The sequence below is a fragment of the Microcaecilia unicolor genome, chromosome 9, assembly GCF_901765095.1.
Source record: "Microcaecilia unicolor chromosome 9, aMicUni1.1, whole genome shotgun sequence".
In the NCBI taxonomy this organism is placed as follows: Eukaryota; Metazoa; Chordata; class Amphibia; order Gymnophiona; family Siphonopidae; genus Microcaecilia; species Microcaecilia unicolor.
In genome coordinates, this window is record NC_044039.1 from 38,350,634 (window position 1) to 38,422,722 (window position 72,089).

Sequence of the window (72,089 nt, forward strand, 5' to 3'; positions counted from 1 at the left end):
TGCCTCCGGTAGCGCAGCTTTCTGAATGTGGGTGTTGTGCACATGAAGTCTGCCCCATTGGGGTTCCCCGGCTGCCTGCCACCCCATTCTGCGTGCCTTCCCGGATCCCCTTTCACCTACCCTCTCACACTGTGCAGCTGTTCAGGCTACTGTGACCTGTTAAAGGTGGGCTAATTGTGCAGGTCATTTGCTCGAAATGGAAAGACAATTTTGCCCTCTGTAAAGTACCTGCCTGTCGGGGTTTCGTAAGCCACAGTCAAGCTGAGAAAAGATCAAACCTTAGTTCTGGCTGCTTCATGCTCATGATGTTTCCCAGCTGAGAATATGGTTGAATCATACAAATTACAAATGGGTTTCACCTTCCAGTATGAACAAGATGCTTAAAATTGTGGCTCACAATGTTCTACAAACATTAGTGAGAGAACTTGAAAAGGCCATTTTCTAAAGCACAGTTGTGGCTGAGGCAACAGGTATTAGCACAAAGAAGCAGGTTGTATTTTGCTTTCAGACTGGCACAAAGAGATTTTTGTTCTGCAAACGGATGCCATAACATCTAAAACTCTATTTTGCTGTTATGTTGAAGTGCTCTACTGCTTTAATCTTTCTTTTGATAGGTGTTATAGCCACTGTTATGATGGGACCTTGAAGAGAGCTCAGTTCATTAGCGGACTGCAGGCTTTTTGTGAATCAAAAGGAACCAAGAGCACTCTATCCCTCTAATTCTATAAATCTGCACGCTCAAATTTCTAACTAGCATGTCAGTTTCATGCATAAAATAACTGGCTGTTAATTGGAGTTAACATCAACCAACATGGTTTGAAAAAAATGAGTGATGAAACGATCACTTTAAAATGGAGGAGAAGACCTCAGCAGTCACAAGCCAACCTGATCAAGCTACAACTTGAGCCAGTTTCAAGGTGACACTATAGCCACTCCATTCTCATTCATTGGTCAATAAAAATCCCTCAGTTCTGTTTTTTGTTTTTGTATATCATCATACCAGATACATATATTTTATCATGATTAGTAGTAATATTTTTATATACATGGTTTTTATGTTAGTCTTTTACCTACTACCACATTGTATATTTTTATATGGAGTCCTTTTACTGTCCATCTGATATCTCATTGCATATTTTATTGCATTATTGGATAGTTCAGATTTACCTGATATTTATTGCACCATTGGATAGTTAATATTTACCTTTTATATCACATGGTCTCATTATATATTTATATATATTTTCTTATCTACATGTACTTTTTATATTTTTTATATGTTTATATAATTGTACACTAGACTATATTTTAATACAAGATCCCTGGTAAATAGTAATGGGGTCTGAAAAACTTCCTGCCAGAATCTTTTTGGAGGAAAACGGCCTCAAAAAGCTCATAGATATCACGTATCTGTAGAGCTTAATCGGATCTAACTGATCCTCTCTTCATCATGGGCCGTAAAAAACCTCCAGTGAAAGAGTACTGCTACTCAAAATACTTCTTCTATGTCAATTCTGCAGTCTCTATATGAAAAACGATTATATATATATACTGGTTCAGGAATAGACCTTACTAACATCTGGCAAGCATTAAATAATGAAGTGGCACTTATCTTTTTCTTTCACGAGCCCTTCAATATTTGCTGAACTGCTACGTCCGTTACAGGTCTAAGTGCAGCATGTCCTCTGCTATCACTATCCTCTGCTATCGCTTATAGCAATGTATACCCTCTAGCCCCAAGCCGACGGTGGCCAGGTTTCGCTTCTGCATCAGGGTCTTGGAGACTGGGTAATGCCTGGATTTTCTGGCTCCGGTTCACAGGTATGCAGTAGGCCTTCACTCCTTCCCTCTCTGGGACTCCACATGTAAGATTTACATGTCAGATTTACATTTACATGTCAGATTTACATTTATGTTTTTAATGTATGTCCATTGTTTATTGACCCCTGATGTAGGCTTTAAGCCGAAACACAGTGCTGTGTCGGGTCCTGAAGAATAAAGGTTTTATCCATTGCATTTCTCGTCCTCCTGGGTTTTTTTGGTGGGGGAGCCCTGCTGATTACACTACTTTTGCTGGTTTCTTCTGACGTAGTGATATACGGTCCTCGGCTTTTGCAGTGTCCCTCCTTTTCTTTTTAATCCATTCTCTTTACAGAAGCCAGAAAAAGTCTCTATGCTCACAGTTACAAGAAGAAATAGACATGAAATCTCCACTAACACTGACCACAGAAGAATGAGCTAACTTTTTACGCCTCCTCAGACCTTGCATTAAAACCCTTAGAAGTACATTTATATGATTTGCAGTATATCAAAAATAAACTGAAACCTGAAAACAACATTGTACCAGCCTTTTGGCCTTTTACACACTTCCCTACATCTATGCTGAATAGTTAGTAGCCTTATTACCATCAGATGTAATAAGATAAATAATTATGGGCCCCTTTTAGAAAGTGTCGGTAAGCCTAACACGTCCATTCTGTCCATGCCCCTCCCATTTTCACACCCCCTTTTCCAGATTGCTCGTAAACTTAGGCACATTGCACATAAACCACCATAAAGTCCAATTAAATTTAATTAGTGCCAATAATTGCCTGTTGAAAAGACAATTATTGGCACTAATTGCATGTTATTCAATTGACATAGAAGACTCATATTTGGAAAAACTAAATATGAAAGTGCAAAACCCCTAAGAGAGAAACTTCACTGGCTCCCACTTAAGGAACGCACCCGGGGGGGGGGGGTTGTAATTTCATCGGGGGCGGGAGGGGGTCGCGCTGCACCCGGGGGGCGTATTGGCGATCCGCCCCGGGTGTCAGCCAGCCTAGGAACGCCACTGCCCTGATGACTTGGAGCCATCTGGAACCTTAGAATGACTAATTCTACTCATGGTTGCAATACCTGCCCCAAAAACACCATCCCATAATAAAGCGCATATACCTGGAGCACAAAGTTCATTCCAAAAGAAATTCAACAAAAGTACATTTTGAAATGAACTTTGCACTTCAAGTATATAAACCTTAGAATGAGAACCTGTGGAGGATGGTGTATGTAAGCGGTGAAAGTGGCTAAGGAATAGTGATGGGATTGGAGCAGGTCCCAGGAAGGTGTGTGGAGTGAAAGTGACTGGGGGGGGGGGGGGGGATAAGAGGGGGTGGAGTGTGCGAGGGAAGGGTCCAGTAGTGCTTTGGAGGGAGTGAGAATGGATCAACAACAGAGTAGGTGGGTCCTCCCTCTTTCCTTCTCTTGATCCTGGATTGAACCTTCCCATTCCATGCTAACCCCTATTTCTTCTCCCCATGATCATTCCTCCCTCTGCTCACTGATTCCTCCTCTCCTCCTCCTTCCCATGCCTCCAACCCATTATCTTCCTCCAGGTCCCCCTTTTTTCTCCAAACCACCAGATCCTTTCTCCTTATTCTCTATTTTCCAATATCTTCCTAGCACTGATTACTAACATGTTTTATCCCCCACCAAAAAAAGGGACCAAATTAACCTAACACACAAGAGTGTTTATTTTATGAAGTACAAATTTTCAATGTTTACTATTCAGATCAATTCAGCTTGATACAAATGTGCCACAGAAGTTTGAAAACCTACAGCCAAATCTTGAGAATTTTGCTACAGAAACTGAAGGCTATGCACAGAGGATTCTTATCTGCAGGGTTTTATAGCCAGTTTAAAATTCCCAGATGCGCTTATTTCAAGCTCAGGTACATATATTCTAAAGTATGCTCAATTTGTTTATTTCAGAATTAAAAGAATTTGAATTTTTGTCTTTCCAGGTTACTTGTGGGGCCTACGATTTGCAGTAGTGCTTTAGCATATCGTCTTGTAGATTACTGGGCCACAGGATAAAATGACAGGATCATCTGCCTATAGCAGACATTTGATTTCCCGGTCATTCAGTTTTAGTCCTGGGCCGGGGGGATATCTACATGTCTGTGGTCAGATAATGATGTAAATATTGAAGAAGAAGATGGGGCTTAGGTTACATCTTGTCTCACTCTTGTCTGTCTTCATGTTACTTCTCTTTACTTTACAAAAGATAGACAACTAGTTTTAATTATATCATAGGTTCTCCCCCCCCCCCTTCAGTTTGGTTAAAGTTCATGCAAATATTCTTACATGTTTGTTAATTAGTATTTGTAAGGTAAAGACATGGAGGGTGGTTTAGCCCCTCTAAATAGGGATGTGCTGTCATTTGAAACAAAATAGGAATGACAATGTTAAGGACATTTCCTATTTCATTTTGTTTCTGAAACTAACCAAAAATCAAAATGTAATTTGTTTTTTCTTTTGTTTCATTTTTGGCCTTCATGGATTTTTGGAGGGGTGGCTGAAGCTCCCATTCCTGCAAGCTGCCTCTGCTGCTGTTGCCCCAGTATTCCTGCCTTGCACCTTCCATAACTCAGTTTAGCTAGTACAGTGGTTCCCAAACCAGGTTTTTGAGATATCCCAATGAATATTTATGAGAGAGATTTGCACCACTGGCCTCTCACTGCATGCAAATTTTTCTCATGAATATTTATTGTGGATATCCTGAAAACCAGACCTGGCTGGAGTGCGTCCAGGACCAGGCTTGGGCACCACTGTTGTATGGCACTGAACTGGGTACAATTTCATTCAAGCTGTGTCTCTTCTGTCCTCTTAAAGTCAGAGACAGAGACCAAAGGGGTTGAAAAGAATTCCATGAGCCATGCTCCCCTTGCTTTCCCTACAGTTTGTGTTTCCATTACTCTAGCATATACTGTTGTTAATTTCAACAAGGAGCACTATATCCCCACACCAACCATTTCCCTAAAATCTTTTGGGTTGTCTGATGTCCTATTAGTCTAATGAAAATATGTGTCTGTACAGTGCTATGCATGGCTCGTAGCACTTTAGAAATAAGTAGCAGGAAATGCGTATACCCTGTTACTTATTTCTAAAGTGCTACCAGCCATATCCAGTGCTGTACAGACAAATTCCATCGTTCTTATTATATGCGTATTACAAACAAAGAGGTTCGTGGTTTAAAAGTGTTAATTATGTAAGTATAAAGAAACAGGTTTAAATAGTGGTTGTTACATATTTAAAACTTAATAAAAATCTGAATTGAAAAAAAAGAAGTAGCAGGAGGAGAAATTGCAACAGAACATGTAAACAAATCTTTCCCTCAGAAATGAAGCGAAGGAAACACTGATAATTGCCCAGTAGAGGGCGATGTCCGTCAATACCAAAGCCCACAAATACTTTAAAGCTTCCTGGCACACTGCATTTTGGAGGGTGTAGTCCCTATATCCTCATTCAACCATTTAGCGTAAACACACTGCTGAGTTTGCATGACTACAAATCCCATATCCTTTGCAGCACACACAGCCGACTTTTCCAACATGACTCCCCGCAGATAAGAGTAGACGAGGAGGGAGGCTTTGACTTGAGTTTTGGTGTTGCTACCTCTGATCAGAATAGATATTGACAGTTTATTGCTAGTGTTAGGCAAACTGTAGCGCCTACAGATAATAATGACATAACTGATCCATTTGAAAAAATAATTTGTACTATTTTAGTGGTGGAGGTCTGGATTTGAGACCGGTGCACTGTCTGTCTCTTAAAACGTTTTTTAATTGGGTTTTAACAGTAATTCTAGTTCTCATCTAAAAGACTTTGGAGACTATTTGCAAAATATTTAAGCGTTTAGTAGTAGAGTGGAAAGATCTAGCATTCCCTTTTATACCTATGAATATAAATATTTTTGTGAGACTGGATCACAAATAAAAACTGGAGAAAGGGTACAGCAAGTTCTTTTACTGGTTGCTGTTGTGACTTGATTTCAGAAGGCTCTTGTTTTGGTAAATCCTCATGAGGAATGATTCGGGCACATCGCTGGTGGGGCGGAGAGGCTCAGGGCCCTCCGGAAGCAACTTAGCCCTGTCCAAGCACTGGCCTTGCTGGAGAGGCTGCTGATCTTTTGGTGGTGCATAGGGATTTTAGTACCTCCTTGGATTTCTGTGAGAGAGGCCTGTGAAACCATTATCTCGGAGTTCGAGAATGGAGAGGATTGCAGGTAAGGTATTTATGAATCTTGGTATTGGAATTAAGGCTGGAATGTGGAATCCCTGTATAGCTTCTATCACAGACTTAAGGGCCCTTTTAAAAAAAGCAGTGGTAGCATTGCATACACCAATCTGGCACTACCACTGGCTCACTCCGGGACTTGGGGGGGGGGGGGGTGTCAAGCATTTAAGAAGTGGGATGGATCCCGCCTCCCTTGCCTTCCTGTTGGACAAACTTGGACCATAGGATGGCGAGGGGGAAAACCCACCAACCTGCTGGCCCCTGCGGTGAAAAACTGTCCAAAAATCCACTACCCGTAGCTTTTGAAAATTTCCCGCAGGAACCCGCCCAGTTCCACAGTTTTCTCACAGACGTGGCAACTCTGCACAGGAGCCAGTGTTAGTGCCCCCACCCCCCCACCGCACACCATGTCCATCAGACTGGAAGTTCTTAAATTATTTTCTGCTGGGGGCTTACCCAGCACGGACAGCACCTGTTACCAACCGGGTTAGCATGGAGAACCCCTAGTAGGCGGCAAGAGCACCCCCAGGAAAAGGTTGTGCTGTAAATATATACTTGCTGTGTGGCCGTTTCCTTTTTTCGCAAAAACCCCCGCTGCAGTAAATGGAGACTCGGCGCGTGCAAATCCACGTGCTGAGGACACCACAGGGCCCCCTTTTACTACAGCATAGTAAAAGGGCCCCTTAATGAGAAGTTTTGCCCTGGCTAATCATAAGCACGTTCAAAGTGCACAGAATTTGTGTGCTAATCAGGGTAAGACAAGTGATGCATGTGCTGATGTGCTGTACCAGGAAAGGCTAGGTATAGTGCACCTGTGGTGGAATGTAAATACCAGCCCTCACAAAAATGTCTTGCACATGACATGTTTGTGATGTCCATATGCACAGAACAACATTCCCAGTACATGTGCAAACACAATTTTTTTTTCCTGCTTGGATCTAATTTTTTTTTTACTGCTTGGATCTAAGTGTAGAACCATCACCTCTTGTTCTGTTTCAGAAGTTTCAGGTACTGTTAGGCTTGTAACAAAAGAAAAACTGGCATTAAGTCTTCTCAACTACCCCTTCTGCTCCTCCTCAGATATGCTATTCAAGTTCTAGAGTTGCGCAAGCCTTAGTCTTATGAGTACATCTCTTCATTGGGGTCAAATGACTAATAGCATTATTACCATCCATTTTAATATGCTGTGTGCCAGTGTCCTACACACGGATTTGTGCAGGGTTATCTTCTGCGTAAAATGCTCCTCTGCATTGTGCGGCCATAAAAACACGTGCAGACTTTTTGTTAACAATACATTTCCACCTGCGCCACCTTTCTTCAACAGCCCCTTTCTCCCTGCTGCCCCTTTTTCCTGGATGCTGCTGTAGGGTGGGGTCAAACTGTCGGTAGGGGCCATGGCCTCTGTGGCCTATTTCACTGCTTTTCAAGAGGGAACAGCCACAGCCAGAAAGATGCATTTTCCTTAGATAATCAAATACAGATATTCACTAGTAAGAAATAAGGGGGAGAATTTAAAATGTGCCCTGAAATAAGCATTTTCTAATCATTATATTGCAGGTGGATTGGTTCAGCCTTTTCCCTGGTGGTTCAGAAATGTAGGTTTGTTTTAAAAAATATATATATCAAAAACTAAGGAGAATAGCAGTTATGTAACATTCAGTATTTGCAGTTCCTTGTTATTACTGAATCTGTCCCAGTACTTTCATAAATCTGTTTTCTCCACGTAAAAGTGAGTTAATGTGATTGGGTTTACACATGAAAATTGGCTCATTCTTGCAGCTGCACAAAGCCACAGTCCATCATTGGAGAGCTGTAGCAGTAGCATCCACAAAGAACACATTTGGACTTTCCAAAGGGTACATCTTGCCAAACTTGTTTTACATCTAGGATGATGCTCATTTAATTGAAAGCATTTTACATAGAGGCCGAAGTTGGTATTAAAACAGGGAAATGCACCACACCAGTGGTTCCCATGCCTGCAAATCTCTGTCATGAATATTCATTGTGGATATCCTGAAAACCTGAACTGGCTAGGGTGCCTCCAGGACCAGCGTGTAACTGAGTGAATTTAGGGTGGCAAGAATAATTTCCTAGTCATTTCTCCCCATCTGCTTGATTTCCGTGTGTTTTTCCTTTATGAGACCAACCTGACAGCTCAGTGGTAGCACTAGCCATTGTCATGTCACAGAACGTGGATTCAATTCCCAGCGTCAGTTCAGGGCTGGCATTAGGAGTTGCAAACTGGATACTTGTCCTGGGCCCCATTCCTGTCCAGAAGTAAAGGCAACATAACCTCTTGGCAGGCTTTGGGGGGGGGCCCTTGCAAATTTCTGCCCTGAGCCCTCTGGTCCTGGTTCAGGTGCTGTGCGTCTGGGACTGATTGGTGGTTGGGGATGTCCATTGTTATAACCGTTGTGCAGTGGTGATGCCTGATGGCCAGATCTTGGCCCAAGACTGCAGTGTTCTAGAAGAAGCCTGAGGCATGACTCCCCAGCCTGAGACTGTAATTGGAATGACTGAACTAAAGGAAATTTGGAGGGAATATAGAATAGGGGAAATCCTTGTGTAGTGCAGATTAAGGCTTGTGCCACTAGATCTCCCATTTATTGTTCCCAATGATCTGGAAGTGCAAGGGAAAAAGGAGAAATAGGTTAAAAAAAAGGCAGATTGTACATCAGATCTTCATTCTTTTATTAGATCATGAGGTTCATTTTCAAAGCACATAGACTTCTTACAAAGTACATATGTTACTATGGAATTTTGTAAGTCTGTGTGCTTTGAAATGAGCACCTATGTACAATTTTAAAGTTAGCCAGAAAGGTTTATAAAAACTACATGGATTTTATTCATTTCCTGAATAAAAAAGCAGAAAAATGATTCTGTACTTTCTGAATCGTAAATGATGAGGCTTGCAGACCAAAATAAGAATAGCCTTAGAATTGAATTTCATGTTTCCCTTTCACCTCTTTCTCCCTCTATGGGTCTGCAAATTAAAAATGGAGGTTTTTTTTAAATGCTTGCAAGCCAGGTATCCTGATTCCACGTGCACTGGTACTGACCAGGAAGGTACGGAGAGCTTGTTAGGGGACAAACATTTAGAGAAAGGACAGCAGGCAACTGGACCTGAGATGGTGGCAGTGGGAGCCAGGAAGGAAAGGGGTTCTTCTCTTCCTCCTCTGTATATTCTGTGGGGTCCAGTATTTAAAGTGATTTAAGCAGGCAGTAGAGGCTCCCGTCTGCTTAAATTGTACTTAGTGGACCTTCTGCCAGAATTTGGCACATAACTGGGCAGTGCCACTGAATATTGGCTCTTACCGTAGAAAGTGAAACTGGGCAGGAGGATATTGCTGATGCCCACATAGCTAAGTGACCAAACAGCACCGCACAAAAGTCTGTCCTAACTTTGGTCACTTAGCTGTGTGGGTGGTGACACTGAATGTTGGCTGGCATCTGCTTAGCTTCCAGGGCACGGTCAGTGGATTCCTGTGTTCTCCACTTGCTCCTCCCCCAGCCAAGAGTCAAACTTCCTCCTGCCCCCCTCCCCCAAAGAACATGGCCTCCTCTGGAAACACCCCCCACCTGCAGGCCTACTTTCACCTTCCCTGGTGGTCTAGTGGTCTTCAGGCAGTAGTGACCCCAGTCTCTCTGCCCCCTGCTGGCTCCAGAATGAAAATGGCTGCTGCAACCTCTAACACTACTGTAGTACCATGAGACTGCCACTAGAGGTCATGGCAGCCGTGTTGGGAAGACCACTAAACCGCTAGGGAAGACGAAGGTAGGCCGAAAGGACGGGGGGAGGTCTGGAAGGAGGCCATGTTCTTTGGGGGATGGAATCATGATCAGAATTGGGAGGGGATGGAATATGGTGTTCCCCTTATGTGGGTCCTCATTGATATTCAACATCATAAGTCTCGGTGCTCAGTACATGTCCAGTTGTACCAAAATATTCAATGCCACTACCCACAGATGGTCCAGCATTGAATATCCTGGGCAAATTTAGCTGGCGACATTCAGCACTTAAAAAATTCTGACCACTGCTGGCAGAATATTGACTAAAATGATAGCGGGGATGGGACGACTTCCCTATGAAGAAAGACTAAGGAGGCTAGGGCTACACAGCTTGGAGAAGAGACGGCTGAGGGGAGACATGATAGAGGTAATATAAAATAATGAGTGGAGTGGAACAGGTGGATGTGAAGCGTCTGTTCACGCTTTCCAAAAATACTAGGACTAGGGGGCATGCGATGAAAACTACAGTGTAGTAAATTTAAAACAAATCGGAGAAAATGTTTTTCACCCAACATGTAATTAAACTCTGGAATTCGTTGCCGGAGAAAGTGGTGAAGGCGGTTAGCTTAGCAGAGTTTAAAAAGGGGTTGGACGGTTTCCTAAAGGACAAGTCCATAAACCGCTACTAACGGACTTGGAAAAATCCAAAATTCCAGGAATAACATGTATAGAATGTTTGTACGTTTGGGAAGCTTGCCAGGTGCCTTGGCCTGGATTGGCCGCTGTCGTGGACAGGATGCTGGGCTCGATGGACCCTTGGTCTTTTCCCAGTATGGCATTACTTATTATGTAGGTTGTGGCACACGTATGATCTATGGAGAGATACAAGATTATAAAGCGACAGTGGTACTAATGAGTTGTACTTAGTTTACTATACTTTCTAACCTGCTTTTCAATTGAATATCAAAGGGGTTACTAAAACATCAAAATTTACAGTAAATTGTTATTTAAATGCTGTTTTTAGTTACAATAGTGTAAAAGAGCATACAGTTGTAAAAAGTCTTAGTTGGTGGGTTTCAGTTGCTCTATCTCATGTGTGACCTTTCTACTTTCCCTCTTTGCTCTACTTGTTGACTAGGTGTGAGGAGATTAAGCCTCCCTGTGCATTGTGGGAATGCAAGCGCTGGCAGAGATGAACCGCTGGCGAGAGGTTCTCTCCTGGTTGCTGCAGTATTACAAGGTTCCCGAAAAGCTACCTGTGAAAATATTGGAGATGTGGTAAGTCCTTACGGGGATTTTACAGATTGACGATAGTACTACTTGGGGGTGAGATGGAAAAATTGGAGGATCAGGGTATAGATTCCATTTATTTTTGAATAAATGCCAATTTCAGATGAGACAGGGAAAGGATAGTTGCACCTGGTTACGTTAGTCAGGAATGCCTTGTCAGCCATGCTTTTTAATATCTATATGATTCCATACTATCATGTCTAGGGCCTGAACTATAGGCCTTATGTTGATGATCTAAAATTCTTTTGCTCTGGTTGAAAATTCAATGAGTTCAGTAATTGAGCATGTGGTTTCTCTTCTTTTTTTTTTTTTTAATTAAAAACAAACTTTCTATACCTGCCACACCGCAAATGATCGTGGCAGTTTACAAAACTAAAATTAAGAAACAGAAAGGAACACCATAAATTATAGGAAGCCCAACCTTTCATACAACATTTCAACAATCCAGCCACATCAGCGTCCAGAAGGTTAAAATATAAGAAAAAAAATTAACAAAATTAAAATAGGAGATAGGACTTATTAGGCGTTAATACAGATACCTCAGGTTGCATTCCCCCGAATTTCCGAGAGGTCTTAATTGTGAATTGCGTACACTACAGACATTCACTATAAAGACACAATAGGTGGCCATAGAGTGCCATTACATTTCTATATGTTCATATGATACAATAGTTGTCATAACTATTTCAAGAAAAGGAAACAAGATTCATGTGTGACTCTGTACTTGTTCTGATTGTTCAAAAGTTTACAAATACAAAAACGTGTCGGAAGAGACAAAGAGTCATTTTCAAAGCACATAGACTTACAAAGTTACGTGGAGGGGCATAATCGAACGAAAACGTCTATCTCCATGGGCGTTATCTCCAAGAACGGGTCCGTGAAGGGGCAGACCAAACCGTATTTTCGAAAAAAAATAGACGTCCATGTTTTATTCGACAGTTTGTGAGCTGGGCGTTTTTGCTTTTTCAGCGATAATGGAAAATGAAAGCGCCCGGCTCAAAAACGAATAAATCCAAGGCATTTGTTCATGGGAGGAGCCAGGATTCGTAGTGCACTGGTCCCCCTCACATGCCAGGACACCCAACCTAGGGTGCACTTTTACAAAAAAAAAAAAAAAAAAGGTAAAAGAGCTCCCAGGTGCATAGCACCCTTCCCTTGTGTGTTGAGCCCCCCAAATCCCCCTCAAAACCCACTGCCCACAAGTCTACACCATTACTATAGCCCTAAGGGGTGAAGGGGGGCACCTACATGGGTACAGTGGGTTTGGGGGGTTGGACGACTAAGCATAAGCAGCACAATTGTAACAGGTAGGGGGAGATGGGCCTGGGTCCACCTGCCTGAAGTCCACTGCACCCCCTAACAACTGCTCCAGGGACCTGCATACTGCTGCCAGGGAGGTGGGTATGACATTTGAGGGTGAAAATAAAAAGTTGTGAAACATCATTTTTTTGTGGTGGGAGGGGGTTAGTGACCATTGGGGGAGTCAGGGGAGGTCATCCCCGATTCCCTCTGGTGGTCATCTGGTCATTTAGGGCACTTTTTGGGACCTTATTCATGAAAAAACAGGGTCCAGGAAAAGTGCCCTAAATTCTAGCTACAAACGCATACTTTTTTTCCATTATCGGCGAAAGGCGCCCATCTCTGTTCGGGTGATAACCATGCCCCAGTCCCGCCTTCACCACGCCTCCGACACGCCCCCGTCAACTTTGTACGCTTCCGCGATGGAGTGCAGTTGAAAACGTCCAAGTTCGGCTTTCGATTATACCGTGTTATTCGTTTTTGTGAGATAAACGTCCATCTCCCGATTTAGGTCGGAACTTGGGCGTTTTTCTCATTCGATTATAAGCAGGATGGGATCCTATGTGCTTTGAAAATGAGCACCAAAGTATCATCACACCCCAGTTTTTCATTATACTCCCCTTCCCTTTCCCATTCATATACATGCACTCTGACTCACTCCTGCTTTTATTCTCTCTCTTCTACCACACAAGCATACTCACAGCCATACCTACATACAACCTCTCTAACACATCGATTTTCAGACACACAGATATCCTTAGGTGCTACAGAAGTTTCCAGATATCTGTGAGCCAAGATCCCGGTGAATGTTGTTAATAAAGAGGAATGGGACCCTAAAACAGGGTTGTTGCCAGACCTGTCATTTGGGATGGGCCCAGAGTTAAGATAGGTGGGCCTTCCAAAACTCCAGGACCCACCCCCCCACACACACACAATTTTTTCCTGCATAACCCTCTCCTTTGGGATTTGCTCCCCCCCCCCCCCCCCAACTCTACCTCAGCACTTTTGCCGCCAACAGCAGCAATAAACATCCACTGCCTGTGCTGGTCCTGTTGACATCACTTCCTGTTTCCTCTTGTGGGATGCAGCTGAGGGAAGGAAGCCTGCAGGGCCGGCACAGGCAGCAGATATTCATCATTGCTGCTGTTGGGAAAGAAGCTAAGTTAGAATGGGGAGGAGATCTGTTGCCAGGCCTCAGGTGGGGGGGGGGGGGGAACAACAAAAGCCTGATCCAGGAGTAAAGGAGAGGGGGGAGCAAGGCAGCCACCACTGAACTGTTTTGAGGGGCCAAACAGGGTGAGCCCGACCCAAGAATGGGTGGGTCTGTGCCCACCTGTAGCTAAACCACAGCCCTAAAATCCAAACAGTTGCATCTAGTAAGGCCCTAAGGACTCACTGGCGCTCACTGAAATTACTCTTTAGGGTAAGAGTATGCCATAATTGCTTATAACACATCCAATCTGGTTTACTTTTAGACTTAAAAAGCCTGCAGTTCATACTGTGCCATATCGTGCAGTCTGTGACGCCATCTTTTCTTGTATTAATATCATAAAACAATGGATGAAAGCAAACCATTTTCAGTTAAATTTGGGCAAGTCCCAAGTATTCTTTTAAACTAGATCAAAGGCGGTATCAAGCCCCTTTTTAGAGACCGTTCTGTTGCAATACTTAGGGAGTTTCACTGTTTGGGTTTGTTGTTAGACTTCATTATCTCTGCGTCCACAATTGAAATCTCTAATTAGAACCAACTGTGATTAGCTAGAAGATTGAGGGATTTCCTGTCTTCTGAGAATTTTAGACCAGTGATTCAGAGCACTGGAATGCTGCATTGTAACTCCTTGATATAGGGTTACCTACTTAGCAACCTGTATCGCACACAAAATGTTCAGAACACAGCAGCTCGATTGGTGGTAAAGTGCTCTAGATATGAACATATTATATCTGTATTGTCTGCTCTTCACTGGCTTCCTGTGATGTGGTAGATGCAGTTCAGGATTTGTTATTAATTCACAAAGCCTTGAATAATGAATTGCCTATCATTATAGAAGCAACCTTGAAAATCTGCTGCCCTCCATGAGTATTGCAGTCTGTGGAGAAGGGCTTCATTGATGTACCTCTCCCATTGCACCCTAGCATTTTTTACAGCTCTGTCTAACCCCTTGTCATACTGTTTTACTGCCATTAAATTCTCTTCTGTCATCATATCCCTTCTACCCAGTGGCGATCCTAGGTCGGCTGACACCTGGGGCGGATCGGCGCTGCGCACCCCCCCCCCCCCCCCGGGTGCAGCATGACACCCCCCGGTGAATCAACCCTTCCCCTTCCAGCGCATGAACTCCCCCCCTCAGCGCATCAACACCCCCCCCCCCCACCCCGGCAAATCAACCCTCCCCCTTCCGGCGCATGAACTTCCCCCCTCGGAGCATCAACACCCCCCCCTAGCAAATCAACCCCCCCCTTCCAGCGCATCAACTCACCCCCTCGGCGCACAAACACCCCCCCCTTCCCCAGGGTGCCTTCTTGGCTGCTGGGGGGGGGGGGGGGGGTGCTGCGTGTCTGTCGTCTCCGTTGGCCCTGCTCCCTCTGCCCCGGAACAGGAAGTAACCTGTTCCGGGGCAGAGAGAGAGCAAGGAACTACAGAGATGACAGGCGCGCGGCACCCCCTCAGCAGCGTGCACCCTGGCGAACCGCCCCCCCCCCCCCCCCCCCCCCCGGTACGCCACTGCTTCTACCTCCATAAGCACACAACTGTGGAACACATTACCAAAAGCCTTGAAAACGACGCACGACCACCTAAACTTCCGGAAATCACTAAAAACTAACCTGTTCAAAATGGCATACCCTGCCGATCCAACCTAAATGCCTGATCTCTGCGACACAACAACACTAAAGTACGTAATGGACATAACTCTTCCGTTGTACGATTCCCTAATTGTGGCTGTGCCACATGAACTTTATCCTACCACAACATCATTTTGTATTTGTTCTCACCAGAGCCGGCAAACGCCTCTCCGGTACTATGTAAGCCACATTGAGCCTACAAATAGGTGGCAAAATGTGGAATACAAATGTAACAAATTAATAAATTATGCACAAGATAAGTCTGCATGCATATAATGTTGTTAGGGAAATCCCGAAACTCCAAATTTTGTGGCCCTTGAGGGCCATTGGTGAATACCACTGCCCAAGGGCCTCTTTCCTGCTTGTATCTCGATCCCATTAAGTGTTGCATCTTTGGATTTGCGCACCCCAAATGCATGAGACTGCTTTTTTGCACTGAGATGTTGCTGCCAAGCGCTCAGCCACTCCTCAAGTTTTCTTAGCTCACGTCTCTGTTTTGTCTACTCTATCATAATCTTTTTCATCTGCAAAAGAAATTAATCTTTCCTCTGAGCCTCTTTGTAACGTTGCTCCCAAATATATTGAACAGAATCATCAACAGGACAGATCCCAGAAATATTCCATTCATCACTCTCCCTTCTTCAGAGTAAACTCCATTTACTGCTGCCCTTTGTCATCTATCACTGAACTAGTTTCTAATTCAAGCCACCGCTTGAGCACTTGTGAGTTGAATGTAACGTGCTTTTAGCAAATTCCAAATGCAGCATTTGTGAAGCGTTTTGGTTAGTTATTTATGCTGCTGCTGATAGACATAGCCAGAGATAGGTAGTAATGAGGCATATTTTCAAAGCACTTAGCCTTCCAAAGTTGGAAGGCTTAGTGCTTTGAAAATATGCCTCAATGTGTTACAGTACTTAAGTACAATTGGCAGGACTTTTATTTTTTTCGTCATACTTTTTACTTATTACAAAAAAAAGCTGTGCTGTTGTACTTAGTAATGAAGTACAAGTTTAGAAAGTATAAAAAGTATTTTCCATACCTCTGTTTCTCCCCCTGTACAGGCAATGTCAGACCTGGCTTGCAGCTGATTGGGTCCGAACATCCGGTCCCAGAAACTGCTGAGTTGTGACCGGAAGTCCAGGCCCAATTAGATGCAAGCCAGTGTCAGACATCACTTGGAACCCCGAGTCCTGCCTTCCCGCTCCCCCCCCTCCCCAATATGATTGGCTGAGGAAATGTACCATTAGCCTCTCGCCTGCCTAGAGCCTCCGAGTTGGCCCTACTTCCGCCTCCCTCTCCTAATTTAACAACAGACAAGTGTGGCTACACTGATTGAAGTGAGGAGAACTTGGAGGAAGCAGTACTGGAGCGCTGAAGTTGTCACATGTGCACGTTGTGTTCAGCGAGGTCCTGTTCCTGCCCATAACCCCTCCGTTAGTTCTGCTCACTTATCCCCAGCTGCCAGGGTTGCAGGACCTGGTGTAGCTCCTTGGCAGAGATGGGCTGGCACTGCTCTGTAAGTCTGCAATCAGTCTGCAGGGAAAGCTTCCCTAGAACTAAGCCCTCTCTGCCCTGGCTGATGAGGACTTACACTGTGTGACACATGCACGGGCCTGCAGCATCAGAAGTCACATGACTGTTGGTGCATGCGTGTAGGGAACTTCACGTGCAGCTGAGCGATTTTCCAGAGACTTCCATGTGCAGCCAGCTGCCTGAGACAGTAGCAGCAGTAACTGTAGTCTAGCTGACTAGTTGTCATTCCTCTAGATGTATGTTTTTGGCGCACGCAGAATAATTTTTCAGCGCACCTGTAAAAAAACTGCCCTTTTTTTTTTTCCCAGAAAATGGACGTGAGGCAAAATGAAAATTGTTGTGTGTCCATTTTGGGTCTGAGACCGTACTGCCAGCCATTGACCCAGCAGTAAAGTCTCACGCGGTAACCGGGCAGTAATGACCTACACACATCAAATGCCACTTGACACGCGCCCGATATGCATGTCAAATTACCACAAGAGCCACATGGTAACTTCATTTTGGCGTGCATAGATGCTTACGCGGCTTAGTAAAAGGGCCCCTAAGTGACTTGCCCAAGGTCACAAGGAGCTGCAGTGGTAATCAAACCCAGGTCGCTAGGCTCAAAGCCCGCTGCGTTAACCATTGGGCCACTCCTCCACTTCTCAGTCAATTGATTCAGTAAGTTTTGTTATTAAAATATTGAACAACAGAGATCTCTGGTTTTTCTAATGGATTGTTTTGATTATTTGGATGTTTCTTCAGTATCCTTCTGTACAGCAAAGTGGAGGAGCCCCATGTGATGCTGGAGGTTGGAGGCGATTGGCTGAGAGATGAAGGCAATCAGAACCTGACCGGGTATGGGGCAGTAGTGGAGTTGTACCTCTTGCAGGTGTTGCTGCCTCTGGGTCAGTTTGCAGAGGCTGAGAGTCTGGTGAAAAGTTGCAGTGTGTTCAGCAAAGAGCAGCAAACAGTCACCCTCAGAACTGTTGCAGAGAGGCAGCAGCACTGGGCAGAGCCTCACACACCAGAAAAATCAGAGCAGATTGAAAAAGAGCATCTGGTCACAAGAAAAGTATGGCAGGCAGGTAAGATTTCTTTGATAATCTTAGTCTAGAGACATGGTCTGTTTTTCTTCTCAGCAGTAAGGAACTTAGCTTGTGCTTTTAAGTTGTGCTTTTGTAGCTCGCTTTTTGGGGAGGAGAGGGGGCTGGGGGCTTTATCTTCTGCTTCTTTTAGCATTCAGCTCAATTGGAGCCAACCTCCACTGGCTATAGGGCCTAGAACATCCATTCTCAACTACTTGGTGAGTTTTCTCTTTCAAGTATTGTTTCATCCTTCTACAAAGCCCAGCCATCGTAGCAGTACTCTGACTATTAGGAGCCATAGACTGATGCTCCCCATTGAAACCGAATATGTATGCATCCTAAGCAGGGCCGCCGAGAGGAGGGGGGGTAGGGGGGACAAAATTCCCCGGGCCCGGCTGGCGCTGCAGTTCCTGGTCTCACCTGCCTGCTTCCTTGGCTCCAGGCCCCCTGCATTTGAAGCGACAGTCACAGATCGCCTCCCTTCGGGCCTTCCCTCCTGTGTCCTGCCCTCGCAGAAACCGGAAGTTACATCAGACGAGGGCGGGACACAGGGAGGGAAGGCCAGAAGAGAGACAATCTGCGACTGCCGCTTGAATGCAGGGGGCCCGGAGCCGTGGAGGCAGGCAGGTGAGACCGGGGACTACAGCGGCAGGGGTGCAAGGGGGGGGGGGGCGGCAGCGGAGGAGGGGGGGCCTTGCTCCGGGCCCGGCCTAGTCTCTCGGCGGCCCTGATCCTAAGTGTGGCCAGTTGGTGACTCAGAGCTGAGACTCTCTGCTGTCCCCTCTACCCCAGGGTCCTTCTGTTTAGTTATCGTATCTGGCTCTTAGGAACACCATACTATCAATAATACTGATTGACTGTGGTACGGTTGGGGAATAGGCCTTCCCATAAAGGAAGCAGTGCACAAGGATTCACAGCTCAGCAATGACTGTTCATAGTTATGTGGCCTTACTTTTATTATGCTGTTAAAGCTGAGTTATGCTATGTTCCGAGTGCGTGCATGAGCAGCTTAGAAAAGTATATGCTTCTAGCATAACACAAAAGGCTTGTTTCCTAGAGGACAACATGCTAAACTGTCTTAATATTAGCTGTCAATGGGCATAAATATAGTGTTTCAAGCTTTTTTATGGTCAGTATTAATGAGATATAAATTAAGTGTACATTAGCCTAGATAGTAACAAATAATGCTTATTAGATATTTCATTAGTATTATGCTCAATTACTGAATGAGGGATCAAACTGGTAAAATGCAAAGCTACAAATCCAAAAACCAGTTTGTTAATTGAGCTGTTTATTTCACGGTCCGTTTATACAATAAATAGATATTATCAAAACCAGAGACCTCAGAGCTTCCTAGTGAGACAATTCTTTACAGAATCCTTTCTCCCATATTGGGTGCGTCTCAACTATAAATTGGAGCAGCTTTTTATCCTCGGTCCCTCTATTAATACTAAGAAGGATAAAAAAACGAACCAATGCAAAAAACTCTCAATTACAGAGAAAAATCATTGGTTCTTCAGAAAAACCCTTCCTTTAGAAAAAAATTAGCTGTGAGAGAAAATGCTCAAATAGAAAAGAAAAACTGCAATCTAACTATGACCACAAAAAAATGAGCAAAAAAAGGCTATTTTTAAACCTCCCCAAGTGGTGCATCATTGGAACCTGTGAAGAGGAACTTTGTCTTTCTTTTTCTTTCTCCCTTTCTCCTTTGCGATGATATGTCGTGCTATTGCTTAATCCCAATCATCGTGCAACCGTTTAAAGTTATAACCAAAACAGTTCTTCGGTTGCCGTTTGTCAGGGTCTTCACCGAGGTTGGTTGCACGATGATTGGAATTGAGCAATAGCGAGTGGATGGGAACACCACGACATATCATCGCAAAGGAGAAAGAGAGAAAGATGTTGTACCTGGGGCAGCGGAGGGTTAAGTAACTTGTTCAGGGTCACAAGGAGCTGCAGAGGGAATTGAACCTGGTTCTCCAGCAGCAGGAATCGAACTCAGTTCCCCGCACCATTAGGCCACTCCACACTTCAGCGTCACAGGTCCATAACACTTTACAGTAGAATCCGTGTTTGTTTAGTTCTGGCCTTATAGGCTTACAAAAGACAGGTCAGGCTGTTGCCCTACGTCATTACCTCATTAGCATAGATTTTGTGTTAACACACTATTGCAGACTAGTTTTTCTGTTGATTTCATGCAATCGACAGCTATTTCTGGGATAAGCAGCATAAAATGTATTGAACTTTTTGCGATCTAGCCAGGTATTTGTGACCTGGATTGGCCACTGTTGGAAACAGGATGCTGGGCTTGATGGACCTTTGGTCTTTCCCAGTATGGCAATACTTATGTACTTATATCATCCCAGCACCTAACCTTGGACACTGTTTACTGAATTACCTCCTATATGTGTCTATGCACCTTTGTTATATTACCCCAGGGAAAGCAGGCACAGACATTTACACCTGCACCGAGGCAGATGTAATTATGTTCATATATGTGCCAGTAACAATTGATGTTTATGTGGTATTCTAGAAAATGCATGCACGAGTGCCAATCCCACTCCCATGCCAACTATTCAACGCATTTGTCCAGCTTTTTGCTCATGTTGTTGTTATTATTATTATTATTACATTTGTACCCCGTGCTTTCCCACATAATGCAGGCTCAATGCGGCTTCAGTGAGCAGCCAAGCTTAAAAGAATCTGAATGATGCAGTCAGTTTTGAGATATCTGGTAGCACGATCTGTTTACATAGTTTTTATTTTTAGATCATGCCATAATACAAAACTAACCTCTATATCATAAGACAATGTGCTAATAATGTTGTTTTCTCCAGAAATATACAGTGGGAGGGGCGATATTTAGTCAATTTTGTAATTAAACTCTGGAATTCGTTGCGAGAGAATGTGGTAAAGGCGGTTAGCTTAGCAGAGTTTTAAAAAGGTTTGGACGGCTTCCTAAAGGAAAAGTCCATAGATCATTATTAATTGGCTTTGAGGAAATCCACTATTTCTGGGATAAGCAGTATAAAATGTTTTGTACTTTTGGGGAATCTTGCCAGGTATTTGTGACCTGGATTGGCCACTGTTGGAAACAGGATGCTGGGCTTGATGGACCTTTGGTCTGTCCCAGTATGGCAATACTTATGTACTTATATCATTTTCTGTTTGACATGTGGGTCCCAAATACTTCTGCAAATTCAGAACTAGCCCCACTCTTTATCAGAGGAGACCCTTTCTGTGTATGGAAATGAATGAAATTCAGCTGGACTGTTACCAAAGTTCTATCTCCTACCAAATTCAGTCAAATTTGTCCTAGAAAGGGCCCACAGTTCACCTAGCCACTATGCACTTGAAAACTTGTCAACAGTAGAAGCAGTTGTTAAGGCTTCAAGTTTCTGGGGGGAATGCATCAAAGCTTTAGCACTCTGACAGGCAGATTATCAAAAGCCCCGCGCTGTTCCCAACAGCGCTCTAAAATAGCGCTGGAACAGCGCAGGGCGCTATTAGACCTATGATCAGAGATAATGCATGCAAATTTAAGCAGCGCAATTTTCTCTGATTATGGGGTAGAAGTGCGGGAGAATTGTGCCTGAGCATGCGCTCAGCACAATCCTCCCGCACTTGTTTGACAGGTCTGGGCTGGAGACCAATGAAAAGAGAAGGACGCCCATCTTTAAATCGGAAGATGGACATCCTCATCTGCCCTGTTGCACGGACGGCCAAATTTCAAGGGGTGTCGGAGGTATAGCAACGGGGCAGTTGAGGACGTCCAAAATTTGGACGTTTCGGCAATGGGCAATTAAGGACTTCCAAAATTGGATGTTTCTATGAGGAAGACGTCTTCCTCATAGAAACATCCAATTTTGGACGTCCTTAACTGCCTATTGCCGAAACGTCCAAAATTTGGATGTCCTCAACTGCCCCGTCACAGAAACGTCCAAATTTTGGACGTCCTCAACTTCCCTCGCTGGCAGGTTTGCTGTAGGGGGGTATGGGGGCCTGCCAGCATGCAAATGCATGCTGGACAGGGCTCACCATTCCTCCCCAATGATCTGCAAACCCTAACGCCAGCTCGGAGCTGGCGTAGGGTTTGTCACAGCCAGCAACCCAATCTTTGGCACGCTGGACACTGATCATTGGGGATGAATGCGTTAAGCGCTGATTAGCATGCATTTGCAGGCTACTTACGCTAAGAGCCCTGTTTAGCATGCATTTGCATGCTACTTGTGCTAAGAGCCCTCGAGCACGTTGTTTCACGCGCTCAAGGGCTCTGATCATGGGGCAGTAGCAAACGCCGGCGCTAGTATGGCGCTAACAGCCTCTAGTGCCGGTGTTTGCTTTTGATCATCTGCCTGTGAATGCTAAGAAGCTCCTAGGTATAAAATGGGCATCTTAACATGTAGCGCTCACTAATGAAATTAGCGCTCGCTAAAGCTTTGATAAATTCTCCCCAACTAGTCACACTTCTTTCTTAAAGATCCATTACACAGTTACTTTACAGAAATACGATTAAAATCTTTCATTTGTTTACCTCATCCTTGGGCAGGTAGAATCAGTTGGGGAATGCCAGCTCCTGCATTTTCAACGATTACTGTAGGAAATGTAAATATTCATATGGAAGGGGAATTTGCAGTGGAGTGTGATAGTCCAGGATGGTAGGGTGGGCATACAGGAAAGGCAATAGAGTTTCTCTAAGAGAATCAAAGCTTAAGAAAAAAACGTTTTTAATTCTTCATGCCTTAATTCTCCCCCATATTTTCACTGGCAATCTTTATCACATACCGAGAGATGTTCCATGCTGCATACCGTGTGGTGTGAGGTAATAACGTCGCACGAACAGCAACATAAGCAGTGGTTTCAGGATTTTGTAGGGTGGTAACTGCTGTGAACTAGTAATTGACTTGCCCACCGAGAGTCTAATTTTCAATTTACTTGCTTAAATTGGTGGTTTAAAATGTGAATCCCCACTCCCTAGCAACATAGTTAAAAAAAAAAAAAAAAAATTTTGCCCAGCGTTTCTGCTGTCTCTTATTCTAACTCACTTGTGACCAGAGCGGAGTGGAGGAGCGGCCTAATGGGTTAGTGCAGTGGGTTGCAGACCTAGGGAACCGGGTTCAATTCCCGCTGTTGCCCGATGGTCAGCAGTGGATTGAGATTCTGGGGAACCAGGTTCAGTTCCCTCTGCAGCTCTACGTGACCCTGGGCAAGTCTCTTAACCCTCCATTGCCCCATGTACAATATATTACTTAGATTATGAGTCCATTGAGGACAGTATAAAGTACCTGTAATATTTATTTATTTGTGACATTTATATCCCACATTATCCCAAACAACTTTGAGTTCAATGTGGCTTACAATAAACAGTATAGGATACATAACAAAGAATAATGCATAAGAAAGTAATTTGTTGTAAGAATCCAATATTACAATACCGTATCATAAACATACTGGGATATAGCTATGGATGTCTAACATTTAGAAAATCTATTATGAATGAGAAATTGTATATGAAGCAAAGAGAAATTTAATGGTAACCAATTCAGGTAATAATTGTTTGAGATGTGGTTTTTCTTTGTGAGGGTTTGTTTGAATAGGAACGATTTAAGGATTTTGCAGAATCTAGTATATTCCTGTATATTTCTTATTTTGGGTGATAAGGAGTTCCACCATTTGGTTCCTAGATAAGTGAAGTCTGCAGAGTGGACAGTTTTGTAGATCACTTTTTTGCAATTTGGGAGGTGTAGTCTGAGATAGTTTTTTGCCTCATATTTAGTGTTTCTTTGAAGTAAGTTTATTAATGGTACCATATAGTCTGGACCATGTGCCATTTCGTATTTGAAAGGTAAAGGTACATAATTTGAAGGTGATTCTCGCTTTGATGGGAAGCCAGTGTAATTTGATTAATAAAGGGGAGGCACTTTCAAAATGAGAGAATTTGTATATGAACCTGGCCGCAATGTTTTGAGCTATTTGGAATTTTTTCAGTAGGTACTCCTTCCAGCCAGCATATATGGCATTACAATAATCGAATTGGGATAATGTTAATGATTGTACCAATAGTCTGAATGTTTCTGATGAGAAATAGGGTCTGATCCTCTTTAGTTTCCAAAAAGACCTGAAAGATTTTGTGATTACTGAGGAAACTTGAGAATCAAATGTTAAATGTTAGTCTATAATTATACCTAGAATTTTCAGATTATTGTCAATGGGAATGAAGTGTTGTCAATTGTGAAACTGTTGCAGTCGTTTTGGTCAAATAGGTTGATAATGACCATGAATTTAGTTTTTTTTCTTTATTTGGATTCTGAGGCCCGGGTTTCCATTAAATTTAAGCCAAGTTTTGCCTTTTGTAAGATGTCTTGAATGTTGAATGAATAGAAATTGTAAACTGCATAGCCACCCCAGGGATCACTTGTCACCTTCCTAATAGAAGTGCACGAAACAATGGCACTTCCACTGGACAACCAAGACTGTACCTCAGGATGGCAGAAGACCGGGGGATTATTTTCAGTTCTCAATGCAGTATTTTAAATGGAAAAAGCACTCGCACAAAAAGCAGCTGCAAAAGTCCATGGGAATTTTTAACCAAATGATGTTTCAAAAGCTTATGTTTGCTTTCGTTTGCACAGAATCCATGGACAGTTTAAAGACTGCCCGCTCTTCCCCCAAGTGATCTAATGCAATGCCTTTCAAATGTTTCATCTTTTTTTTCCTTTGCGTAACATTCTGTTTTTTTGTTTTGATCCCAGGCCATGTACCAAAAAAACTTGTGAGTATACTGAAGCTTTTGCAGAGTGTACTAAAATCATTCGTGAACTGTTTGCACTCCGTGCCCTTCAGAAGAGTCATCTTGACTGCACTGATAGTCTACCTGATTGTGTTGAGATTAGATCCTGGTAAGTGATGGCAAGAATGTTTATGATCTTTTCTTAAACAACGGACCGATGCTAAAAACGTAATGCTGATGCAAGAGGCGATTTGCATCGGCGTTAGTGAACACAGAATGCTCAGAAGGCTGTAGCATGGGAGACAATGTGCACGCCAAAGGTTAGCGCAAATAGCATGCAAACGTAGTCAAACAAATGTTAATGAGGTCATTCCCTATTCCCTCCAAGTACTCAGGGAACAACACACAAAACAAAGCTGCCATTACCACTGAAAACCTAACTCCAGCTCGGAACAGGCATAAGGGTGTTTGAAGAGAGGCTTTTTCACGATTCTTTCTTTAAAATCTGCCAGTTTTTATTTAATTTGGAAGCAGAAGGAAGCCCATGCAAGCCCCTAAACGCTGGTAGTGAGAGATGAATATGCGTGAGTCAGAGCAAACCCGAAAGTGAAAGCAGACTTTGTCGCTTGTTTCCTGCACTTACATATAAGCTTTCCAAGTAAAAAAAAAAAAAAAAAAATTTGAAAAGCTTATATTTAAAGGTTTCAAAAAACAGGTGCTAATGTTTGCTTCACTTTTGGGTTTGCCTGGTGCATGCGCACAAGAGCTGAGCTTACTGCAAAACTCTTCTGTGCATGTGCGTAGCGTGTTCCCTCCCCCCCTTGCTTTCACTTTTACAGCGCATATATAATTTGAATACCATTTCCTTTGAGCATTGGCGAGCTAGTTTTCTGCGCTGTTCCAGTGGTATGGGTTCTGCGCTGTTGATCTAAGCATCGGCCCCAGGGAGTGGCCTAGAGGGTCTTTTCTAATCCTCCATTTCCTGTGTCTTGTATCAGTAGTCAATGTAGCGTAGGCTCAGTAATGTAGAATCTGTTGGTAATGGGGGGGATTTCAGAAGGCAATGGTGTAAGTCGTGTGTTACTGCAGGAGAGCTCACGGTTCTTCTACATTCTCTTCCTTCCAAGAAGAAGTTAGATTATGAAATCTTGTCGAACCTTTGATGAATGTACTCATGGTCATGACAGAAGGGCCATTTCCTTTCCATTGGGCTTTTGTACAGTTTCATATCCCGTGTGTGAGTAGAGTTATGTGCATACAGCCTGGATGCATGTAATTTTACTCACATGTTGAGGAGGTGTCCCTTAGAGGCACATTGAGAAACTTCATGCACATGCTATGGATTGTTCACAAGTATCCAGGGCTGTTTTTACCAGTGGGCAAATGGGGCAACTGCCCCGGGCTGAGCTTAACAGGGGCCCATAAGTAAAAGTGGCTCTGAGGACAGGGCCCACTCTGGTCCCAGCATCTTCCTTCTCTCCCTTCCCCTCTCCCAGTGCAGCTGCTTCCCAGAGATAAAAAGCAGCATAAAGGCTGGTCCTGCTGCTTCTGACATCACAGCGACACAGACCTATGGTGGCCCCATGCCTTTATGCTGCTTTTTATCCCTGGGAAGCAAGCACTGCTCAACAAGGAGGTGGAGGGAAAAGGGTGCTGCTGGACCAGGGGAGGGGACAGGGAGCTATTGGACTGGGGGAGGGAGGCCCATCTACAGAAGTTTGTCCAGGGCCCCATGAGTGGTTAATGCGGCCCTCCAAGTATCCGTGTATTCACCTCAGAAAAATTCTGTACACCAAATAATAGATGTGAGTGTCTGCACATAAATTCATGGAGTAGTTTCAAAGCGACAGGACACTTGTACCTTTGCTTTGAAAATTTGGCAAGATCTTCATAGTGAAAAGTCCACAAGTGCTTTTCACTAATGCGGATATTCAAAAAATTACCGCTTAAAGTTTTAGGAAAATATTTTCCCTATGGCAACCCTCCTGTCTTCCTCTTACTAATATTAGTAGTACGATTTTGGCTTCAGATGTTCTCCATGGAGTGGAGGAGTAGCCTAGTGGTTAGTGCAGTGGACTTTGATCCTGGGGAACTGAGTTCAATTCCCACTGCTGCTCCTTGTGACTCTGGGCAAGTCACTTAACCCTCCATTGCCCCTGGTACAAAAATAAGTACCTGAATATATGTAAACCATTGAATGTAGTTGCAAAAAACCTCAGAAAGGCAGTATATCAAGTCCCATTTCCATTTCCCTATTTGAGATTCTACATGGAATGTTGCTATTATTTGAGATTCACCAAGGAATGTTGCTATTCCACTAGCAACATTCCATGTAGAGGGAATAGCAACATTCCATGTAGAAGCCTGCCCTTGCAGATTAGCAACGCGGCTGCGCAGGCTTCTGTTTCTGTGAGTCTGACGTCCTGCACGTATGTGCAGGACGTCAGACTCACAGAAACAGAAGCCTGCGCGGCTGCATTGCTGATCTGCAAGGGCAGGCTTCTACATGAAATGTTGCTAGTGAAGGAGTAGGCTGGTGGTTAGTGCAGCAGACTCTGATTCTGGGGAATTGGGTTCAATTCCCACTGCAGCTCCTTGTGACTCTGGGCAAGTCACTTAACCCTCCATTGCCCCTGGTACAAAAATAAGTACCTGAATATATGTAAACCATTGAATGTAGTTGCAAAAAACCTCAGAAAGGCAGTATATCAAGTCCCATTTCCATTTCCCTATTTGAGATTCTACATGGAATGTTGCTACTATTTGAGATTCACCAAGGAATGTTGCTATTCCACTAGCAACATTCCATGTAGAGGGAATAGCAACATTCCATGTAGAAGCCTGCCCTTGCAGATTAGCAACGCGGCTGCGCAGGCTTCTGTTTCACGTGCAGGACGTCAGACTCACAGAAACAGAAGCCTGCGCGGCTGCATTGCTGATCTGCAAGGGCAGGCTTCTACATGAAATGTTGCTAGTGAAGGAGTAGGCTGGTGGTTAGTGCAGCAGACTCTGATTCTGGGGAATTGGGTTCAATTCCCACTGCAGCTCCTTGTGACTCTGGGCAAGTCACTTAACCCTCCATTGCCCCTGGTACAAAAATAAGTACCTGAATATATGTAAACCATTGAATGTAGTTGCAAAAAACCTCAGAAAGGCAGTATATCAAGTCCCATTTCCATTTCCCTATTTGAGATTCTACATGGAATGTTGCTACTATTTGAGATTCACCAAGGAATGTTGCTATTCCACTAGCAAACACCCACAGAAGGTGAACTCTCCACAGGAAAACCAATGAAAGGCAAAACACACAGTGGATCCAAAAAAGTCCTCTCACAATGAGTGTCTTCCTGAACAAGGTCTTTATTGACAGTAGCAGAAATGACCCGACACGTGACGTGTTTTGGCCGTGAGGCCTGCGTCAGGGGTCTATAAAATAATATAATATACAAAGACATGCATAAAAATACAATTATAATTAAAAACATGAATAAAAACTTGAACATCCATATACAATTTCTTGTACAAATTTAGACAAATAAAACGTCAGAATGAAAGATGCAAAGTATATATAATAAAAAATATATGATAAAAATATAAGAGTATATGACTTTAAAAGAATAAAGAATATTGAATTATGTAAAGATATGAAATTGTACCACATAGAGATAATGAGGACAAGGCATGGAATAAAATACACAACATAATAAAGTATAAATATAGAGGACATACCTAGTATTATCTGTAGAAAAAAGTACCTTGTAGATCAGATGAAAAAAAGCACTAAAGCTGCTAACAACGATATCTATAATAAATATGTAAGCGAAGGCATAAATCACTACATACTCTCCATACATACATATACAACAAAATGAAATGATACTGAAAAAAGTGAAACATAGAATATATGGACAGGGATCCCAAAAAATTGTTTTGATGATGGAGAATAATGAAGAAGACCACACGGGTATGAAAATAAAAATAAAAAAATGAAAATGAAAACAAGGCACGGATGCCAAATGAATCAGCAAATGTCAAAGGTGATGAACCATAAAATGATAAGGATGGGAGAAACAGAAAAAAGAATTGCCTGATATTACTGTGAAAAATAGCATATATTAAAAAAGAAGACCATAAACTACTAAGAAAAATGGACCATAACATAGGGGAACCACCTAACTGAAAAATAATATTACCTTTGCAAAAGTGCATAAGGAACCACATTACATGCTGGCAGAGTACACCTGAAGGCCATGTTTAGACGATACTGTCACCATAAAAAATATAAAATAAGAGTCAGCAAAAGTATATTGGCATGTAAAGATAAATAAAGCTGTGCCCACAGGAATGATGACATAAATATCCTCAGTGTAAATCAAAAAGGGGGCAAAATTACAAATAAAAGGTAAATGCCAATCGAAATGAGAAAAAATAAATAAGAAAAAATAATAAGTACATAAGTAGTGCCATACTGGGAAAGACCAAAGGTCCATCTAGCCCAGCATCCTGTCACCGACAGTGGCCAATCCAGGTCAAGGGCACCTGGCACGCTCCCCAAACGTAAAAACATTCCAGACAAGTTATACCTAAAAATGCGGAATTTTTCCAAGTCCATTTAATAGCGGTCTATGGACTTGTCCTTTAGGAATCTATCTAACCCCTTTTTAAACTCCGTCAAGCTAACCGCCCGTACCACGTTCTCCGGCAACGAATTCCAGAGTCTAATTACACGTTGGGTGAAGAATGGGTGTGGGGCATGCTATAAGCTATTACAGCAGCCAGCATAGCTATCAGCGATACAACGCGATCGAGCCATGAAAACGCCAAAGTTAATACTGAGTGCTGAAAAGTACGCTAGTTTATGTAAGGCACCATGCTAAACTCAATAACTGCACTAAATCAGCACTAATTTAAGTGAAGACTTAATGAAAGTTGGAAAGGCAGAGGAGAAATCGATAAAAATGCTTATCATACACAAGAACCCGTTAATACATATGAGAGCATATGAAGACAATATGAAACAATACTATCAACACGGAATATTAAAAAAATGAGTCTAAAAATGTATATTAACATCTAAAAATATCTAAAACTGTGCCCAAGGGAATATTGACGTAGCTCCCCTAGGTGTAAATCAAAAAAGGGGGGGATTATTGCAGATAAAATATATAACAATGAAAATGAATGGAATAGTCGGTGTGGGGCATGATATAAACTACTAAAACAGACTACATAGCTATCGGCATTGCACAAGATCAGGCCATAAAGGCGCCTAAATGACTGCTGAGTACTGGGAAGCAAATTCGTTTGTGTGAGGCACAATGCAAACCGCTATAACTGCATTGAATTAGCACTGGTTAAATAAAAGCTAACAGGACTAAGGAAAAACCAATGAAAATGCTTACCGTACACAAGAAAACGCTGTGCTGCTTTGTGAAACGAAATGTATGGCAAAACATGAAACCACCTTCAAGGGAAGGATTTATACCGGAAGTAAAGATGACATCACTTCCCCTGTGATTGGAACGAACCATTACTAAGGAGATATAGCACATGCGAGTGGTGGGGTCTATACTTAATGGTATGATCGATATAAGAGACTCCACTGCTAAAAAGGGGTTAGTGAAGACAATGGGGCGCACATAAAGCTATAGGTGGAATCTAACAACAATAAAACAAGAGATTGGACTATATAAACCATGTGATCCCATATGTAGTTCCAGCTAACTACAGAATACAAATGAAAAATAAAAGATAAAAAATAAAAAATAAAAATAGCGATTCAATTGTTCGACATGGACAAATAATTTTGTAAAAAAATTTTTTAAACATATATATAGGTCCTCGTATACAATGTATATGCTATAAAAATAAAAATAAAAATAGTAATAATCCTGAATGATGGAACAAAATAATAATAATGGAAATATTGTCATAAAACCAGCAGATAAGGGTGGAGCTATTGTTATACAAAACAGACAAGAATATATCATGGAAATACACCGACAGATTTTTGATTTAGAATATTATATCCAACTGGAAAAAGATCCTACTGACCAACTTCAGAAAGACATATTAGAATTAGTGTCTTTGCTTTCGATGCTGGGTATATCACTCTTAAAGAAAAAAATTACCTTACAGTTAAGTGTCCTTCTATCCCCACCATATATACTCTTCCTAAGATACATAAAAGGTTAGATAACCCACCTGGTCGTCCTATCATCTCAGGAAACGGTTCAGTTTTAGAGCCTCTCTCTCAGTTTGTAGACTATTTTTTACGACCCTTTGTCCCAGAGATTGACTCATACGTTAGAGACTCATCCCATATGATCAACATTTTAGAAATGTTTGATGGAGATCTTGAAGATGTTACTATGGTGACCCTGGACATAGAAGCTCTCTATACCAATATTCCTCAGTTGGAAGCCCTGATAGTAATAGAGAATACACTTAAGAGAAGGACCCATGAGCGACGTATTCCTAATCATTTCATTCTTGCCTTGGCTACTATTGCCCTTACTAAGAACTATTTTGGTTTTGATGGCAGTTTTTTCCAACAAATTAAAGGCACAGCTATGGGGTCAGCCATGGCCCCTGATATTGCTAATCTATATGTTGCCCAGTTTGAAGAGAGATTTCTCAGAATACACCCATATAAAAAAGAGATCAGAATGTACAAACGCTATATAGATGATATCTTCCTGCTATGGAAAGGCAACATAGATAGTTTATCCTCGTTCATGTCTTGGTTGAACACCAGGGACCCCAACCTACGTTTTCAGATGCACCATCACCATAGTGAGATTCCTTTTTTGGACATTTTGATACAAAAAACTACATATGGGTTCAAACTACTATATATAGGAAACCTACAGATAAGAATAACTATTTACATTTCACTAGTTTTCACAAAAGATCATTAAAAGAAAACTTACCTTATTCACAGTTCTTGAGGTTGCGTAGGCTTTGTACAGATTTTGACGATTTTCAAACTAAATCTGTTGATATGTCCAACAGGTTCAGCTCCAGAGGATATCCCCGTGCATGTGTTAATAATAGTCTAAAGAGGGCCATTAATAAGAACAGGAATGATCTCCTGATTGCCAAGCCAGACAAACTAAGCCCAGATTTGGTTTGCACATTAAAATATTCACATTTATCAGGAGGCATTAGAAACATCATTAAAAAGCATTGGCATATTTTGGAGACACATACCTGCTTTACAAATCAAGTTCCAGTCATTGCACACGCCCGCAACCGCAACATTAGAGAGTTTTTGGTTCCCTCTACCCTTCCAGAGCCCCATTCCACAAGAGGAGATTCCTTTGGCCATATACCATGTGGGAGATGTTCAGTGTGCAAACACTCACTTACTATCACTTCATTTCACAGTAAACATAATAACAAAAACTACACTCTCAGACATTTTTCAGATTGTAATACTACTGGAGTTATTTACATCATAATATGTCCTTGTGACTTACTCTATGTAGGAAAAACTAAGAGAGCCATAAAAACAAGAATTATAGAACATAGGAGTTGCCTCACAAGGCAGATACATAGCGCCCCCCTGGTGACTCATTGGGTTGAAAAAAATCATACAATTGAACATTTAAAATTTTTTGTATTCAAAAAAATATCTATGTCCTGGAGAGGTGGTAATATGGATGAGAAACTGCTAAGGGAAGAACAGAGAACTATATATACATTAGGTACAGCCACACCGCATGGACTCAATATGGACATGGATTTCAGTCCTTTTTTATGATCATCCTTGTTATTTTCATTTTTGCTTTTATTTTTGTTCAGTGTTCCCAGTCGCCTGTCTTTTTTCTATTACACATTTTTTGGTTTTTCATATTCATTTTTTTCATTTCCATTATTATTATTTTGTTCCATCATTCAGGATTATTACTATTTTTATTTTTATTTTTATAGCATATACATTGTATACGAGGACCTATATATATGTTTAAAAAATTTTTTTACAAAATTATTTGTCCATGTCGAACAATTGAATCGCTATTTTTATTTTTTATCTTTTATTTTTCATTTGTATTCTGTAGTTAGCTGGAACTACATATGGGATCACATGGTTTATATAGTCCAATCTCTTGTTTTATTGTTGTTAGATTCCACCTATAGCTTTATGTGCGCCCCATTGTCTTCACTAACCCCTTTTTAGCAGTGGAGTCTCTTATATCGATCATACCATTAAGTATAGACCCCACCACTCGCATGTGCTATATCTCCTTAATAATGGTTCGTTCCAATCACAGGGGAAGTGATGTCATCTTTACTTCCGGTTTCATGTTTTGCCATACATTTCGTTTCACAAAGCAGCACAGCGTTTTCTTGTGTACGGTAAGCATTTTCATTGGTTTTTCCTTAGTCCTGTTAGCTTTTATTTAACCAGTGCTAATTCAATGCAGTTATAGCGGTTTGCATTGTGCCTCACACAAACGAATTTGCTTCCCAGTACTCAGCAGTCATTTAGGCGCCTTTATGGCCTGATCTTGTGCAATGCCGATAGCTATGTAGTCTGTTTTAGTAGTTTATATCATGCCCCACACCGACTATTCCATTCATTTTCATTGTTATATATTTTATCTGCAATAATCCCCCCTTTTTTGATTTACACCTAGGGGAGCTACGTCAATATTCCCTTGGGCACAGTTTTAGATATTTTAGATGTTAATATACATTTTTAGACTCATTTTTTTAATATTCCGTGTTGATAGTATTGTTTCATATTGTCTTCATATGCTCTCATATGTATTAACGGGTTCTTGTGTATGATAAGCATTTTTATCGATTTCTCCTCTGCCTTTCCAACTTTCATTAAGTCTTCACTTAAATTAGTGCTGATTTAGTGCAGTTATTGAGTTTAGCATGGTGCCTTACATAAACTAGCGTACTTTTCAGCACTCAGTATTAACTTTGGCGTTTTCATGGCTCGATCGCGTTGTATCGCTGATAGCTATGCTGGCTGCTGTAATAGCTTATAGCATGCCCCACACCCATTATTTTTTCTTATTTATTTTTTCTCATTTCGATTGGCATTTACCTTTTATTTGTAATTTTGCCCCCTTTTTGATTTACACTGAGGATATTTATGTCATCATTCCTGTGGGCACAGCTTTATTTATCTTTACATGCCAATATACTTTTGCTGACTCTTATTTTATATTTTTTATGGTGACAGTATCGTCTAAACATGGCCTTCAGGTGTACTCTGCCAGCATGTAATGTGGTTCCTTATGCACTTTTGCAAAGGTAATATTATTTTTCAGTTAGGTGGTTCCCCTATGTTATGGTCCATTTTCTTAGTAGTTTATGGTCTTCTTTTTTAATATATGCTATTTTTCACAGTAATATCAGGCAATTCTTTTTTCTGTTTCTCCCATCCTTATCATTTTATGGTTCATCACCTTTGACATTTGCTGATTCATTTGGCATCCGTGCCTTGTTTTCATTTTCATTTTTTTATTTTTATTTTCATACCCGTGTGGTCTTCTTCATTTTTCTCCATCATCAAAACAATTTTTTGGGATCCCTGTCCATATATTCTATGTTTCACTTTTTCAGTATCATTTCATTTTGTTGTATATGTATGTATGGAGAGTATGTAGTGATTTATGCCTTCGCTTACATATTTATTATAGATATCGTTGTTAGCAGCTTTAGTGCTTTTTTTCATCTGATCTACAAGGTACTTTTTTCTACAGATAATACTAGGTATGTCCTCTATATTTATACTTTATTATGTTGTGTATTTTATTCCATGCCTTGTCCTCATTATCTCTATGTGGTACAATTTCATATCTTTACATAATTCAATATTCTTTATTCTTTTAAAGTCATATACTCTTATATTTTTATCATATATTTTTTATTATATATACTTTGCATCTTTCATTCTGACGTTTTATTTGTCTAAATTTGTACAAGAAATTGTATATGGATGTTCAAGTTTTTATTCATGTTTTTAATTATAATTGTATTTTTATGCATGTCTTTGTATATTATATTATTTTATAGACCCCTGACGCAGGCCTCACGGCCGAAACACGTCACGTTTCGGGTCATTTCTGCTACTGTCAATAAAGACCTTGTTCAGGAAGACACTCATTGTGAGAGGACTTTTTTGGATCCACTGTGTGTTTTGCTATTCCACTAGCAACATTCCATGTAGAGGGAATAGCAACATTCCATGTAGAAGCCTGCCCTTGCAGATTAGCAACGCGGCTGCGCAGGCTTCTGTTTCTGTGAGTCTGACGTCCTGCACGTATGTGCAGGACGTCAGACTCACAGAAACAGAAGCCTGCGCGGCTGCATTGCTGATCTGCAAGGGCAGGCTTCTACATGAAATGTTGCTAGTGAAGGAGTAGGCTGGTGGTTAGTGCAGCAGACTCTGATTCTGGGGAATTGGGTTCAATTCCCACTGCAGCTCCTTGTGACTCTGGGCAATTCACTTAACCCTCCATTGCCCCTGGTACAAAAATAAGTACCTGAATATATGTAAACCATTGAATGTAGTTGCAAAAAACCTCAGAAAGGCAGTATATCAAGTCCCATATCCCCCTTATTGTAACTTGTTTCTTATCTCTCTTTCACCCCCTTCCTCCAATCAGCTCTATTTTCATATTACACATCTGGCTCATAAATTAAGCCTACAACAAGGCTCGCTTTCTGATCCGCAGCAGACCAGGATACTCATACATAAACTCAGATAATGTTCAGCTGTGGGGCGTCATATGATCTCCTTACAGGCTTTGCCCTTTCAAAGAATAGCACTTGGGGAATAGAATAGCTGTAGCTGAGCTCAGAGTTAGGAAAGAGTGAACTAGGGACAGAGAGAGAGAGCGAGAAAAAAAAATTAAAATTATCCAACTGGCTACTTTCCTGTGCAGTTTTAATTTATGGCGTATGTGCGTTGTGAATTAGCAGTTTATAAATTAAAACTGGAATGAACTGGAACTCCTACCGAGGAATAGAGAATTAAAGCACTTCCAAGGGTGAGAGAAAGCCGAAAGAAGAGTTTCTTAGAGCCTCTAACCTGTTAAGAGAATGAGTAACATGAGAACAGGCACATCAGAAAATTCAAAGCATTACGGTAGGTAATCCAGTCAGGTTTCAAAGATGTTATTTTTTTGTTCTGCAGCTGTATGCACTCCCCCCCCCCCCCCCCGCCCCCCCCCCCGGTTCATTCATCCTGCCAATAAATGTTTAGAGAGATTTTTTTTATTTTTTGTAGGGTTTATCTTGATCTTGCTGTCTCTTTGGTTTTTACTACCTGCTTCTGCAGTGACAGCACTTCCTATTCCGTTAAAATTGCAATAGCAATATGAAAAAGGATAGTTGTATGTGCTGTGAAAGAAGGAGCATGCAATTGAAATGATACCATTTCTGTTTTAATTTTAGAGTTTTTTTATGGTTTCTGATTGATGTCCCACACACAGTAGTTATTTAGGGCCCTGTTTACTAAGCCGCTCTATAGTTGCGCTAATATTTTAGCACGCGCTAACGGTAGAGACACCCATTATATTCCTATGGGTGTCTCTACCGTTAGCGTGCACTAATTTTTAGCGCATGCTAAAACGTTTGTGCGCCTACAGAGTAGCTTAGTAGACAGGGCCCTTAGCACCTTTCCTCAGTACCTGTTACTGCAGTGAACAAGACTCCTGAAGCAGGTGGTGTCCCACCAAATCCCAGTTCTGTGTCAGGTCTTTTTATACAAGGTGCTTTGTCAATAAAGATTGTTCATCTATATTCTGCTGCTGGTGGTTTTTTGGTCCACCCCTACTCTTGTGCTTGCTGGTGTCTATTTAGGGGCTTTTTTGTTTTGTTTTGTTTTGTTTTGTTTTGTTTTTTTTTGCCCTTTTTTCTTCTTTGGATATCTTTTTTTCAGATGGCAGGACACCCACTGCAGACCTTACTTAAAAATACAGATTTTTACCTTACCAGTATTTTTCCAAAGTCAGAGGAAATCTTGAACTGAGATGAGGAGCAGAAGGCACTTGATTTGTCCCTCCACTCGCCCTAGCAGCTGATAAAACTTCTACCGGCACTCAAGCCTCTGCAGGCAGTGGTGTAATGTGTATCGTTTCACAAATGTAAACATGTTCAGTAATGCTTTGTCATTGCTCTACAGCTGCTTCATCATCCCATCCTTTCATCTATACCTTGGTCCAGCTGTTCCGGCAAATGTGGGCTACAGTATCTCCTGGGTGTGCTATGCCTCCAATTACCAAGTAAACTAAACCAGACTGGCAGGAGGCTTAACCACAATGAAGCTTGCAACTCTGAAGTACAGCTGCTCATCCAGTGAACTATGCATGAATATCAGACTCTGTGACCAGTCGGGCACTGATTAAAGACTGGGTTCACCAACTACAGTTAGGTGCTTCCTTATTGGGGAGGACAGGGTTGAAAAGGCATTTATTTGGGTAAAATGGCCAGACTGAAAATTACTGCTCTCAAATATTCATGTTCTATAGATACAGAATTTATGCACGTTAAAAAGAGGCATTCCTGTGGACGTGTTTAGATTGGGGAGGAAAATGGTGTGCGTACGTTTCTTTTTCAAATGTATGTCCATAATTTTACCCTCACTTCCTGCACAGATAGTAGGCATACAGTAAGCAGATGTTTTTAGTGCACACATTATACCCTTGCTGGTGGACTTTGGAACCCCCTTCTAAATTTTTGCCCTGGGCCCCACATGTTTAACACCAGGCCTAAGAGCTGGAGTGACCAGATGGGTTCTTGATTCTGTGACATGGTCTCACCAATTATTAAAATCAGGGGCCAAATAAGCTAATCTCCTTCTCCACTTCTGAAACAGTTATTGGCGCAAGACGTGTCGGCACCATTCCCCTTTTTGAAAATAAGTATTCAGATAAGTGATATGTGCTGTTTTCAAAGTATTTAAATTTTATAGAAAGTTAAAAATATCAAAGACAATATAAAAAAGCTGAAAATTATTTTTTAAAATTCTTAAAATGATGACAGTAAAATTATGGTACCGATGAACAACTGGATGCAAGAGAAATCCTATTGACAAGAACAATCGTGGGATTTGCATCACTGAGGCACCATACCTTACAATTAATTTGTTGTTTAAATGAGTGAGCTATATGGAAATTTTAAGTTTATAATAAATGTAAAACCACTTTGATTATACCACAGAAATGCAGTGTATCAAATCCCCTTAATATCAATTCAGGCATTGGTCCTAACTAGATATCATACTTTGTGGTGAATTTAAGGTGCATATTTGCATGTTGCTGAGTAGTCATGCCTTTTACTTGGCTGAAGACTGCAGTAATTCTGCTAATGCACACCCTTGACATGCTTTTTTGCCATTAAGAAATTGGAAAGAAGAGAGCTTTTGAAAATCTATCCATTCATTTACAACCATGCCCACTCTGCATATCAGCTCTGTAGAACTAGGAAATCATTTACCACTAGTGATTAAAATGTATTGTATGGATTTGAGGATACTGCATTTCACATAGAGAAGTGAAGGGGAGGGGAGTGCCATTTGTTGTCCAACATTGATACCGAAGGGTCAGATTCAGAGCCCAGAAAAGCTCCCAGCCTAGCTCTGTCATTGTAATGACTCGTCTATAGTAATTCAGAAACTGGCGTAATCCCCAGGTAAGTATGAAAGGAAATTCATGGTAGTTATAGTTTATTAGAACTTGCTATACCGTTATGACTAAGTAGCAGATCGCAGCGGTGTGCAATAATCCAAAATGGTTAGAAAAAGAAAGGAACTACAATTTATTTATTGCATTTCAGTGTTAAATTGATAGGAAAGAGAATCATTCATACATTCACAGACAAAGAACAAGAGAGGGAAGGAGATGGGAGCAAGGTAATACTGAAGTGGAGGAGAGAGAGTTGAACTGGTAGGGAGGGGGAAGGCGCAGCAAAGTACATGACAACAGCAGATGGTTCAGTGGCAACTCTCTAGTTGGGCCAAATGTTTGAACAAGAAGCCAGGCCTTTAGTCTGGCTTTAATGTTTTTGAATGAAAGTTCTGCACAAAGATATAAGAGGAGAGAGTTCCAAAATGAAGGAGCGGTAAAAAATGAAAGCACGGTGCCTGGTCAATTCTAATTGAGTGAGCTCAGGACCAGGTAGAACTAAACGGCGATCGTTTAAAGAGTGAAGGAGGTGAGTTGGTGAATACAGGATAGTAAGAGTAAGGGGTACCAGATTCCACTCAGCACACAAAGGAACAGGAAGAAATTACTGTTTATGCCAGTCAGGAGACAAGACAATAAAACAATGGCAGAAGCAGCCCAGAAGGTCCATCAAGTCTACTCAATTCCCTCAGGGTCCCTCTTCACTTTCTTAAGTTCTGATGCCGCCCTTAGGAGGCTGTTCCATGTACTCATTACCATTTGTCGTATTAAAAGAACTGCTCACAAAATCTATACTTGGACCAGATACTTTTATCTTTATTGCATCTGGTACCTGCTCAATTTGCATGTGCAGATAACACAGAAATTTTATTACAAGTTCACTGTACTTTGACAATAGTAATTTTAGTACATTAAGGGACCCTTTTACGAAAACTTAGTGCATACTAAATGCTGCTTGTCCTATTGTATACCTGTAAGCTTTAGTAAAAGGGCCGCTATGTTATTTTATTTTAAACCAATCTTCTGGAAATGTATCCAAGTTGATTTTTTTTAACAGAGAAAATAGAATATCATACTATTTTTTAGAGAAAATGTCAGGTGATGTATCGTGAATGCCACTGCATTTGCTATATGCAATACAATCTCGATTTTCAGACGTAAATGGGACCAAGCCATTGTCGGATAAGTGAAAAGTTGGATAATGTAGAAAACAATGGTAATCCCTTTAAAAAATGAATGGAAAACATATTTAATACATACAGAACAGGCATAGGGTATCTGTATTTAAAATACAGTATTGTGTATTAACACTAACCAGCAGCGTGTGAAGCCGGAAAACAGGAAGAGAACCTGCACGTTTCTTAACAGCAATGTGATAACATCACGGGGAGATCAATGGGATTAGCAAAGGTCAGATAATCAAGACTGTACTGTATTAGAAAATGATGGAATATATATTAGCTATTAGGCCAGTTTCTTCTTGATACTACAAAGTAAAAACACACCCGCTTCAAAGTAAAGAAAAACAAATGCCATAATTAAATTGGAGAGGTATTTCAATGCAACTTACTGAAAGTTCAGTGCCTACCCCTTTTCAAAAGTTATTTTCTCTGATTTAGGATTCTGATCTAGATATCCCCATAATGATCTGCAAGGGCTGTTTCTGTAAAATACAGAGGGTGGAAGCCTAAAATTAAAAGCACTCAGATAATCTCTGTCATCTAATTATTCTTAATTTTTGAAAAACAAGACAACTTTTTGTGCTTGAAATTTCATAGTAAGGGCTGTATCAAGAACAACACCCAAATTTTGAAGTCTCTCAACAATCTGAATTGAGACATCATTGATGACAAAAGTTGATGGCATATCAGAGGAAGGAGAGCCAGATAAAAGTAAAATGTGTCTTTTAGCCTTATCCAGCTTCAACTGATAAGCTCTCATCCATTGATAAGTAGACTGCAAAAAGAAGTTATAAAAGTGTAAACTTTCTTTAAATGACAATACTGAAAATTGTACATCATCAGTGTAAAGTTTAAGGCACTCTAGCAATTTACATACTGTAATGGCAACAAGAATATATCGACTAGCATTGTTGAAAGAGTAGATCCTTGAGGACTGCTGGTAGGGGCATCAATAAAACAAGATTTTGAGAGACTTCAGCAACACAATACTATGGGATTTGTGTCGGGAGACTTGAGGACCTGAACATGTATACCCTGGAGAAAAGGAGAGACGGGTGATATGATACAGATGTTCAAAAATTTGAAAGGTATTCATTTACAAACAAACCTTTTCTAGAGACGGGAAGGTGGTAGAACTAGAGGGGGCCAACTTGGTAATAATATCAGGAAGTACTTTTTCACAGAGAGGGTGGTAGATACCTGCAGTGCCCTTCCGTGGGAGGTGGTAGAGATGAAAATGGTAACGGAATTCCAAAAGCATGGGATAAACACAAAGGAATCCTATATAGAAGCCTAGCAGTGATTAGATGGCAACACCAGTAATCGGGAAGCAAAGCCAGTGCTGGGCAGACTTCTCCGGTTTATGCCCTGATTGTGGCAGGACAGATTCAGCTTCTGTAAATGGAGAACAAGACCAGTGCTGGGCAGACTTCTATGGTCTGTGCCCTGAAAATGGCAATGACAAATAAAGATCAAGTTATATGTATCATACCTTATACTATGAGTTTATCTTGTTGGGCAGACTGAATGGACCGTACAGGTCTTTATCTGCCATCATCTACTATATTACTTCCTAGATGACAGAAATGAGCAAAACTAATCAAAGATTAAATTACTGATTGCAAATGATTGAACAAAATTTTGTGATTTATGATTTCAAAGGCAGCGGAAATACCTATGGTAAGTAAAAAAAAAAAAAAAAGTGCTTGCCTTTGTCAAAATATGGTCCTACAGTATCTAAAATTGCGATTAATAATGTTTCCACATCATGTTGAGTACAAAAGCCAAACTGAGTAATGTCTAATACATTATGCAATTCAAGAAAATCTAATAACTGATCATAGACCAGTTTCTCAATTTAGAAAGAAATGGCAAAGATGATATAGGCCTGTAATTCTCAACAACATTAGGGTCAGTGGAACAGGCATAGGAATGAAAGTAGCAGATTCTGAGGATCAGCCAAGGCTGGGGTATGGTATACCTGAGCAAGAGTGTTCAAAGTAGATGAGATGATAGTGTTATAGGAACAGACTGCTTCTCTGACGACTTGGATGAGAGAAGAGATGAGACAGTGGTGGAGAAGAGAAGAGACGTTAAAAACTTCTGCTCAGTGTGCTGATGCGGCTAAGAAAGCGCACAGAATGTTGGGTATTGTTAGGAAAGGGATGGAAAACAAACACAAGGATGTTATAATGCCGTTGTATCGCTCCATGGTGCGACCACACCTCGAGTATTGTGTCCAATTCTGGTCACTGCATCTCAAAAAAGATATAAAGGAATTGGAGAAGGGCGACAAAAATGATAAAAGGGATGGAATGACTTCCTTATGAGGAAAGGCTGAAAAGGTTAGGGCTCTTCAGCTTAGAGAAAAGGCGGCTGAGGGGTGATATGATAGAAGTCTACAAGATAATGAGCGGAGTAGAGCAGACAGATGTGAAGCATTTGTTTACACTTTCAAACAACAATAAAACCAGGGGACACAAGATGAAGCTAGAATATGGCAGATTTAAAACAAACAGGAGAAAGTTTTTCTTTACTCAGCGTGTAGTTGGACTCTGGAACTCATTGCCGGAAAATGTAGTGAAAGCAGCTGGCCTTATGGAGTTTAAAGGGGGTTTGGACAGATTCCTGAGGGAAAAATCCATTGAACATTATTAAAAATTATTTTTTAAATGGGTTTTGCTGGGTTCTTGAAGCCTGGATTAGCCGCTGTTGGAGACAGGATGCTGGGCTTGATGGACCCTTGGTCTTTTCCCAGTATGGCGGTGCTTATGTTCTTAACAGCTGGAGAGAACTACCGAGTGCAGCCCAAAGTGGGGATTCAATCAAGTGAGGGAGACAGTATGGTGTCTAGAATACCTTGAGGCATATTTTCAAAGCACTTTGGGAGGCTAAGTTCCATAGGTTTCTATGGAACTTTGGGAGGCTAAGTGCTTTGAAAATGAGCCTCCTTGTCTCTTGTGGTGTCTGGTATCTTGTTGGTGCCTTGTGATGTCAGCAAGCGGCATCCAGTGCAAGCTGCTGTGTTTTGGGAACAACTGGAGAGGACTACAAAATATAGCCCGAGATGGGGGATTCGATCCAGTGAGAAAGGCAGCGTGATACCTACTTTGTCTCCTGTGGTGACTAGTGTCCTGTTGTCAGTGCCATGTGACATCAGTAAGTGGTATTTACCCCCCTAATTCTATATAAAATGCTAAAACAATTGGGTGTAAATTTGGGCATGCGCCCAATTTGCATGTGCATTTTAATTGAATAACTAGTTAATTAGTGCCAATAATTGGCTTTTTAACAATTATTGGCACTAATTAGATTAAATTAACATGTATGTGTGTAAATTTTACGCATGAGTCAGAAAAGGGGGTGCAGAAATGGAAGGGCCATGGGCAGATGGGGGACTGATCAGGGGCGTGGCTTTTAGTTACGTGTATAATTATGGAATAAGGGCGCTCAGGGCCTAAATATAGGCGTGGGCATTTGCACCACATTTTTATTGGTGCAAATGGTCACGCCTAAATGCAAACATGATCCTGGGCTTAAGCGCTACTTTAGGCACGGTTTATAGAATGCTACTACGTGCGTTTTCAGCAACGCTTTTTTTAGGGGCCATTTATAGAATTTGGTCCTTAGTGTGAAAAAAAGCCCCTGTGTGCTGTGGTGTGTCGGAAACAGCTGACGAGGACTACCGAGGGCAGTCTGAGGTGAGCATTCCATCTGCTGAAAGAGGTGGTGGAGTGCCCGGAATAGCTTATCTTCTGTGGTGACTGGCATCCTGTTGGCACTGTGTGACATCAGCAAGCAGTGCCCATTGTAAATAAAAGCCCCAGTGAGCTATGGCATGTGGCCACTGGGGCATGCCCAAAATAACACATCTGAACCTTTTGGAGAACCTTCATAACACTAACAGAGCACCGACGGAGCATGAGGAGGTTGGATTTAGACCTACTGATTGAATCCCTTTTCTTGATTGCACCAAGTCTCTGAGATACCTATTATATCTACCTCATCATTTAGTGCTATTTACTCTCACTCTCCCATCTTATTTTTTAGGCTTCTAGCATTTGTTTACAGGCATGTCAAATTGTGTTTTTTCCTTGCATCTACAAGCTGCTTAGAAGTTGACGGGAATAATGTGCATCCTTTACCCTGCTCTCTTTCAACACACCTGGCTTTCTTTGACTATTGTTGAAACCTCTATTGGGATTCCTTAAATGTCGTGTTTCAATAGTATCCTTCAAGGATACTCTACAGTGTACACCAAACCATGCACTCTTGATGACTGTCAGCTCCCCTTCCCCCCTATTTTAGTTAGTGCCAGCAGCCTGGTTCCATTCCGGTTCAGGCGCAGTCCATCCTTTCGGAACAGGTTCCTCCTTTCCCACAATGCTGCCCAGTTCCTAAAAAATCTAAATCCATGTTCCTGCACCATTGTCTCAACCACACATTGAGACTTCGGAGCTCTGCCTGCCTCTTGGGTCCTGTGTGTGGAATGGGTAGCTTCTAGAACCTTTCTCCAGCATTTTCCTATGTCATTGGTACTCACATGTACCAAGATAGCTGGCTCCTCCCCAGCATTATCAAAAATCCTATCTAGGTGACACTAGCTTTTCCACATGCATCACTTTGCACTTGCTCACATTAAACATCATCTGCCATTTGGATGCCCAGTTTCCCAGTCTCGTAAGGTCCTCATGTAATTTTTCATAATTCTCTTGTGATTTAACAATAGTTTGTGTCATCAGCAAACTTAATTACCTCACTAGATATTCCCAGCTCTAGATTATTAATAAATATGTTAAACAGCAGTGGTCCCAGCACAGATCCCTGGGGAACCCCACTATCTACTCTTCTCCATTGAGAATACTGACCATTTAACTCTACTCTGTTTTCTATCTTTTACCCAGTTTTTAATTCACATTACCTCCTATCCCATGCCTTTCTAATTTCCTCAGGAGACTTTCATGAGGTACTTTGTCAAATGCCTTTTGAAAATCCAGATGCACAATATAAATCGGCTCACCTTTATCCATGTTTATTCACCCCTTCAAAGAAATGTAGTAGATTGGTGAGGCAACATTTCCCTTGACTAAATCCATGTTGGTTTTGTCTCATTATTCCATGCATATGCTCTGTAATTTTGTTCTTTATAATAGTCTCTACCATTTTGCCTGGCACCAACATCAGGCTCACCGGCCTATAATTTGCCGGTTCTGGAGCCCTTTTTAAAAACTGGCATTACATCAACATTTAAACAGGATTTTGTTGCCAGACACGTGGTGAGAACAAAATATACTTGAGGGAGGGATACCTGCAAGTTTCCTTTGAAAGGAATCTGTCACTGTGAGGTAGCAACTGTTCCACTTAGCTCGGTGATTACAGCATCACTTACCAAGCTGTAAGTTATAGAGAATTTGCAATTTCTCAATTTTCCAAGGAGGTATCGTTTTCTTAAACCTGAGGAAAATGTGTTAGTGAATTGTTGTTATGGCCCCAATAAGAGATTGTTGGATAAGAAACTAGAGGGGGAGCTAGAAGTTTTGAGTCCATTGTTTAGTGATGATTTGACTGATTTTCTGGAAAATTCTCAGGTTGATATATCAAGGAGAGCAAACCTGTTTATTTTCCTAAGTGAAACTGATAAGATATTAATTCTGAAGGCTTATTTCAAGAATAAGAATTCTTTATTTTATGGTCAGAAATTGCAAGTATTCCTTGACATGGCACTCATTACCCATGGTGTGTGGGGGGACGTTTTTTTTAAGTTTTACCAAGTGGGGCAGGAGGATTTAGTTCTCTTAAAATAATTTTGAAGGCCAGTTTGGTTACCATTGATGGTGTGGGAGCTGTAAGTGGTGATATCCTAGAGCAGGCTGGACCTTATACCTGAGGTCAGCCTCCTAGATGCTGTTGGTGTTCAGAGTTGTGATTTTCATATTCTAAGTTACAGGCCTTGGAGGACCTGATGGCCTGGAAGCACCATTATTGTCCAAGTGCTAAAGGACAGAAGAAAGGAAAGTCTTGTTTAGAACTCTGAAGTGGTCAGCAACAGAGCCTAAAATCTCCTGCAGAAAAAAATTTGTGTGCGCCTCTAAGAGGTCATTTGACTGTTCTATGGGTTGATAGAGAATTTGGATAGCAGTCCTAATGAAGTACCATAATCTGTGGAGACAAGGGTACTCCTGAGGTGAAATGGCATCTTCAGAAAAGCATAGATGGCCTCAAATTCTCACGATGAAGCCCATGGATAATCAGAGAAACCCCCTGTAGCCTACAGTTTACAGAAAGTTGGATACAGTGCAGGAGTCAAGCTGAAGGAGTAGAAGAGTCCAGAGTATCTGCAATCAAGCCATTGCTTTGCAGTGTGAACATACGGCATGCCCACAAGAAACCTTTTAAATAGACTTCTCTAAGCTATGAGAGAGCTGTATGCGGGAGTTGACAAAGATGTCTCCATGTGGGGTGTGTACATCTCCCCTTCTTAACAATACAATATTTCAGTTTTTCTATAGAGAGAAAACCCATTCTCATAACCCCATTCCTGTCTGCTTCTAGGACAAACATAAGTAGACGAGTTGCCATTGCTGTAAACATCTACAGAAAAAGCACCTGGCTTATGTCTCCGGTGCCCCTGTATGAATATTGTATTTTAATGATGTATGGTTAGGGACATAGCAAGTTTAATAAAACAAATATATTTTAAAATGTAAAACAGGTTGGGCTGAGTTTAAGTGGTGTGGAAAAGTTTCTCCCCTCCAGATTTCCCCTATTATTGCATATGTCACTCTGAATGACTTCTGATCTTTGAACCAAATGTAATATTAGACAAAGGGAACCTGAGTAAACACATAACAAGTGCAAGACTCTGCCAGTCTGTTGGTGCCTACATACAACAGTGTTCCTTTCCGTGATATGGCAGATCTAGCACATTGGCAACAGGGTATTTGAAGAGTTTAGTAGTTTGTGCTACATTATTTCCTATGATTGCAGGCTGTGCTAGAGAAAAGCCATACGTTTTTAATACTAAAGCCCGTAGAGATCTTTTCACTTTATTCAGTAGTATACTGCTTTGACCCCCCTCTTCTGGACAAGCAACAAGCCACTATTCAGTCTTTACAAGAAGCTATGTATATATTGTGTTGCATTCGTGCACCGAAGTAGTGGAGTTTTTCAAGAGCTTTTAATGCCTGTCCCAGTTTTCTCATGCTCTGCGTTGGCCCATCCCAATTGACAAATGTAACTTTTGAGTTATGATCTGATTAAGGGTAGGAGTTTCTCTTTGCTTATTTGGAGTATGCTCGCATAGGTCACTTCACATGATAAAAACTTGTATTTCTTTTACTAGTATTTGTAGTGTTTAATTTCTTTTGCTGAGAGTTACACAGTAGCAGCGCGCGGCCCTGATAGCTCTTCATATCAGCAATGAAAAATTCAGGAGGCCCAGCCAGTAGCCTGTTGTAAGGGATTATGATGGCTCGCGGTGTCAGGCGGCTCAACACTGTGACGACGGGCCTGAAAAGTGGGATAAATGCCTCTGGTGCCTCCCGGCGGGGCTCAGTGTGCCTGACCGGGAGAAAAAGCGGAACAGCAACAAGTGCTCTGGAACACACAGGCGCAGCTTCAGAGCCAAGCAGCGGACCGACTCCACCGAAAAGCAGCAACAGCATAAAGAAAAAACAACACCGCAAACATGGTAAGAAACGGGATACTGCAGATCCCACCGTAGACGACGGCGGCTGACACAGGCCAAACAGCGTAAAGAACGCGCGTTTGGGGGAGGCGTGGCATTTTAGGTGACGTTTTGCAGGAAAGGACATGTGTGTGCACGAGGATACGTGTGTCAGTATCGTCCACGTGGACATGTCTATCTCATGATTTATTTCGATGGCAGTTCACTATACTCTTCCTGTGGGAAGCAGCAGCAGCCTTTTAGTTTTCATTTCATGTTTTAATGTTTAGCTCAGGATGATGTATACTATAGCCTTAGGGTTAGACGGTTGAATATCTAAATTCATCTGGAAAACAAGCCTCCTCTTTATTTATAGCTATATTTTTCTGTTTGTGCTGTTTTTCCCTTTGGTAAAAGGGAAAGGGGATGGGACAGCAGACATTTTAGACCACATTTCTTGGAGCTGGAGTGTAATTAGGGTGCAAAACACACACACACACACACACACAGCAGAAGCAAACCCCCATAGGCCAACAAAACCAACACAAAGAAAAGAAGAGGGTAGACCAGTATTATTCCAAAGCAAGTGGTTTATTAAAAATGGATAAAGTTGACTTGAGGCAGAATTATGTTTCAGTACCAAATGCGCCTGCTTCAGGAGTCAGTAATATAATTTCAGCCAGAGATGGTAATTGTAGAGTAACAAAACATGATATCCACAGCTACAGCATCTTCTTGTTCCAGGTTGCAGGGTGGTTTGTTATGCTGTGGCTCCAGCTCTCAGTAGCAGTCTAACCACACTGCTTTACCAACTGTGTTCAGCGGTTCTTAACCCAGTCCATGGGACATTCCCAGCCAGTTAGGTTTTCAGGATACCCACAATGAATATGCGTGAGATAGATTGATTTTCAGCCATGCAGGAGATATGTATTTGGTTCCTGAATCAGATCTTTGTTGGTTAGTCGTTCTCATGCATATTGATTGTGGATATCATGAAAACCAACAAGTGAGTTTAAGAATTGGGATACTTGACCAAAATATTCAGTTCTTTTCCTCACTCCTCCTCTCCCCACAGGCAAACACACATGCATCATCCCATGAACCAGTACTTCTCAACACACTCCTGGGGGCACACCTAGCCAGTAAGCTTTAGAGAAAGAAAGAGACTGACAGAAAAAATTGTGGTCCTAATTAAAAGTGCAATCTTTTAATCCAACTAAGAACAAACATATTAGATTTAAAGTACATCAGAGTCACAAAGAAAGATTTAGCAAAAAGACTAAATAAAGAATGATAAAGAGAAAGATAGGGAGCTTTTCATATTTGTTCTCTTTTATGATGAGGTTCTATGACATGAACAGCAACAACAAGGAAGATGAATTTATTTAGTATCTGCTGTTTGAGGAATTAGAGATGTGCCATCAGAAAAAAAATGTACAGCAGGTCTGAAATATATATATTTTTTAATTTAGCGTCAGTTCAGAGACTATGGCAAAACTATGTATTTTCTGAAACATCAACCAATGGCAATGCAGCTTCAGCAGTATATGACATCACAGTGCTGCAATTACATCACTTATACCCAAGGCACTTTAAATGAGCCAGTGATGCATACTGCATATACTGCACTTTAAACAAGTGTCTCACAATGACTTGAATTTGGTTTTTGTATTATGGCAAATACAAATGTAGCAAGGAACTTTTGTTACAGTGTTATAACAGCTTCCTGATTTTGTGTAATGAAACCCCCGACCACATGGAAGGGGAAGAGAAGGATACTGAACTATGCATTACATGTCAGTGACGTATCCAGTCAAGGCGCATGTGTTGCGTATACATCCCCAGTCAGCCCCTCCCTCCCTTCTCCCTCCTGCCACATCTCTCCTTTCCCAGCCCGGCCCCACAAAGATCTGCAATTCCCTCCACTCCTCCCCACCCCACCCCCCCCCCCCCCCATGCCTTAAAATCACTTCCAGTCTTTGCCTGGGCAGCACTTTCAGCAGCAGCACTCGTGGGCTGCCCGCAGCCTGCACCAAGACTTTCTCTCTGAACCGTCCTGCCCCTTCTGATGCAACTTCCTGCTTTCTGAAGGGCAGGTTGGCTCAGAGAGAAAGCTCTAGTGCAGAATGCAGGCAACCTATGAGTGTTGCTGCCTGGGAGAAAACTGGAAGGTACAATGGAGGGGAGGAGCAGGGGAAGGGAGGAAGCTAGCAGATCTTTGCAGGGCCCTGTTGGGCTGAGAAGGGAAGGGAGAGATGCAGCAGGAGGAAGAAGGAGGAAAATGCAGATGCACCCCCTCTCAAAAATTCTTGGCCACGCTACTGTCACATGTATGTTCTCCAAGATGTTGTTATAGCTTTACTTCCAAGGTGGACAATAAACTTTAACAAGTAAATCTAAGTAACTAATGTAGGGAATTAGTTGTTCAGATTATTCTTCCAAACTATACTTCAATTATTGTTAAGTTGAAAATGGAGAAAAGATTTTCCTGTTGCCTTTTGTCTAAAAATCAAAAGATTCTATCTTTCATCCTTCATCCTTTTTTTTTTTTTCATTTTATTTTTTCATTTTTCAAATAATAATACAAGATTACTGTTATACAAGCAAAACAGAAAAGATACATTGTTCAAGAGGAAATCCAACACTCTATAGGAACATATTCCCCAATCGTCCTTAGACCACAAAAAGTGGAGGAGTGGACAAGATATATCAGGAGAAAAGAAAAAAGAAGAAATATTTTTAAGATCTGATATAACAGATCACAAAAGGCACCACACTGTAAAAAGAGCCCTCTCCCTTAAATTATCATAATGTCATATCAGAAAAACACTCAAATGATCTTCTTCAGATTCAGAAAAGCTCTCAATTGCACCAGGGTAAAGAAGACATATTTTGTCCCTCCAAGTTTAACCACACATTTACATGGATATGCCAGCAAAAATGTTGCACCCAAATCTTTAGTCTCTTTCCTCATTGCTAGAAATGACATTCTTCTTTCATGGGTAGGTTTTGTGACATCGGGATAAATCCAGATCTTTTTCCTATGAAATAACTCCGATGTATGACAAAAATACAGTTTCAAAATTGCATTAAGATCTTGCTCAAATATTAAAGAAACCAACAAAGTAGCTCTTTCAGATGTTTGCATAAAGATTGTTCAAGTCCAACTATGGCTTCAGGTTACCATCACCCTCCATTTCACCTTGAGAATTTTTTGAGGATTTGGGTAAATAATATATTTTATTTATCGGTGGAACAGCTTCTGGGGAATATTCAGAATTTGAATCAAATATCTCTTCAATAAATCAAGAGGAAGTATTCCAGGGGTCTCTGGAAAGTTCAGCAGCCTGAGATTCAGTCAACAATTATGGTTCTCAATATTTTCCATTTTTCTATGCATAGCAAGGTTATCTTTAACAACAGATAACTTAAAATCTGAACACTTTTTAATTCCCCTTGCATTTGATTGACTTGAAGTGAAAAATCATGTTTGATCTGTTCTACTGCTTTAGTCAAATCTTCCATCTTCCTCCCCAGAGCATTTACCTTTCCAGAAGTTTTGGTAGTCACAAAATCCCATTTTTTGCAGCATTTTCCAAATCTGCTTGAGTGTAACATCCATGGGAAACTGTGTAATCTCCACAGTTCCTGATGTCTCCTTACTCGGGCCAAAAGCATCCACTCTGGTGCCCTCCACAGCAAGAATCCCAGTAGCTACTTCAACAGCAGGCGTCGCCTCACCCCTAGCAGATGCTGATGCCGGACACGGAGGAACCAAAGACGGGGGCCAAAGAGTTGTTTCATGCCCCAAAGAGGTTGACTCTCCTGCATCTAACCTCACCACAAAGCTCACATCCCTGAAAAGTGGAAGTGTTCTGATGATGAAGCGGTCGATAGGCTGCTGGACTGAGGGCGGCATTCAAACTGTGGAGGAGCAGTCTTTACCAACCTTTTCCTTTTGGTATGCAGCATATTGAGGAAAACAGCAAAAAGGTAAAATGGAATGCAGCTCTCATCTGACCTGCTCTCAGTGTCCACACAGTGCCGCCATCTTGGCCACTCCCTCTCCCATAATATCCCTCCATCCTTCATTCTGAAGGGCTCTGCCTCTGTCTCCCTCCATCTCTGTCAAGGCCTCTTAAAGTGTAATATTCTTAAGGCTTTAATATCCAAGAAGTGTAAACTTGGCACATCAGCACACCCAGAATTCTCTTTTCTTTTTCTGAAATTTATTGAATAAATGTAGATAGTTTACTCACATGTTCAGAGGTTCATACCCCAAGGCAAGATGTTTTGTAGTTCTGAGAGCTGCAACGATGGATGAAGGTAGAAATCTGAAGAAAGGAAGCTTGTTGCAGAGATGGAAGGGTGATTAAATAGATGGAAGCAGTTCAGAGATGAGTTTCTGGCTTTGTTCAATATCTTATGAAAAAGAATGAATGAGGTGAAAAGATGAATTTTCTTCTTCAGGGGAACAGAAAGACAAGTGCTGTGGTGGCAAAGATGGAGAATGTGCCTCGTGGAGACAGGGAGGTCAGGAAAAGCCCCACACAAGCCCAGGGAGGGGAAGATAAAGAGGCCAATAAGGATAGAACCTGAGATCAGGTCGCAGGGGTGTTCACAGAGGGCAGTCCTCGATTGGAGAGAAAGGTCATACCCTAGTTGACCCATCAGGACAGAGATAGTAAGAATAATCAGGAAATGATAGCAGATAGACAAAGGAGCCAAGCTTGGCTGAGAATGGGAGGAGGTCTTTGCAGGAGAATAGACCACTAGTAACAGATTTTATACAAACAAGCAAGGGTGGTTGCAGTACATATGAGACTTCATTTCACACAATGCATTGTTCATATGTCTTTGCAGTGAGGACTGCAGCAGTAAAAATCCGTAAAAGTGAGAATAACTGTAAAGGCATTAAACATATTTTAGGGCCACACTATAAACTAGTGTAAGGCTGTCGGCAGACATAACACTCCCCACTTGGTATCAGTAAATACCACTATCATTATTATCACCACAGCTTATCAAATTAATAGCATGCAAAGTCCATTATTTGTATTTAGACTGTCCTTCAGCAGTGGAGTCATCTTCATCCTGCAGGAGCTGAAATGAGAGAGACAGCAACACTAGACAACACAAAAAGAGAGAGAGTTTCTGAGTCTCTGGTCTTCATGGATGGATGGCGGTTCACAGTACTTATGTTCTTCATGCGGCATGAGGAGCACGATCTCGGTGATGGGTCTGCAGAAGTTCTTTGCTGTTCCTTGTTTCACAGTTCTGACTTCAACCTTTTGGACATTCCCATGTTCACTGGGGATGATTTTGGTGACCAATGCCAGGGGCCAATTGTTGGGTTGAGTCTGGTTATCCTTGAGTAGGACAAAGTCACCTTCAAGGATATTAGCTTTACTGGTCTGCCACTTGTTGTGGATCTGTAGGGTTGGGAGGTACTCTCGCTTCCAGCAGCTCCAGAAGGTATTGGCAAGGCTTTGGACTTATCTCCATTGCCTTCTGCAGAGACCTTTTTGTCAAAGTCTCCAGGCGGGGTTGGAGCCACACCTGTCTTTTATGATAGGAGTGTGGCTGGAGTCAGGATCAAAGATGACTGGGTCAGAGGACACTGGGATCAGAGTTCTTTCATTGATGATGGCAGATACTTCTGCCAGGAGTGTGGTCAGAACCTCGTAGGTGAGGTGGTTAGCCCTGTTTATGATAGCATAGCATCAAGGATGCGGTGAGCAATCCCAATCATGCACTCTCAAACTCCTCCCTTATGTGAAGCATGGGGTGGATTGAATACCCATGTGCAGTGCTAGTCACTCAGGTATTTTTCAACGGTAGGACTGTTGATCTTCTCTGAGTTTATTCTCAGTTCCTTGCAGGCACTCACGAAGTTGGATCCACAATCAGAGCGGATCTGCTTGGCTGGACCACAGATTGAGAATAACCTTCTGAGGGCATTTATGAAGCTTGAAGTGTCCATGGACTCTATAACTTCAATGTGGACAGCATAAATGCTTATGCATGTGAACATAACAGCCTATCATTTCCTCTTCTGGTTCATCTCAAGATGACTGGCCATGGCCCAAAGATGTCCAAATCCACATAGATGAATAGTGGGTCAATGCTGAGCCATTCAGATGGCAGATCTGCCATCTTTTGGTCTTGATGTTTGCCCTGCAGTTTGCGGCACTTGACGCATCTATGGATTGCTAAAGCAGTGCTTTGCTCTGACAATCCACACTCCTGCTGTTCTGATTGCTCCTTCAGTAAAGTGTCAGCCTTGGTGCTTGACTTGCTCATGGTAGTGGTGCACAAGCAGGGTGGAAACAGGGTGTCAACCTGGAATGATCAGAAGGTTCCTTTCATTCTTGTCTAGCTTGGCATGGGTGAGACAGCCTCAGCAGATCATCCTTATCCTTGAAGAGGTCTATCTTCCGGTGGGAGCTGTCTTTGGGAATGTTCTTCCCTTTGTTAATGCACTGGAGCTCTGTGGCATATGTTTCTTGTTGCACACAGTGCAGGATAACCTCTGCTTGGAAGAGTTCTTCTACTACCAAGGGCTTAGAACAAAGATGCCAGTGGTGATGCGTGCTCACTCTTCCTTCATACTTTTGCTGGAAAGACCATATGGTGTGGATGTGGTGGGCTATGGCTCTTCTCAGTGTCACCCACCTCGAAAATCGGTTAAAGCGGTGTGTACCCAGGTTATCATTGGTTGAGATGTTTGTGGTAAGGACCGTTGCTGCCGGGTGAACTTTGATATCGCTTTCTGGATTCACCAGTTCAAAGGAGTTTACAGTAGTTAGAGTAGTGCTTGCTGGTTTTGTGAGAAAATTTGGCCCTGTTAGCCAAGTTGTTTGCGCTAAGTGAGTTGCTGAGACAGCTCTTGCGGCATGGTCTGCTGGGTTCTGGTCAGTTGCCACGTAGTGCCATTGATCAGGTCTGGTAGATTTTCTGATATGTTCTACTTGGTTGCTCACATATACATAGGATCTTCTACTCTGGTTGCATATGTAACTGAGCACGACATTGCTGTCTGTGTAGAACTTAATTGAGCCTGGCTGGGTGTCCATCTTGCAATCAGTTCTGCTATTTCCACTGCCAGAACTGCTCCACACAGTTCTAGACACGGGATAGTATGATTGAGCTGTGGAGCTAGCCTAGCCTTGCCAAAGATGAATCCCATATGGACGTTGCCTTGAGCATCTGTGGTTTTCAGGTAGGCCACTGTGGCTATGGCCTTCTCGGAGGCATCAGAGAAAATACAAATCTCCTTGTGGCAAGTGTTCATGATGAACAGGGACATGGAGGCATATGTACATGGGATGTGGAGTGCTTTGAGTGTCTTTAAGGAGTTTCTCCATGTTTCCCATTCTTGCCTCTTTTCTTGTATTAATGGGGCATCCCATTCATTTGAGCTTAATGCAAGTTCATGCAGTAAGGATCTTCCTTTTGATGGTGACTGGTGCCGCAAATCCTAGTGGGTTGTACATACTGTTCACTGTAGACAAGATGCTTTGTCAGGTGTATGGTTTCTCTTGGGTGGTGAAGGTGAAGGTGTCCTTCAGGTCCAAGCTTAGGCCAAGGCTGCATTGTAGCAGGGGTATGTCCACTCCCAAGTCTAAGTCCTTCAAGTCTTTATCATTGTCTACTGAAGGAAATGCTTTCATCACATCAATAACAGACTGTGGACTTTTCTTCCAGGAACTTGTCCAAACCTTTTCTAAACCCAGATATGTTAACCACCATTACCACATCCTTTGGCAACAGACAAGAGAAGGGTGATTTAAGCTGCTTACAGCATGACCTCTGTCTCCTGTGGGTGGATCCTTATGTCACAGAAGCAATTAAAAGCTGCTAAGTTCCCACTGGATGCAAATCCTCAAAACAGGGCACAGAGTTAGTACTGCAGGTTAAAGTGATCCTTTATATGATGAACAAGGGCTGTTGAAGGTGCTGTGAAATCAGCATTCCCAGCTGCTCTGTTCTCTAAGCAACGTTTCTAAGGCTTCATCAGGATAGTTCAGTTATTATCTCTGATGAGCAGCTCCTCTTTCCTTTCCTGAGTGGCCACATTGAAGTCAGTTGCTCAAAGATTTCCTCTTCTAAACTGTGGTATATCCCTAGCCCACAACAGTGCTTCTCATCCCAGTCCTTGGGGCACACCAAACTAGTCAGGACAGTAGCGTAGGAAGGGGGGGCGGTCCGCTCCGGGTGCACGCCACTGGGGGGGTGACGGCTCCGCTGGTTCTCTGCTCTCTCTGCCCTGGAACAGGTTACTTCCTGTTCCGGGGCAGAGAGAGCAGGGAACCAGCGGAGCCGACGCAGCTCCCAGCGACGTGCACTCGGGGCGGAGCGGCCCTCCTGCCCGTCCTCTTTGGTAAGAATGTGCTCGTGGGGGGGTACGCACTCCGGGGGGGGGGGGTGCATGCGTGCGCCGAGGGGGTGTATGCCGTGCTGCACCCGGGGGGGATGTGCAGCGGCGAACCGCCCCGGGTGTCAGCCGCCCTCGCTATGGCACTGAGTCAGGATATCCACGATGAATATGCATGACATAGATCTTCATGCACTGCCTCCTTGGTATGCAGATCTATCTCATGCATATTCATTGTAGATATCTTGAAAACCAGACTGGCTGTGTGTGCTGCGAGGAGTGGGTTGAGAATCACTGGCCTACATGTTTAGCTATAGGCAATTCTATAAAGCAATGTTTTCCGAAGTCCAGTCCTGGAGTACCCCTTGCCAGAGTGTTTTTCAGAATATCCACAATGAATATGCATGAAAGAGATTTGCATGTAATGGAGGCAGTATATGCAAATCAAGTTCATGCATATTCATTGTGGATATCCTGAAAACCTGACTGACAAGAGGTGCTCCAGGAATGGACCTGGGAAACACTGCTATAAAGCAGGGTTCTCAACTCAATCTTCGGAACACACCTAGCCATTAGGGTTTTCAGGATACCCCCAATGAATACGTATGAGATAAGTTTGCATATACTGCTTCCACTATATGCAAATCTATCTTATGCAAATTAATTGTGGGTATCCTGAAAACCTGACTGCTAAGTGTGTCCAGGGCTGATTTTATACATGGTGGGGCCCAGGGCAGAAATTAAGGAGGGGGGCCCTGATTGAGCTCTTCCCCTTCTCCCCACCATAGTCCGTCTCCTTCCATCCCTCTCACCTTGTGGTCTGTTTAAAAATGTTTATTTCCCTTCTCAGAGGGGTCCCGGCGTGGCAGCCATCCTCACAAGCTGTCTCCAGTTCTCCCAGAGCTTTCCATCACTACCGCAATCCACCCAGGCAGAAACAGGAAATTGCATGGGAGGGGGGGATGGATCGTGGCAGAGAGGGAAAGCTTTGGGGCAGCCACAGGCAGCTTGTGAGAATGGCTGCCACACTGGGGCCCTTCTGAGAAGGGAAATAAATGTTTTTAAAAGATCGGGAACGGATTAGGAGACGGACTGTGGTGGGGAGAAGGGGAAGAGGTGCCTAGACTGCAGGGTCTTCTGGAACTGTGGGGTCCAGGGCAGTTGCCTTGTTTGCTCCCCCCCCCCCCCCCACACACACACACAATGCCGGCCTTGGGTGTGTCCCAAGGATTGGGTTGAGAACCGCTACTATAAAGTATACACTAACAGTTATAAGTTGATTACATGAATAATGACATATATGCACCTATTGTGAACACAAATGTGAATAAAAGCCCAAATGAAGCCTAAACATTATTCTATAAATACATGTTTCTTGTATAGCATATGTTTTGCAGATGGGTGTACACACAGGCAGAGTTTAAGTGAGACTCACATGTGGGTAACAAAGAATATTATACACCCCTTCCCCCCATGCATACTTATTCATGTTGCAGGTTTTGCATTTGTAGCTGTTGTCCAGTGTCCAGCTTATGGCTGCTCAGTAGACAGGCTAAAATCACTTTAACACTTTCCATGACTGCAAAGGAAGAGGTGAATGCAGCACCCAGGATGTGGGTTGTTGAGGCTGGTGTTATCTGAATGCCTTGGTTTTATGTTCTCTTTTTGGAACAACGTGGCTTGTTAGCAGTGTTGTTCAAAGTACTAGGTTAAAGTACTTAAAATATACATTTATTTTTACTTAATACTTAAGTAAAAGTACAGTGAAGAACTCATTAAAACATATGCTTAAGTGAAAGTAAAAATGTAATTGCCTATTATAATACTTTTTGAGTACAAAGTAAAAGTACCGTAACTATATGAATGCAACTATTGTTAACATTTTTATCCCAACATCTTTAATGCTCTACAATTCAATTGCTATTACTAAAACTAAATGTTTGAAATGACTGTCACTCGTGTGAGTGTGAGTCGTTAATCCAGCACAGCTAAAAAGATTCAACAACTGCACTAGCAAAAAGTGGATTGTTCAGTCTGATAAAAAAAATTTCCTTTAAATCAGGTTAGGTTATAATATTACTGATGTCTTCTGACTAGATCTGCAGGTTATGATCAAGGGAATCTCTGAAACACTTGACTTCTATAGAGCAAAGAGTATTTATCACCATTATTGTCATTATCATCGGCATTAGAATTTGTGCTGATTCATCACTTATATCATCATCATGCTGTCCAGTTACAGAGAAGGCTTTCACAAAGCTGGAATCATTGTGTTGTTCTAACAGTTTTTTGTCTGATGGCAAGCTCTGTTTGAATATCTTCAAGAACTATGCAAGAACGTCAAATGTGTGGGAACCTTTCAGTCTTACGAAAATCAAGCCTCACCTCAATGACAAGCAGTCTGGTGTGGTAGAGACATATGTCTGTCAACCAAGAATTTATACTAGCTTCAGCTTCATCGCCTGTTTAAAAGAACTCAACTCATCACTGTTCTGTTTGGCGGCTGAGGGGTGATATGATAGAGGTCTACAAAATTTTGAGTGGGGTAGAGCGGACAGATGTGAAGCGTTTGTTTACGCTTTCTAACAATAATAGAACTAGGGGACTCAAGATGAAATTAGAATGTGGTCGGTTTAAAACAAATTGGAGAAAGTTTTTCTTTACTCAGCGCGTGGTTAGACTCTGGAACTCATTGCCGGAGAAGGTAGTGACGGCAGCTGGCCTTGCTGAGAGTAAAGGGGGTCTGGACAGATTCCTGAAGGAAAAGTCCGTTGATCGTTATTAAATTTTGGGATTTTGCCAGGTGCTTGGGGCCTGGATTGGCCGCTGTCGGAGACAGAGTGCTGGGCTTGATGGACCTTTGGTCTTTTCCCAGCGTGGCAGTGCTTATGTACTTATGGCTGGAGACCAGTAACCAGTTCAAACACAAAAGCAAGCAACTCCACTGTTCTTATAGGTTATATTAACTGAAGAGCGAAATTTAAGATGAGATGATGAGGTTTGCAATAACAAAATCCTGTTCCCAGTTTTGCTGTTTCATTTGGTTTACTGAGGAATTGTCATTTACATCTCCCTTCCACGTTTACTTTTAACTGCAAGCATCAGATGTAACTGAGTGAAAGTAGTAAAAATAGGTGAAATTATTACTTCAGTAAAAGCAAAATGTTATTCTGTACTTCTTTACAAGTAAAGGTAACAAAACCTTTACTTAAGTACAGTAACTAATTACATTTACTTAGTTACTATGTAACACTACTTGTGTACTTTTCCTCTTGCACCGGTGCAGTGATGGGTGCCCCAGGCCTTCCTGACTCCAGAGAGTTAAATGTTCAGAAGGTACTGCCCCCTATCCTGTTGCATTCAGCTGGTAAATACCACACAGTTGTGCAGGTCCAAACCAGAAATAGAAATGCACTGGCCTGTCAAATGCTTCCCTGCTAGAAGCTGTTTTTAGTTCAGTGCACTAAAGATCGGCATCTAAAGTACATCCAGCCCTTCTAAAGGGAGTTATGGAAAGCTGTCAGTACCTGTAGTGTGCAGGCCAGTCACAGCTTCAGAAAGAGCAGACATTGGATTCTGGCACTACCGGCCATGTGGGGCATCAAAACCAAATCAGTAGGTTGGCTTGAACTTTCTGTATAGTGATATGCCTTGTGCCAGGCTGGAGAAGGGGGTACATGTGGTGAGAGAAGAAGAGATAAAAATAGGTAAACCTTGCACTGGTAAATCAGAACTCGTGGGTTATAGGATAAGCAGTCAGTCTGGCAGGTATTGTTAATATTTTAGCCGATTGTAATGAAACAGTGATGAAGGCCAAAGGAATGTGTGAGAAAGAGGCAATTTTTACCAACAAGACAGGTATACCAGTCCGTACTGAAAAGGCATGCTTAATTAATGATCCAGTTATCAGCTTCAGTAATAAGAGAAGTATACTGATGTAGAAAGGAGAAGGCCTATACCAATTTAGTAACAAATGCTTTACAGTTCTATAAGACGAAAGGGGGCAAGCTCAGGAAATATTTCTTCTCAGAAAAGTGATAGCTGTACAGAACAGACTCCCAGTGACAGCAATGGAGGCAAAACAAGTGCCATTAGACTGATAATTATAGGACAGTGGGGCTAAAGCCCCTGCCAGAATGAGTCTGTGCAGACTAGGTGGGCTTTGTGTGGTCATTTTCTGCTGCCACTCCCTTGTTTTTGTAGCATAATGAGAGGAGGTTTATGTACGTATTCGGTAACCAGTCAACCGCTCTATGTGATGCTAAAGAAACTCAAAGTTCCGAAGAAATGTTATTGGTCAGCAACTTCAAAAATACTGGTGTCTTTCCTCGATTTCCTCCACAGTTTAAAAAGAATTACTACTCTTGTTACAACGGTGTACTTATTTTTAGAAAATCTTTTTTTAACATCCTACGTTTTCCTTCCTTGTAAAAGTAATTACTTTTTATAACATAGCGCAATAAGAGTGTTTGTACCAAATGACTACAAAAAACAGATAAATAGACAAATAAGTGAGAACTTTAAAGTTCTTTTGTAGATATACACGTATTATAAAACTTCATACTTCAATTACAGGGTATGATAGTGCCCTCTCGTGGCTCAATGGAAAACAGACACTTTCCAGAAGGAGGTGCATTTATATAAGAGATCATTATTTATTTATTTGGATTTAGCTCACACCTGAAGAATACTAGGCCTCCGCTCCCCTCCTTCTCGGCTGCTTCCTTTCTTCAGATGTCAGCAGTGCCGGGACCTCTCACACATGTACATAAGTACATAAGTATTGCCATACTGGGGCAGACCAAAGGTTCAAGCCTGGCATCCTGTATCCAACAGTGGCCAATCCAGGTTACAAGTACCTGGCAAGATCCCAAAACAATACAATACATTCTGTGCTGGTTATCCTAGAAATAAGCAGTGGATATTTCCCAAGTTCATTTTCATAATGGCTTATGGACTTTTCTTTTAGGAAGTTATCCAAACTTTTTTTAAACACTGCTAAGCAAACTGCTTTTACTACATTCTATGGCAACAAATTCCAGAATGTAATTACACGTTGAGTGAAGAAATGTTTTCTCTGATTCATTTTAAATTTACTACTTTGTAGCTTCATTGCATACCCCCTAGTCCTAGTATATTTGGAAAGAGTAAACAAGCGACTCACGTCTACCCACTCCACTCCACTATTTATTTTATAGATCTCTATCATATCTCCCCTCAGCTTTCTTTTCTCCAAGCTGAAGAACCCTAGCTGCTTTAGCCTTTCCTCATAAGGAAGTCATCCCATCCCCTTTATCATTTTCGTTGCCCTTCTCTGTACCTTTTCTAATTCCACTATATCTTTTTTGAGATGCAGTGACCAGAAATGAACACTATTCGAGGTGTGGTCGCACCATGGAGCTATACAAAGGCATTATAACACCTAATTTTTGTTCTCCATTCCTTTCCTAATGATACCTAACATTATTTGTTTTCTTAGCTGCCACCGCACATTGAGCAGAGGGTTTCAACGTATCATCAACGATTACGTCTAGATCCCTTTCCTGGTCGGTGACTCCTAATGTGGAACCTTGTATTACGTGGCTATAATTCCGGTTCCTCTTTCCCACATGCATCACTTTGCACTTGCTCACATTAAACGTCATCTGCCATTTGGATTTCCCAGTCTCATAAAGTCCTCTTGTAATTTTTCACAATCCTGTTGCGATTTAACAACTTTGAATAATTTTGTGTCATCAGCAAATTGAATTACCTCACTAGTCACTCCCATCTCTAGATCATTTATAAATATGTTAAAAAGCAGCGGTCCCAGCACAGACCCCTGGGGAACCCCACTATCTTCCCTTCTCCATTGAGAATACTGACTATTTAATCCTACTCTCTGTTTTCTATCTTTTAACCAGTTTTTAATCCATAATAGAACACTATCCCATGACTCTCCAATTTCCTCTGGAGTCTTTCATGAGGTACTTTGTCAAATGCCTTTTGAAAATCCAGATACACAATATCAACCGGCTCACCTTTATCCACATGTTTGTTCACCCCTTCAAAGAAATGTAGTAGATTGGTGAGGCATGATTTCCCTTCATTAGTTGAGTAGTCCTGCACTGTTGGTGTAAGCGTGGACTGGTACTCTGAGGTCTTTTTTCTCCACTTTATGTGATAGATTGGAGTGATTCTGTTTGGCTGCTAAAAGTATTTTTGTTGTAGGAAGGATTCTAAACTATTGTATCTTTATATGGCTTTATTCATCACTTTACCACATAACATTTTTCCAAAAACTTACAAGAAATGTTTTTCACTATATCTGGAAGAAAAAGCCACTTAGAGTGAAGCGTGATATGCTTTATCAATTGCGATCTTCTGGAGGGATGGGAGTTCCCTGGTTTGAACATTACCACAAAGCAGCACAGTTGAAAATTGTGGTTGACTGGATACCATACTCTATGAAACCCTGGATGAGGATTGAACAGACACTCAGAGGAGACATTCTGCTATGGGCATTCCTTAGTTGTACAAGGAAATAAGGGTCTAGCTCAGAAGATATTCACAATAGCTCAAATGATAGAAAAAGCCCTCAGAAACCTGTCACACTTGGTGTCAGGTTTAAAGCACTATATACTTGATTAATTAACTGACATTGTATACAGTGCTCAGTTTCTATCATTGGGCAAAAAACTCTCACTTTCAAACCCATAATTCCCCCAACACTTAAGGGAAAAGACTTAAAGTGTCTCAAAGAGCTCAGGCTGTCAACAACAAAAAAAGCACTTAGCTTCAATGTTCAAGCGTTGTAAACCCAGCAGGTATAAAGTTCGATGGGGCCTCCGTTTCACTCACTACGGCTTTGTCAGGAACTATGTTGTTTGCTGGCACGCTCCCATTTTAGTCACAGAACTGTGTTCTCAAAATCTATGCTCCAGGATTTATGCCAGGCATGCAAGATGCAACCTATAACTGATGGGCATCCTTACCATTGTGATCGTTAGACCAGATATGAAATGATGATACAATATTACCTCTTACTGATTTAATAGACAAGTATGGCCTGTCTGCCAAGGATGCCTTTCATTATCAACAATTAAAGGATTCAAGAGAGCTTGGGGATCTCTAAGGGAGTGATAGGGAGAGTAGACGGCATGGATAGGCAGACTGGATAAGCCATCTGGTCTTTATCAGCCCACATTCTTCTGTGTGTCTATGTTCCTATTACACACAAGGCTAGCAAGGAACTTTGTTTAGCAGAGACCACATTAGAACGCGCAATGAAAAATGGACGTGGTAGAGGTGGAATCTCCAGGCCGTATAGAGCCTTGCTTGACCAACATACTCCCATTATATGCTATACAGCCTCATGAGGAAAAGATCTGGGAAACACCTATGAATATCTGCAATGGAAAAAAGTTTTTCAATCTCTTCTTAGGGTTTCTATACCGAGCAATATGATTGAAAATGGTTATACAATGGTCTATACAAGTGGTACAATATGCATTGGATCTATAAAACAGGATCCACCTTCTGTTGGTGGCACTGTGGGGGGGGGGGGGGGGGGGCAGGGCTCTTTGTATCATATTTGGAGGTCATGCCCTAAAGTACAGCACTTCTGATACTTAGTTCCTTCTACCAGATCACTGCAATGACATATCCCTGTACAGCTGACACTTGTTTACTACATTTTAAGGTTCCAGCTGCAACACCAGTCATTCATAAATTAGCCACACACTTGTTCACTGCCAGCAAGCTTATGCTGGCTCAATTTTGGAAGCGAAGTAATACACTGACACTTGACCTGGTTTTATATCAATTAGATTTTGTTTGCATAATGTCCAAATTAATGGCAAGGTGATAGCCTTTCATAAAACCTGGGGCATTTAAACCAAATGGCAAAACACTCAATAATGTAGTACGGTGCTTGCCTGATACCTGTTTCCTGATGCATGGTGGAGAGACTATTTGCACTATCTTCCAAGAAGGGGAAGGGGGGTGGGAATGACATCTTATGTGGAGTATTCAGTATTATAAATGTTTGCCTGGTTTTCTTAAATGTAAAACTCAATACAGATATATATATATTTAAGTATTCACTCCTTAATCCTTTCCTATACTCTGATCCAAAATTCCAAAACTAACATTTATTAAGGGCAAAATAAGTTTTTAGAAATGTACACAAAGGTTAACCTGCTTGACAAAAGGTTTATTCAGTCTAAAACAAGGGTGATGTAGGAGTATTTTCCTGCTATCTCAGCTTTGCTGGTCAGAGGCCTGGTAAGCTTGAACTAACTAGTATGGATTCTAGAGCCTGTGGCCGGAATACATCAGAAACCATCAGAAATCAGCTTTCTACAAAGGAAAATTACTTCTTGGCATAACTGTGCTGCTGACTTAATCAAGGACATATTTCTACGTGCACTGGCCATCCACTTTGTCTCCTGGGAGCGTGCGGAGGAGTGAACTCAGGAACAGTGTCTTCAGTAACAACTGTGAACAATGGAGAGGAGATTGCTACAATCAGGCTCGTGACTGATAAGTTATTCTAGCTGGATGCTCACAAGCTCCCTTTTTCTCATGATCGTGGGTTATCTGCTGGACAGAGATACACAGTTGGTGATTGGTCCATGTGTCACCTGACTGAGAGCAGGGTAAAGGTTTTGGGATGAGAGAAACATCAGAAGTTTGGAGAAGAAGTTCGGGAGGAAGAAAAGATGATTTGCCTGGTGTATACCTCTCTCTCAGAGGAGCTAGAGAGACTGACGTTTGGCCTGAACACCAGTAAACTGAATTTCTTGTGCTGAAAGATTTCCCCAAAGACTGAGTAACCAGCTGCTCAGAATAGAGACTTTGGAGTAACACCTGATCTGCAGAGGCATGCAGGAAATCTGCTGTTCCTAAATGGAAGAAATTGGATTCTGCACATCACCTGGACTGCTGGAACCTATGGAACGTCAGCGGTGAGCTTGCAGGAATTTTCTTCTTCTAGCTCAGGGTAGTTAGCTCTGGTTTTTGCCTGCAACTTATAACAGGACCTGTGGTTAGCAGCCTAATATTGCTGCTGTTGGTAATCTTTTCTCAGGATATATTATAGTTGTGTAATTACTTATATATATATATATATATATATATATATATATATATATATATATATATTGTTGGAATAATCTGCATATTTTGGTAGTGAACAGAATTTTGTAACTTGCTTTGCACTTTGCCTTATTTTTATATCTATAATTAATATATTTCCATTTTTGTCAATATTCCCTTCTTTGGTGCAGGCTGTCAGCCGAGCTTAGGGCCACCTAAGAGGTTCTGTCATATTCTAGTAAAACGAGTCCAGAGTGATTACTGCATAGCTAATTCTCTGCTAACCTAAGTACCTCTATAGTGATGGGGGCCACAACCCAGACGGGTTTTCAAGATTTCCACAATGAATATGCATGAGATTGATTTGCATGTACTGCTTCCATTGTATACAAATAGATCTCAAGCAGATTCATTGTGAAAATCTTGAAAACCCAACTGAACTTTGGCTCTCGAGGATCATGGTTGCCCACCCCTGGTCTAAAACATATATAATATGTAATTCAGAGTTTCCCAAACGTGTTCTGGGGATCCCACAGCCAGTCAGGTTTTGGGGAGATCTACAGTAAATATGCAAGAAATAATTTCCATATACTGAGTCTCTAATGCATGAAAATTGATTTCATGCATATTCATTATAGATATCCTGAAAACCCGGATCTGGGAAGTGCTGGTGTAATAGGTGGTTGTAGTGTTAAACTGGCAAGGCACATTGCATGTCTCTAAAAGCCTGACCTATCTGCAGCCTTTAAGCCAGGGTTACTCATTTCTGGTCCTCAAGGCCCAGAGGCAGGCCATGTTTTCAGGATATTCACAATGAATATGTGTTATGTTTACTGTAGTAGTGAGCCCTTAGTTGTAGAAAGCTACGATGATGGACTGATCTCCATCCAGCAGGCCAATGTGAGCAGCGAAACTGAAAGCACAAGAAATGCTGACTTGAAGGCTGGCATACCCAGAAATGGGGCGAGAAGAAAGGCCCCTACTGTCACACGGACAGACACTGGAGGATACTCAGGGCTCAGTCACACACAGAAGCTGGCTACTTGTGAGACTCCACTCACACACTGAAGCTAAAAGCTTCACTGGAGCCCACTCACACACTGAAGCTAAAGGCTTCACTGGAGCCCATTCACGCACTGAAGCTAAAGGCTTCATTGAAACCCACTCAATGCAGAAGGCAGACAGCATAGCTGGAACCGACACAAACAGAAGCTCAAAGCCTACTGGAACCCACACACATAGAAGGCGGGCAGCATGACTGGAAGCCACTCATTCAGGCACTGCTCCGAGAAAGGCAGGGTAGGGAGGCATCTCAGAACCCACAGAGAAGCACAGAGGGTGGTTGGTGGTTAACAACACAAAAGCGCCAAAGTCAGGAGCAGAGGGGTTAAATCCCTTAACATTGGCCCACATCTGATGCCACCATGGTCATGCATGCTGGATGCTCACCCATGTGGCGTTAGCTGATGCTCCTGGGATGGCAGTGGGATGGTCTACCTCTCTCCACCTGATGACCATGGTGGGTGCTGGCCCGAATCACGGTAAGACCATGACAATGTGCATGAGAGAGATTTGCATACCAAGGAGGCAGTGAATACAATTCACTTTCATGCATAATTCATTGTGGATATCCTGAAAACCTGGCCTGCCTGTGGACCTCGAGAACTGGAATTGAGTAGCCCTGCTTTAACCTCTGCACCTGGGCATCCCTAGATTGATTGGTGGGATCTGGACAGTGGCGTTCCTGGGGGGGGGGGCAGTGGGTGCGGTCCGCCCCGGGTGCACGCCGCTGGGTGGGTGGCGCGCGCCTGTCCGCTACGTTCGTTCTGTGCCCCCTCTGCCCCGGAACAGGTTACTTCCTGTTCCGGGGCAGAGGGAGCATGGAAACAAACGAAGCAGACAGGCGCGTGACACCCCCCCCCCCCAAGCGGCGTGCACCAGGGGGGTCCTTTCGCCAGGGGGGGGGCGTGCTGCACCCGGGGGGCGGGGCGCAGCGGTGATCCGCACCAAGTGTCAGCCCCCCTAGGAACGCCACTGGATCTGGATGAAACTGAGAACATCATACAATGTTTTTCACTTTTGCCCCTTTGTTTTCCTTTCCTCTCCCTACAGCGTGAATGCATTTCTATCCATGTTGGACAGGCTGGAGTTCAAATTGGCAATGCTTGCTGGGAGCTGTTTTGTCTGGAACATGGCATTCGAGCAGACGGCACCTTCACCAATTCAGCAAGCTCTAGCAGCTCTGATGACTCTTTCACCACTTTCTTCAGTGAGACAGGCACAGGAAAGCACGTGCCACGAGCTGTTATGGTCGACTTGGAACCAACTGTTGTAGGTTAGTACATACACTTACCTGAAGTTCTACAGCCTGCAGAGTTGAGTATGCCACATCAATGGATATTTTTAAGAGAAATTTGATCATTTCTTGTACATAATTATTATTTTTAATACTGTATTACATCACTGTGAAGCCCCATTTTGCACAAATCCCTGGATTCTATGTCACCTAGAGTTATGCGCGCATGCTCAGTTTCACTAAAACGCATGTGCTGGATGTGAGGGGAAGAAAGAGTAGGGCAGGAAATGTGGTGGTGCCGGAGACTAGCGCTGGAAAAATGCTTCAGCTGGCGGGGGTTGGGGACTCCCGCCAGCCAAACCAGGGGCACAGATCCAGTTTTGGGGGGCCCAGGCCCCCCTGCCCCCCCTGTAGCTATGCCACTAGTTGTAACCTTAGATAAATTGGATATAATTTTGATAGATAAAATAAATAAATCACTGCTGATTATTGGTGTCAATGATGCACGCAAGTGGCATGTAATTATAGAACTGCCTCCTATGAATGTGTTGTCAGACACACACGTAAGAACTGGATTTTACAAAATTGGACATCCAGGAAGAGCCAAATAAGTAGCTGAGTGAAAATTTGACTGAATTTTTGAGGTGGTTTCAAACATCACAGGAATAATTGGCTGATACTTATGTGTGTCTCAGGGCAGGTGTAAACGGTGACTTCTAGCTCCTGATGTTCAGCCTGCGGTCTGACCTAATCCCTGATATTGAATGCTTGGTTAACTTGGCGCATAAGGGGGCTCTTTTACTAAGGCGTGCTAGGAAATGGCCGACACTACGAGTAGTGTGTGGGTTTGCCGCGAGCTCCAGCCACTTTCTAGCGTGGCTTAAAAATGGCTGCAGTCAGCTTTTCTTTTTTAATGGCCTTATGCTAATTTCCCCATTAGCACATAGCCATTACCGCCAGGAACCCTTACCGGTATGGGCTCCCATGCTACTCCTGCGCTAATTGGGTAGCATGTAGTAATGTGCCCACACTACCCTATTAGCGCAGGTATTCCTACTCTTTGCCCCCAGACACGTCTCCCATGCTGGAAAATAAAACAATATTTTCCAGTGTGGGATTAGCGCACGCTAAGCGAAACACTACTGCGGGATGTCTCAGCGCATCCCTCAGTAGTGCTCTTTTAGCGCACAGTAGGCTCGTAGTAGGCCTACCTCGGTTTAGTAAAAGGGCCCCAAATTTAGGACAGATGTTTTACTATCCTAACTTTATGTGCATACTTAGCCAATTACCCCCCAATTCTATAAAAGTAACCAAAAATTGCACATACAAATTTGAATAATGAGCCAATTAGCGCCAATTACTGGCTTTTTAGCAAGTAATTATTGGTGCTAATTGAAATCAATTAACATGTACATGCTTACATTTAGGCGTGTGATCCGTGCCTAAATTTTATGTTCATTCTGGAAAAGGGGGCACAGAAATGGGAGGGTCATGGGCGTTTCAGGGCAGAGCGTGGGCATTTATAGAATAAGGGCAATTCGCATGTAAAATTTAGGCAAGGCATTTGCACCACATTTTTGTTGCAATGCATGGGAGGACCCTGGTTGGGGTGCATACATACACATAAAACTTTATACAATCCTATACGTTATGTACATATTTCCTGAAACTAAGCACACACATATATCATTATCATTTAGAGTTAAATCTCTTTATTAAGATATAGAAAATGACATGAAAAACAAATAGATGAACAATATTTTGTGTTTTATATAATTCCCACTCCCCCCCCCACACACACACACACATTGAATAATACAAAAAAAAAAACCTTATTGGAGGTCTGTACTCTTATGACCTCCTATGGTATTATTATACCTTCCCACCCAAGCAACCTCCCCAATACCCCTTATGCTAAAAATCCCAAACCCCACCAAGAAATGTCCCCCCAGCCTATAAAAGGATAATCAAGCTATAACACTATTTATGAGCTATAGATGTAATTCATTAAGCACTTCATCGCATAAGTGCACAGGAGGCGAGCCTCTTTCAATTGAAAGGAAGCTCTGATACAAGAGGGCATGGGATGAAGGTGAAAAGGGATAGACTCAGGAGAAGTGGGTACAGAAGGGTGGTGGGTGTGTGCAATGGCCTCTCAGTAGAGGTGGTAGACTTGAAGACTGTAACTTGAATTCAAGAAAGTGTGAGACAGGCACATAGGGTTTCTAAGGGAAAGGAAGGGTTAGAAGACAATATGGTTGGCCAAATGTAATGGGTCATGTGGTCTTTTATTTATTTTATTTTTATTAGTTTTAAGTAGAACATCCATCCAAATTCATTACAAAATGCAATGTAATTTCCATTCCATAAGAAGAACCATATGGTCTTTAACTGCCATCATTTTTCTATGCTTCTATTTACACCAGGTCTATGGCTGAAATAGATACTTATGCTTAAATGCATATTTAACCTGTTAAGCTAGTTTTCTGTAAAAGAAAGTAGGTGCCTCCCTTCTTTTATAAAATCAGTGCCTAAATATAGGCACATGGTTATAGAATGACCCCCTACCTGTGACCCTGAGTCTAGCCAGTAGGTTTCAATTTTATCCAATGGTTGACACACTCTTCACACTCCAGGGGCTGTGAATCCTATCTCCCTTGTATGTTAGCCCTGGCTGGCTTGGGAATCTAATCCTCTGGCTAGCCCATAGGGACTTTAAGTTACTAGCAATGTGCCCCCTTAAAGACATTTAGGGTTCCATATGGTCCTGTATTCCCAATCTGTATAAGGTAATATTCCATCTCATTATGGTCTCCTCCAATAGGATCTTCCAGAAGGAAATGATCTCTACCACATGTAGAATTTAGAAATTAATGTAATAAGGTATTCCTTTCTTTTTAAGATGAAGTGAGAAATGGCAAATATCGCCACCTCTTCCACCCTGAGCAACTCATCACTGGGAAAGAGGATGCAGCCAATAACTATGCCCGGGGCCACTATACCATTGGTAAAGAGAGCATTGATGTAGTGCTCGATCGGATCCGCAAGCTGGTGAGTATCAGTATGTAGCTACCTGACCATTTCATCTCAGGAAATCTGTTATATGATCTGTAAGATCTAAGACAACTTTAGAACATTTCTCAAGAGTGTTTAGCATTTGCTTTATTGATATGAACTGTGTTTGTGTATCACCAAATGAAAGGTGCTCTGTCAGTATAATTATTTTAAATTGAAATGAATTACTTTCACATACTTAGTAACACTTAGCAGGCAACTTTTGACCTAGTACTTGTAATATGACGTATTTTGTCTACAAGTGAAAATGTCAAAACTATTTAGTTTCCAGGTACATTTATACAACGAAAATTAGTTTATTGAAAAGTCATGTGACTTCCTCTTCATTTATCTTGTGCTTTCAGAGTGATGCTTGTTCAGGGCTGCAGGGATTCCTGATTTTCCACAGTTTTGGGGGTGGCACTGGCTCTGGATTCACCTCCTTGCTGATGGAACGCTTGTCTTTGGACTATGGGAAGAAGTCCAAACTGGAATTTGCCATCTATCCAGCACCTCAGGTCTCTACTGCTGTAGTAGAGCCATATAACTCCATCCTCACTACTCACACCACACTTGAACACTCTGACTGTGCATTCATGGTAGACAATGAGGCCATTTATGACATCTGTCGCCGTAATCTTGATATTGAGCGCCCAACATACACCAACCTAAACCGTCTGATCAGCCAGATTGTGTCATCTATTACAGCCTCTCTGCGGTTTGATGGTGCACTTAATGTGGATTTGACTGAGTTTCAGACCAATCTGGTACCCTACCCCCGGATTCATTTCCCACTGGCTACCTACGCACCCATCATCTCTGCCGAGAAGGCCTACCATGAGCAGCTGTCTGTCTCTGAAATCACCAGTGCCTGCTTTGAGCCCAGTAACCAGATGGTGAAGTGCGACCCAAGGCATGGCAAGTACATGGCTTGCTGCATGCTGTATCGTGGCGATGTGGTACCCAAAGATGTTAATGTGGCTATCGCTGCCATCAAGACCAAGAGAACCATTCAGTTTGTGGACTGGTGCCCTACAGGCTTTAAGGTAAGGGAACAAATACTTGGTCTAATGCTACTGAATATATGTACTTTGACAGTATTTGGCAAAAATGTGTGGTACATGAACACAATTTTCAAAGGGATCAGCTAATTAAATAGGGAATCATCCAAACTCAATAGAGGATTCTTTCAAAGGAAATGAAGCTCTGAAAGTGGATGAGGGTGAAAGGCAGTAGACTCAGGAATAATCTGAAGAAATATTTCTTTACAGAGAGGGTGGTAGATGCATGGAGCAACCTCCTAGTGGAAGTGGTGGAGTCAAGGGCAGTATCTGAATTCCACTACTCATGATGTATTGTAAGCCACTTTGAGCCTGCAAAGAGGTGGGATAAGGTGGGATATAAATGCAACAAATAAATAAATAAAATTCAAGAACGCATGGGACAGGCACAGTAGATCTCCAAAAGAGAGGAAGAGATTGTAGAGTTTAGTAGTTAGTGTAGATGAGCAGACTGGATAGATTTTAAGATCTTTATCTTCCTTCATTTTCTGTGTTTCTATGATACCCTGGGATTAAAACTGCATCCAACAGATCAGCTAACTATGGGGCTTCTGTGGATCAAAAAGACCATCCTAGAGATGGGTCTGGCTTGGGAAAGGGAAAATATATAGATTTCCATATCTATGCATGTACTCCTGCATATAGCCAACACACAGATGAAGCAAGTGCAAGGTCCATGAGCACTTTTTCCCCCCACAATATACCTTGTAGTGTAGCTCATTGGAAAATTAGCTACAAGTTATGTGGGGACAGAAGTACTCATGGACTTTGCACCTAGGTAGGTTACTTGAAATTGTCCCCTCGTTGCTTGGAACAAGTGAGATTGGTTGTGACCAGAGGTGAAAAGCAGGGTTTTTCAAACCTATCCCGAAGCCCCAACAGCCAGTTAGGTTTTCAGGATACCCACAATGAATTTGCACACATAGAGGGGCATGATCGAATGGGGACGCCCATCGCTAAGGGCGGCCATCTCCGAGGACGGCACGGCGAAGGGGCGGGGCCAGCCATATTTTTGAACGAGATGGGCGTCCATCTTTCGTTTTGAAAATACGATTGGGGCCAGCCAGATCTCAACCTAATTTATTTATTTATTTATATTAATTTATATACCGTATCTTATTGCAACTGCAAAACAGAACGGTTTACATATGTATAAAAACAATTAGTGTATACAAATA

At 42.1% G+C, this 72,089-nt stretch overlaps 2 protein-coding genes across 2 annotated transcripts in view; both read left to right on the forward strand.

Annotated features, from left to right (window-relative positions):
* Positions 1 to 5,368: 5,368 nt before the first annotated feature.
* PEX26 (peroxisomal biogenesis factor 26) lies at positions 5,369 to 39,425 on the forward strand. Its single transcript, XM_030215050.1, is given in 8 exon segments — positions 5,369 to 5,912; positions 5,914 to 6,001; positions 6,003 to 6,046; positions 10,925 to 10,938; positions 10,941 to 11,064; positions 17,494 to 17,816; positions 24,569 to 24,715; positions 36,698 to 39,425. Coding segments are annotated over 8 exon segments (915 nt in total). The 5' UTR covers positions 5,369 to 5,841; the 3' UTR covers positions 36,802 to 39,425.
* Positions 39,426 to 58,867: 19,442 nt separating this feature from the next.
* The window catches only part of LOC115477147 (tubulin alpha-8 chain-like), a 19,391-nt gene continuing 6,169 nt past the window's right edge, over positions 58,868 to 72,089 (forward strand). Inside the window, 4 exon segments of the mRNA XM_030213783.1 lie at positions 58,868 to 59,037; positions 66,613 to 66,835; positions 69,699 to 69,847; positions 70,216 to 70,896. Of these exon segments, the coding sequence (XP_030069643.1) occupies positions 59,014 to 59,037; positions 66,613 to 66,835; positions 69,699 to 69,847; positions 70,216 to 70,896 (1,077 nt within the window). The 5' untranslated portion in view covers positions 58,868 to 59,013.